Source organism: Mirounga leonina, unplaced genomic scaffold (assembly GCF_011800145.1).
Source record: "Mirounga leonina isolate KUSES-001 unplaced genomic scaffold, KU_Mleo_1.0 Mir_165, whole genome shotgun sequence".
Lineage (NCBI taxonomy): Eukaryota > Metazoa > Chordata > Mammalia > Carnivora > Phocidae > Mirounga > Mirounga leonina.
Window position 1 is genome coordinate 27,211,070 of NW_023270415.1, and position 72,089 is coordinate 27,283,158.

Genomic DNA, 72,089 nt, shown 5'->3' on the forward strand with positions numbered 1-72,089 from the left:
CACAAAATGTTTTTGTTTTTTTCAGTTCAAATAAAGCCTATTTTAAGCAGAGAGACACATAGTATGGAATGAGCTAAATACTGGAGTTGAATTCCAACACCTTTAAAAAAAAATTAGGTGGTATTTGGTAAGCTTTTAAAAGCATCAAGTGTACTCATTATTAGATGCAATGTTTTGTTGAATAAATATTAAACCTGCTGTATAAATCAAGTATGAATAAAATGCTTGTGCTTTCAGTTATACATTACCCTTTAAAAATAATTTCAAAGCACAACATTTAAATTTTAAGGCTTTGCATTTAAAGTTCTGAAGTAGAACCAAAGATCATAAAGGTCGCATGTCCAACTTATTAATTTCTCAGTTTTTTTAAGAATCAAAGTGCACTTCCAGTGACCATAAGCTTTATTACTGAGTAAATGCTGTTTCAGTTTTGTGTACTGATACACTCATGTTTCGTGAAAGAAATATTTACAATTCTGTTTTCATATATTTATGGAGGAAGATTTCTGAGTTAAGGGCAAACATTTCAAATTGGAGTTAATAAAGGTATTTGAGTTATCATTCATGTGCAGGCATGCATATTTTATCTTAACATTATTACTTCTCTTTTGAGATAGCATTTTGACATTTGCATTCTGTTCTGTAACCATATTTTCAATAATCATTTTAGAGAATATTTCCAAGTTTAACCAGTTTCAATACCCACAATTAGTCCTTTAATATGATGGATTTTCCATTCATTAGTTCTTTATTTTCTTACTATGTCAATTGAATAAATGTGTTGGTTTGCTAGGACTGCTGTAACAAAGTACCACAAACTGGGTGTCTTAAAGAACAGAAATGTATTGCTTTATAGTTCTGGAGGATAAGAGTTTGAGATTAAGGTGCTGGCTGGGTTGGTTTCTTCTGAGAGCTGTGAAGGATTGGTTTTGTATCTTTCTCCCAACTTCTGGTTATCTGCTGACATTCTGGTATTCTTTGGTTTCTGATGTATTGCTCCAATCTATGCCCTCATTTTCATATGGTGTTCTCCCTGTATGTGTGTTTTGTGTCCAAATTTCCCCTTTTCATAAGGACCTCAGTCATATCCGGATTAGGAGTCTGCACTACTCCACTATGACCTTGTCTTAATTAACTATACCTGTGATGATCCCATTTCCAAATAAGATCACATTCTCAGGTACTGGAGGTTAAGACTTTGACATATAATGAGGATGATGCAATTCATATTCATATATGGTAAGTATACTTTTAATAAAAAAAAGAACTATTGGTAGAATAGTATGGGTAATATGGCCTTTCTAGTCCTTTCCCAGCTGAGAATGATTTTTAGTTCTTTCATATACAAAAAATTTTTCTGGTTATAAAATTTTTGAATCAGCCTTTGGGCAAGAAAACATTAGGAAGATATTCCCATAACGATCTGGTTTTTAAGCCAGACTGGTTGTATTCACTTTGTGGACATTTTTTTTCTTGCCCATATATTTGAAGACTTTTTTTCTTTATCATAGATATTATTTTTTAAATAAATTACCTGCCGAATAGTAAACCGATTTAATCTCCAAAATCTGATGGCATTAGTTAGGATGTTGGTTTTGCTATTGAGACAAATAGCCATAGTTCACAAGAGCTTAAACATTATGAAAGTTTACTGCTCATTTATTTTATTTGATTTTATTCATGTAGAAGTTTCTCTGTTTTTAAGGCTTTTCTCCATGAAGTCATTGGAAGCCCAGACTTAATCTACCTTGTTGCTAATCACCCTCAATATCTAGCTTCCATTTTCTGGTCTGAAAAGTTTATTCCAGTCTTTGCCATTTTATCCCCATTCCAACTACAGAAAGAAGAAATAGAAAGACATGGTTATTTGTGTTAAGGGCACTGACTAGAAACTGTACATGTAACTTCTGCCCATATGCTATGAAACAGAAGTTTAGACACATAACCACACTTAGCTGTAGATAATCTTGAGAAATATAGTCTCTCTATGGGGAGCCATTTGCTTAACTAACATTTTTTTCAATTGATATAGAAGAAAATGCTTAAGTATTAGGGGCAAATAGTAGGCTTTGCTACAGTCTATACTTTACTGCTCTTAAATATCCATTTGCAACCTTTTTTTCATGCGCTGAATACACTTGCCTCTCTCACAAGGAGTCAACCTCAATGTTCTATCCAGTTACTGTATCCTACTCAAAGTCTAGAATCTCTGGAAAATATGCAGTCCAACCTGTTAGGTCTGAATTTGGTTTATCATGGGCCAAGAACCTCTAAACTAAAAGAAAAATTATCTGTCTCCCTCCCCCCCTTCCCCACCTCCAACAAACAAACCCAATATGTAATAAAACAAGAACATATCAACAAGAAAACTTTCAGAGCTGTAGCAAAAAGATGCCTAATGGGCCTCAGCTGCTCCATGCATCTGGGGAGGCTGCCCTGGGGCAAAGTACAATTTCTCTGTTGGGGAGGTGGTGGGTCAGTAACGAAGAGCAATGGTTTCTGTGTTAATGTAGCAGATGTGCATCTTGTTTTTGATGTCTATCCACTTCAGGATCTTCAGGAAGTCATTGAAGGTGACTCCTTCTTACACTTGATCATGCTCCATCCACCCCATGCAGATGCTGTCCACCACCACCATGGCCCTATCTGCAATGCAGTGAGCAGAATCCTTCTCCTTGTGGCAATTTCTCAAGATCTCTTTGGCCACATTTTCATATTATTCTGGGGTGATGTGGACATTGCATACGTGTAAAACAGAAATCTCAGCTTTTCTTTCTAGCATTGCTATACCTGCTCTTTCTCCTTGGTTGTATGGACAGGTCAGAGTATGACATGATGGGTCAGAAGTGCTCAAAGTTGATCTTGTGAGCCAGGCAGATAGACCTTTTGCCAAGGTTCCTGTTGCTCAAGAAGTCATGGTGGATTTTGAATAGAATCTGATTGAGTTCCAGGTCAGGGACTTTGTTGAGGTCCTCTTTAGGAATAGTGGGCTGGTCTCCACTTAGCTGCTTAAATCTCCACTTGAGCCACTGGATCTGGTCTAGTGAGAAACCCGTATTGCCCACAAGCTCACTCACTTCCTCAGACTCAGAGTAGGTAGCAACCATGGTGCCATATGGAGGGGACCGTGAGGAATGCACTGCTTACAGGGCCTGGGATGGCATTGGCTCTGCAGAAGCCGGTCAGACCTTGGATCCAACATGGTGTGGACACCAGGGCCAGATCTGAGCTCAGGTCAAACAGTTTAGGCAAGAAAAATATGTTATCCAAATCAGAAAGGAAAAAATAAAACGGTCACTATTTGCAGATGAGATGATATCTCATATATGAAGCCCTAAAGATTCTACCATAAAACTAATAAAACTGTTAGAACTAATAAACAAATTCAGTAAAGTTGTAGGATGCAAAATCAATATAAAAATATGTTGTGCTTCTGTAATACTAATAATGAACTATGAGAAAGATGAATTAAAAAAAAACAATCTGGTTTACAATTGTATCAAAAAGTATAAAAGATCTAGGAACAAACTTAACCAAGGAGGCAAAAACCTGTGCACTGAAAACTCTGAGACACTGATCGAAGACATTGAAGAAGACACAAATCAATGGAAAGATATTATATGCTCATGGATTAGATATTATTAAAATATCTATACTACCCAAAGTGATCTACAGATTCAGTATAATCTGTTTCAAAATTCTAAGGGCATTTCTTTTATAGAAATAAAACAAACAATCCTAAAAATTGTATGAAACCACAAAAGACCCTATAAAGTCAAAGCAATCTTGAAAAAGAACAAAGCTGAAGGCATCACACTTCCAATTTCAAACTACACTAAAATGCTATAGTGATCAAAACAGTATGGTATTGGAATAAAAACAGACATGGAGATCAATGGAAAAGAATAGAAAGCCAGAGATAAACCCACTTATGTGTGGTCAATTAATTTAGAGTAAAGGAGCCAAGAACATACAATGGGGAAAGGAAAGTCTCTTCAACAAATGGTGCTGGGAAATTGGACAGCCAGCCATAGGCAAAACAATGAAATGGAATTACCATCTTATGCCATACACAAAAATTACCTGGAGATGGATTAAAGACTTGAACATAAGACCTGAAACCACAAAACTTCTATAAGAAAACATAGATGGTAATCTCCTTGAAATCAGACTTTGCAATGATTTTTTGGATTTGTTATCAAAAGCAAGACAACAAAAGCAAAAATAAACAAGTGGGACTACACTAAACTGAAAAGCCTCTGCATGGCAAAGGAAATCAACAAAATAAAAGGCAACATAATGAATGGGAGAAAATATTTACAAATTATCTATCTGATATGGGATTAATATTTAAAATATGTAATGAACCCATACAACTCAATAGCAAAAAAAGAAAAACCCCAATCTGATTAAAAAATGTGCAGAGAATTTGAATAGACATTTTTCCAAAGAAGACATACAGATGGCTAACAGATACAGGAAAAGGTACCCAGCCTCACTAATCATCAGGGAAATGTAAATCATAAGCACAATGAGATGCCATCTCGTACCTGTTAGGATGGCTATTATCAAAAAGGCAAGAAATAACAGTGTTAGTGAGAATGTGGAGAAAAGGGAACCCTTGTTCATTGTTGGTAAGAATGTAAATTGGTGCAGCCACTATGGAAAACAGTATGGAGTTTTCTCAAAAAATTAGAACTATCATATGACCCAGCAATTCTGCTTCTATTTTTTTATCCAAAAGAAATGAAAACTCTAACTCAAAAAGATATATGCACCCCATGTTCATTTCAGCATCATTTACAAGAGCCAAGAGATGGAAGCAACCGAAATGTCTATTGATGGATGAATGGATAAAGAGAATGTGACATAAAAAATGGAATATTATTCAGCCATAAAAAAGGAGGAAGTCTTGTCATTTGGGACAACATAGATGACACTTGAGGGCATTATGCCAAGTGACATAACTAAGAGAAAGACAAATACCCTACGATCTCACATATATGTGTAATCTAACACAAACTAATTAGAAAAAAACACACAAAGTTACAGATATAGAGAACAGGTTGGTGTTTGCCAGAGGCAGGAGGTGGAAGGCAAGCAAAATGAGAGAAGGTGGTCAAAGGTACAACTTTCCAGTTATAAAATCAATGAGTCCTGTGGATGTAATGTACAGCATGGTGACTGTAGCTAATAATACTGTACTATATATTTGAAAGTTACTGAGACAAATAGATCTTAAAAGTTCTCATCATAAGAAAGAAATTTGCAACTCTGTGTGATGATGAATTTTAACAAGACTCATTGTGGTGATTATTTCACAATATGTACATATACCAAATCATTGGTTATATATCAAGTACATCTCAGTAAAAAATATTTGGGATTGTACAGTGGGGCAATAAACAAACCCCGAAAACCTCAGTAGCTTAGCATCACATAAGTTTTTTTCTCTCTTAGAAAGTCCAATACAGGTAGCCTCAGGCTTTCCTCCAGAGACACAGACTTGTAGATCCAAATTCATTTAATCTTGTGGGGCTTCCATCTTCAATACATGGCCTCTGAGGTCACTGTGGAACAACAATAACAAAAACCCTAAAAGCTTCGCATTCATAATACCAAAGAATGGGAACATGTGAGTCTCCTTTTTTAACATTGTGGTAAGTCATTACTTCTGCAAAGAATTTCAGAAATCAGAGATAAATTATGTGAAAGTAGAGACCCAGATATATGATCGCTGTTCAATATGATCGCTGTTCAAAGGTAAATTCACCATTTCCCCCACAACATAGAATCTGGATGGTGTGACCTACTGAACCAGTCTCAATGATGACCCCATTTTTCAGGTTGACAATTCAGTTGATTAAATCAAGATCCCAAATTTATGACAGGATATAGAGAATACATTTTATGATGGTGAAGAGATAAACAGCTTATAATCACAAATACCAGACAAAAAGTTATTTGATAGTTTTATTTAAGTGATAATAATTTTAAGGAAATATAAGAAATAGAAGCAAATTACAAATGGAGTAGAAAGGTATTCTTATTTTGAAACTTAGAAATAATTCACCCTTAAAAGGAAGATCTAAAAAACACTATTTTGGAATTAGACTTTTATAGATTTTTATTTATAGATACTGTTCTCCCTAAGAATGGAAACCTCTGTAGATTTTTGTTTATAAATCATTTTGCTTCTACCATCCTTTTAATATTTTATGGCAGCATGGTTAGGCTTCATCTCCTGAGAAAAGCAGAAGAGTATAAAACCTAAGAGTACTGACTCTCCACCCACATTCTGGATGAATAGAAAAATGGAGGTGGAAAATCAGCAAATTTGGAAGTCTGTTTTTTTTTAAATTGTTTTGCCTCAAAGTGAGACCAACCCTGCTACTAATTTCTCTGCCTTCTAAATTGATATATGGCATCGATCCTCACAAGGTTATAATATATCAGCAGCAGTTTATGAAAAGATGATAGAATCTCTCTTTCAGAATATTCATGTCCTTTTATTTACTCATTGCACAAGACATTCTTCATGTATTACTTTATTAGATGAACTTTAATCTGCTAGGTAATGAATAGCATTCCCTTCCATGGAATCCTGATCAGATACGTTGGGAAGATTAAATCTCTCACTGCGTATGGATTGGGAATTAGTCACAGTCATTTGAATATTTAAAATGTGTAAAATAAGTAGGGATTGGATTAACACTTCTTTACTCATTTATTTATAAATCATACATTTATTGAGCACTTATTCTGTGCCGGGCAGTTTGGTAGATGATGAACAGAAGAAGCAGTACTTGTGCTCTCAAAGAGCTTGCAGTTTATTAGAAAAATCATGATTAAAAAGTTTCAGAATAATGGAATCAACATTAATACAGAAATACCATACTGTAGGGATGGATACTTAAATGAGAGAACACTTACTTCTGCCCTGGAGAAGAAGAGCTCAGAAAAATAGTACAGGGAAGAAACGATACAGTATATAATTTAAAATGCCAAATTAAAAGTTGGTTTAATTATGTGGGTTTATACTCTAGAATATGAGAAGTAGAAATAAAATAGATTTATAAACCAAAGATAATATTAAAATATCCCAAATCAAAGGGAATAAAAATAGTCTAAAAATTGCTATTGTGAGAATGCCTGAATCATGGTCCTGAATTTAACTAAATAAGAAAATGTGTTTAATTTGAACGGCCAATCTGTGCAAGTTTATGAGTTTACATTTTGGACATTATAGAAAGCTGGTTCATAGTGAGGAAAATGGGCAAATATTTTTTTGATGTTATTCCACAGGCCTTTGTTCTTCTATCAATTTTGTTAAGATATCAGCATTTAGTCTTATTTTTCTCCTTTAAATAAGTTAATTTCCCCCCTTTTAGTTGTTCTTTTTTTCTTTCTTTATTTTTTATTATTATGTTATATTAATCACCATACATTACATCATTAGTTTTTGATGTAGTGTTCCATGATTCATTGTTTGCTTATAACACCCAGTGCTCCAGGCAGAACGTGCCCTCTTTAATACCCATCACCAGGCTAACCCATCCCCCATCCCCCACCCCTCTAGAAACCTCAGTTTGTTTCACAGAATATTTTCTATTTGATTTATTTATAGAATGTTTAGTATGTTAGAGTTAAATACAATGTTATTTATTTATCTTGTTTTAATATTATAGAGATTCTTGATTATGTAGGTTGACATCATAAATAGTATTATAAATTTTTTGATATTATTTATTTCCATAAAATTTCTGTCTTTTCTCTCTTTTCATTTTAAGATTCCAAATACACGCATGTTAGACATTTTCACAATACAAAGCCATATATTATATTGTTTATATTGTTTGGCCTATTTTCCATCATTTTGCCTTTCTGTGCTTCTGTCCATTATTTTCTAGTCCACTGATATTTTCTTCAGCTGTGTCTAATATGTTTTAAAGCCCATCTATGGAATCGACTGTGATGTTCCTTTCAGCATCTAAAAATTTGTTGAAATCTCTTTGTTCACTGACAAAATAGATCCTGTACTCTTTATGTAAGTTTTACTTCAATAAAAAATTTTATTAAAACTTAAGCCCTATGATATCTCATTTCCTTATGAAAAAAATTTCATTCATCACTGAAATAAATGGCAGTGTAAGACTTTGAAATTATATTTTCATAGGTAACTTGGTGGATTTTGTTGTAATAATATAGTCAGCTTTTCTGCAATTCATTAGCATTTCTCAACTTTCCATTGTCATTATTTCAATAATCAGAAGTTTTATTTTTAACCTCCAAAGTTACATTGGACATTGTTGAATAAAATGTAACATCCTTTGCATTCTGTTTGTATGTTTGGTACCTGATATGTAAAATGTTCTTAGTAAATTTTAATGTTATCTGATAGTATAATATTGAAAAGTACTATTTTGTGTATTAAATTTGAAAGCTTAATAATGTAGATAAGCAACATTTCATATTTTTTAAATAATAACTTGAATGGATATGTCTCATTTACTTTTAGGATCTGTGCATATACATATATACGTGCTTATATGCACACATAATATCTATATAATGAAGATATATAACGTTAACAGCAAATAGGATCCATAGGATAACTTTTTTCTTTCTGTCCTCTTAGTAAGGAGAATTTGCTATCATGTGATTTATGCACTGTTGCTCTGATCCAATCTAATGCTTTCCTACCATTTTATCATATGTATTTATTTCAACAAGTTTTCAATCTGAATAGTATGTTTGAAAAGCCATTTTATAGTGATAGTAAGATAAAATCTAATTAAATTTGAAATCATATTCTCCTTCATTTACCATATTTTGTAACCATGGCACTTATTAGTCTGATGTATTTAGTCTGTATTGGTCCAAAACTTCAGGAATTCCCTCTGAAAGGAAATTCAGAACTGAACATGTTGCTAATTAAAACAAAACAAAACAGTTCTGAAAAATAATTTTTTGTGCCTCATTATTTCTTAGATGTTATAGAAAAATAAGTTACTTCTCTTCCTACTGCAGAGAGCTTACAATATGATTATGGAAATAAGACTAAGAGTGACAATAAAGTCAAAAAACTAGTTCCAATAGGATTAGAATCTAATCAGTTTCATTGTGTTTTAATTGTACTTCTATATTGGGAGAGCAAAATAGTAATACCAAGTCATATATTATAAGTATTAAATATGTCTGTGAAGAAGTTCTGGGATTTAAACATAGATCTTGCATTTCAAAAGGCAGTGAGGAATTTATAATCTCTGAAATCATATAAATCATAAAGATAAGACTGGAAGGGGACAGAAAGTGGAAGATAAAATAAATAGTCTAGTTTTCTCATAGTTTATCATCAGTACTCATTTTATGATCAAGTATCAAAGTGATAAAAGTATAAAAATGAGAATGATTATTTAAAGATATAAAGGTAGATACTAAATAAAATAATAGAGTTGAAATCATCGAATAGGTATTTTGCTCGCTTCTCTTTCTTGATACTTACAAGGAAAACGCTCTCCTTCCCAAGACCAAGCTTATGGCCAAAAGGATGTCAACAGAAATGACTGCTGTCACTTCCGGACTGACATACTTTGTTCCTGATGAAGACTCTTCCATGATTTCATTTCCTGCAGAATGGACCATAGAGCATTGTGTTGAGAGGTAGGCGTCATGAGACTGAAGCAGCCTGGGATTCTGAGTTGCCACATAGTGAACAGCTGCTTTGGAGAGATGCCCAAACTGTAGGGAACTTTGAACAAGAACTAAACTTTGTTGTGATGAGTCACTGCAAGGTTGTGTTCTTCTATACCATAGTATAACCTAATCTTTTCTGATTGACACAAAATAAAGAGTGGTTGGGGCCGAGTAGAAGAAATCTATTGAGCCTGTCTGAAGATTTAGATAACTAAGTACATTGCTAGAAGTAATAGTCATAAGGAAGACCCCTAGAAAATGTATTAACGTTCCATATTGTCAGGAAAACAACACAAACTTCCATAAAAGAAAACAAGCATTGCTTATATAGTGAAATATTAAAAAGAAGCAATGGGAAAAAATAAATAATATAATTAACCAGGCATATATATCATTTAAATAAATGTATATGGGCTTACTCAACCATTTAAAATAAAAGACTCTCTATTAGAAGAAAGAACAAAATCTAATAATAGATTGTATACAAAATATGCACATTACAAAATAACCCAGAAAAGCCAAATATAAAAAAGATAAAGTCATTCCAGGAATATGCAAATGAACAAAACCCAAAAGGTCAGGTTAGTAATTTAAAATCAAAAGAACTTAAATTTGGGCAAAATAATTAAATGAAAAAAATAACAAATAATATAATTTATAATGAAGATTAAGTGAAGATTATAATGAAGATTAAAGAGACTACTCATTCACAAAGTAATATAGTCATGGAACCATAGAGTCATCAGGAAACCCAAGGAAAAATAGAAACACGTTTATAACAGAAAAGTTAAGTTTTTCTTTTTCTTTTGTTAATTGATAAAACAAAAATAAATATGCATACAATCTAAATAATATTATCAATATGTAGTATAATTTTTAAGTTTTTGTACACTGATAATAAAAAATACTCCTCTTAAAAATGTCAAAATTTGGCCATGCATAATATTACAAAACACTTAAATCAGCTTTGAAAAGCCAAACTAATGAAGCCTACACCCTTTGATTTAACTTAAGAAAACAAATTAGGGGCGCCTGGGTGGCTCAGTCATTAAGCGTCTGCCTTCGGCTCAGGTCATGATCCCAGGGTCCTGGGATCGAGCCCCACATCGGGCTCCCTGCTCTGCGGGAAGCCTGCTTCTCCCTCTCCCACTCCCCCTGCTTGTGTTCCTGCTCTCGCTATGTCTCTCTCTGTCAAATAAATAAATAAAATCTTAAAAAAAAAAAAAAAAGAAAACACAAATTATATAGGAAGATATGAAAAGTAATAATGTGCAAACCAAAAAGCTATATATACATATACATTTAGCGATTTTGAGATGCAAGTGTCATAAAATTAACCCATTTCAAGTATACAATTTCAATGCTTTTTAGTAACCTTATCGACTGATATAATAACTACTATAAATTAGTTTGAGAACATTTTTATATCTCCCCAAAAAAGATTCATGCCCACTTATAATCCATCCTCATTCCCATCCCCATGCCTGTCTCCAGTCCTGGTATCCACTAATCTACTTTTTGTCTCTATGAAATTATCTTTGTTGGACATTTTATATAAAAGGAACCATACAATATGTAGTCTCTTGTGTCTAATTTCTTACACTTAGAGCAATGTTTGCTGAAGTTAATCCATATTGTAGTATGGCTTGTAGTTCTTTCCTTTTTATTGCTGAGTGGTATTCTATTAGACAGATATACCACATTTTGTCTATCAATTGATGGACATTTAGGTTGTTTTCACTTTTTGGCTATTATGAATAATGCTGCTGTGAACATTCATGAACAAATCTTTATGTGGGGTTATGTTTTTATATATCCTAGGAGTACCGGGTCCTATGGTTATTTATGTTTAACTTTTTTTGAGAAACTGCCAAACTGTTTCCAAAGTGGCCATACTATCTTACATTCTCCCAGAAATGTATGAAATGTTTTATCTCTCCACATTGTCTCCAGTGTTTGTTATTATTAGTCCTATTTCTGAAAGCTCATCTAGTTGGTAAGAAATAGTACCTCATTGTAGTTTTAATTTACATTTCTTGGCTTATCATCTTGTCATGTACTTATTAGTTCTGATGTGCACTTTTGTTCAACACCACCAAGCATTTAATCCTGATATTATCTACCTGGAGATAGCATCAGATGCCACAGGTTAAGGGCTCAGTCCGATAAGTCAACCCCCTGCCCCCACTTCAGAGGTCAAATGCAAGTCTGGGTTGTCACCTGTGCTCCTGACCAACCAGCTGTAGATAGGATGTTCCCCTCCTCAGGTTCTAATTTGCTAGAGCCGCTCACAGAACTCAGAGAAATATTTTACTTACTAGATTACTGGTTTGTAAAGAGATATAATTTAGGAACAGCTAGATGAAAGAGATGCATAGAATAAGTTACAGTAAAAGGGTTGAAAGAGGACTTCTGCTGCATTCATTGGGTTGTTCTTTCCAGCTGGTCTCTTGGCTTAGGTGGAAGTCCCTGAGGGCAAAGCATCCCTGGATGGGAACAAAACTACCCCTCAAGCAATAAGGACTGCCCTGAGCCAGCAAGATTTGCCCCTGACTGACTCCATGACAGTGATCAATTTGACCTTTTCTTTTTTTTTTAATTTTATTATGTTATGTTAGTCACCATACAATACATCATTAGTTTTTGATGTAGTGATCCACGATCCATTGTTTTCGTATAACACCCAGTGCTCCATGCAGTATGTGCCCTCCTTAATACCCATCACCGGGCTAACCAATCCCCCCTCCCCCCTCCCCTCTAAAACCCTATTTGTTTCTCAGAGTCCATAGTCTCTCATGGTTCATCTCTCCCTCCAATTCCCCCCCCCCATTTTTCCCTTCCTTCTCCTAGTGTCCTCCATGCTATTCCTTATGTTCCACAAATAAGTGAAACCATATGATAATTGACTTTCTCTGCTTGACTTATTTCACTTAGCATGATCTCCTCCAGTCCCATCCATGTTGATGGAAGAGTTGGGTATTCATCCTTTCTGATGGCTGAGTAATATTCCATTGTATATATGGACCACATCTTCTTTATCCATTCATCTGTTGAAGGGCATCTCGGCTCTTTCCACAGTTTGGCTATTGTGGACATTGCTGCTATGAACATCGGGGTGCATACGGCCCTTCTTTTCACTACATCTGTGTCTTTGGGGTAAATACCCAGGAGTGCAATTGCTGGGTCATAGGGTAGCTCTATTTTTAAATTTTTGAGGAACCTCCACACTGTTTTCCAAAGTGGCTGTACCAACTTGCATTCCCACCAACAGTGTAAGAGGGTTCCCCTTTCTCCACAACCTCTCCAACATTTGTTGTTTCTTTCCCTGTCCATTTTTGCCATTCTAACTGGTGTAAGGTGGTATCTCAGTGTGGTTTTGATTTGGATTTCCCTGATGGCTAATGATGATGAACATTTTTTCATGTGTCTGTTAGCCATTTGTATGTCTTCTTCAGAGAAGTCTGTTCATCTCTTCTGCCCACTTTTTGACTTGATTATTTGTTTTTTGGGTGTTGAGTTTGAGAAGTTCTTTATAGATTTTGGATACCAGCCCTTTATCTGTAGTGTCATTTGCAAATATCTTCTCCCATTCTGTGGGTTGCCTCTTTGTTTTGTTGACTGTTTCCTTTGCTGTGCAGGTTGCCTCTTTGTTTTGTTGACTGTTTCCTTTGCTGTGCAGAAGCTTTTTATCTTGATGAAGGCCCCAAAATTCATTTTTGCTTTTGTTTCACTAGCTTTTGGAGATGTATCTTGAAAGAAGTTGCTGTGGCCAATGTCAAAGAGGTTATGGCCTATGTTCTCCTCTAGGATTTTGATGGATTCCTGTCTCACATTGAGGTCTTTCATCCACTTTGAGTTTATCTTTGTGAATGGTGTTAGAGAATGGTCCAGTTTCATTCTTCTGCATGTGGCTGTCCAATGTTCCCAGCACCATTTATTGAAGAGACTGTCTTTTTTCCATTGCATGTTTTTTCCTGCTTTGTCAAAGATTATTTGACCATAGAGTTGAGGGTCCATATCTGGGCACTTTATTCTGTTCCATTGGTCTGTATGTCTGTTTTTGTGCCAGTACCATGCTGTCTTGGTGATCACCGCTTTGTAATATAGCTTGAAATAGGGCAACGTGATGCCCCCAGCTTTGTTTTTCTTTTTCAACATCTCCTTGGCGATTCGGGGTCTTTTCTGATTCCATACAAATTTTAGGATTGTCTGTTCCAGCACTTTGAAAAATGTCATTGGAATTTTGATCGGGATGGCATTGAAGGTATAGATTGCTCTGGGTAGCACAGACATTTTAACAATGTTTATTCTTCCAATCCATGAGCATGGAATATTTTTCCATCTTTTTGTGTCTTTTTCAATTTCTTTCATGAGTGTTTTGTAGTTCCTAGAGTATAGATCCTTTACCTCTTTGGTTAGGTTTATTCCGAGGTATCTTATGGTTTTTGGTGCTATTGTAAATGGAATCGTTTCTTTAATTTCTCTTTCAACAGTTGCGTTGTTAGTGTATAAGAAAGCAACTGATTTCTGTGCATTGATTTTGTATCCTGCCACATTACTGAATTGCTGGATGAGTTCTAGTAATTTGGGGGTGGAGTCTTTTGGGTTTTCCACATAAAGTATCATGTCGTCTGGAAAAGAGAGTTTGACTTCTTCTTTGCCAATTTGAATACCTTTTATTACTTTGTCTGATTGCTGTTGCTAGGACTTCTAGTACTATGTTGAACAACAGTGGTGAGATTGGGCACCCTTGATGTGTTCCTGATCTTAATGGAAAGGCTCTCAGCTTTTCCCCATTGAGGATGATATTCGCTGTGGGTTTTTCATAGATGGATTTTATGAGCTTGAGGAATGTTCCCTCTATCCCTATACTCTGGAGAGTTTTAATCAGGAAAGGATGTTGTATTTTGTCAAATGCTTTTTCTGCATCAATTGAGAGGACCATATGGTTCTTCTTCCTCCTCTTATTAGCGTGTTCTATCACATTGATTTGCGAATGTTGAACCACCTTGCATCCCGGGGATAAATCCCACTTGGTCGTGGTGGATGATCCTTTTAATGTATTGTTGGATCCTATTAGCTAGGATTTTGTTGAGGATTTTGGAATCCATATTCATCAGGGATATCAGTCTGAAATTCTCCTTTTTGATGGGGTCTTTGCCTGGTTTGGGGATTAAGGTAATGCTAGCCTCATAGAATGAGTTTGGAAGTTTTCCTTTTGTTTCTATTTTTTGAAACAGAATGAGTATTCTGTTGTTTTAGGGTGGAATGTTCTATAAATATCTATGAGGTCCATCTGGTCCAATGTATCATTCAAAGCTCTTGTTTCCTTGTTGATTTTCTGCTTAGATGATCTGTCCATTGCTGAGAGTGGAGTATTGAGGTCTCCTACAATTAACGTATTGTTATCAATATGACTCTTTATTTTGGTTAACAGTTGGCTTATGTAGATGGCTGCTCCCATGTTGGGGGCATAGATATTTACAATTGTTAGATCTTCTTGTTGGATAGACCCTTTAAGAATGATATAGTGTCCTTCTGAGTCTCTTATTACAGACTTTAGTTTAAAATCTAATTTGTCTGAAATAAGAATTGCTACCCCAGCTTTCTTTTGAAGTCCGCTGGCATGGAAGATAGATCTCCATCCCTTCACTTTCAGTCTGGATGTATCTTTATGTTCAGAATGAATCTCTTGTAGACAGCATATGGACGGGTCCTGTCTTTTTATCCAATCTGCAACCCTGTGCCGTTTTGTGGGAGCATTTAGGCCATTCATGTTGAGAGTGATTATTGAAAGATATGAATTAATTGTCATCATGTTGCCTGTGAAGACGTTGTTTTTATAGATTGTCCCTGTAAATTTCTGTTGTAGATCACTCTTGGGGTCTTTCTCCTTTTATAGAACCCCCCTTAATATTTCTTGCAGGGCCGGCTTAGTGGTCACATATTCTTTCAACTTCTGCCAATTGTGGAAGCTCTGTATCTCTCCATCCATTCTAAATGAAAGCCTTGCCAGATAAAGTATTCTTGGCTGCATGTTCTTCTTATTTAGTACCCTGAATATGTCTTGCCAGGCCTTTCTGGCTTGCCAGGTCTCTGTGGATAGGTCTGACATTATTCTGATGTTCCTCCCTCTGTACGTAAGGAATCTCTTCCCCCTAACTGCCCTTAAGATGGTTTCCTTGGTTCTAAGATTTGCAAGTTTTACTATTACATGCCAGGGTGTTGGCCTGTTTTCCTTGATCTTGGGAGGGGTCCTCTCTGCCTCTAGGACTCGAATGTTTGTTTCATTCCCCAGATTAGGGAAGTTCTCAGCTACGATTTGCTCAAATACATCCTCTAGCCCTCTCTCTCTCTCTCCACGCCCTCAGGGATTCCAATGATTCTGACATTGGAATGCCTCATGGTGTCACTTATTTCTCTGATTCTATTTTCATGGATTCCCTGGCCTCCTCTTTCCCCTTTTTATCTATTATATTGTCTTCCAGGTCGCTTATTCTCTCTTCTGTCTCAGTTACCCTAGCTGTTAGATTATCTAGATTGGATTGGATCTCATTGATAGCATTTTTAAGTTCTGCCAATTCCCCTTTTATTTCTGCCCTTAGAGTGTATGTTGCCATTAATTGATTTCTCCATTCTAGCCATTGTCTTCACAATTGCTAGCCTGAATTCCATCTCCAACATCTTGGTTATATCTGCATCCATTTGTAAATCTGCAGCATAAGTCATAATCTCTGAGTCTTTCCTGTTTTGGGGGCACTCCTCCTCCTAGTCATTCTGTTAATGGGTGTTTGAGGGAATGTATAGAGTCCAAATTATTGACCAGAACCCAAGCAAGATGCACCTGTTTTCTTGGGACCTTAGGGTTGCTGGCCTCTTGTTTTCCCAGCCTGTCTTCTGCCTGGAGGGCCCTGCTGCGCTGTTACTCAGCAACCCTGTTTGGGCAGAGTTGCTCTGCACCCCTGTGGCAGGGGATGGGCTCAGTGGGAATCAGTCTTTGGGGCTTTTGTTCTCTGGCGCCTTTCCCTGGCGGCTTTCCGCATCTCTTCCGCGAGTCAGAGCAGAAGAGACCGTTTCCAACCCTCTGCCTCAGAGCAGACAGACCTCAGTCTGGTCTTCAGTGAGCTCTCCAGGCCACACCATCTCTGTTTCTGTCCGTGCTGCTATAAACTGCAGCGTCCTGGGTTGTGCACCCCTCCGCAGTGCTCCCAGTCCTGCCTCCAGGTTGGGACACGTCTCTGCCCTTTGTGCTTCTAAAACCACCAGCCACTCCCAGTTTGCGCGGGTGCGCGCAACTCCGCCACTTGGGGTCCTGTCCCAGGGACTGCAGTTCACGTGCCCAGGACTCCGACGCTCAGGGTTTCCACCCCGGAGGTTGCAGTTCAGCGGCGGGAGCCGGTGCACCGGGTTTCCGTCTCGGAGGCTGCAGTTCACGTGCGTGCGACCGTCGCTCCAGGTTTCTGTCCAGGCAGCTGAGGTTCGTGTGCGCGTGACCCTGCCGCTCTGGTTTTCTACCCCGGGGGGCTGCCCTAAAGTCCTTTCCTGATGCTATGGGTCTGCGAGTCTGTGCCCCCGTCCTGCAGTGTGCGAGGCTGTCACTCACCGGCGGTGTAGGATCCCCATGTCCAGGCTCCCTCCCGCTGCCATTTATCCTCCGATATCTGCCCGCAGAATCAGGGCTCCCCGCTTCGTACCTCAAAACCAACCACCTGCGATATTCTGTTTGTAGAGATCCAGATCTTCTTACATCTCAGGCTGGTTTCGTGGGTGCTCAGAGTGGTCTGGTAGATATCCAGCTTAATTCCGGGGACCAGTTGAAATAGGTCCCCTACTCCTCCGCCATCTTTCCCCCCCGCAATTTGACCTTTTCTGTCTTATCTGCACAGACCCATCCACCTGTTCCCTACATTTTCCTTATATAAAACCGGAGGTATAGTCAGCATTTTGGAGACAGTCTTTGAGATGGCAGTCTGCTGTTTTCCCAGTGTTGACCTCACTGAAATAAATTCCTTTCTTGTTTCACCACCACTCATTTTTCTATCATTGGATTTCATCAGTGATGAGGGGCCAAATCGGGTCTTTTTCGTACACCTGGAACCAGGTGCTCTTGCAACCCTGCACCCCAGCTTCCATGTTCTCTGGGTGCCCCACTCTCTCACATCTCTACGTGTTCATCAACCTAGAAGCTCTGAAAACCCCATTCTATTGGGTTTTTATAGCAGCTTCATTACGTAGGCATAGCTGATTAAATCATTGACCATTGGTGATTGAACTTGATGTCCAGCCCCTCCCTCCCCTCTCCGGTGGGGAATGAGCCTGAAAGTCCAACCCACTAATCACGTGATTGGTTCCCCTGGCAACCAATCTCTATCCTTAGGTTACCTAGGGCTTTCTAAAAGTCACCTCATTAACATAACAAAAGACACTTTTATTGCTCTCTTAGGAAATTCCAAGGATTTTAGGAGCTCTGTGCCAGGAACAGGGAGTAAGAACAAATACATATTTCTTATTATAAATCACAATACTGCATTACTTAATAATGTATCTTCTTTGGTGAAATGTTTGTGAATATTTTTTGAGATTTTAAATACATGTATATAACTGTATATGCTATATACACTATATAATGTATACAAATAGTATGTGTAACAATTATTTGCATATGTATGTGTATATAACACATGGAAAATAATTAAAATCTCCCTCTCTAAACTTATAGAATAAAGCCAAAGCTTTTTAGGAAGAAAACTCATGGTCTAAGATACTTGTATCAATGGAAAGAAAAATGTGAAAATAGATGAGTAATTATCCAACTCAATAAATTAGAAATTACAAAATTAATATAAGAAAAGCTGAAAAAAGGGGCGCCTGGGTGGCTCAGTTGGTTAAGCGACTGCCTTCGGCTCAGGTCATGATCCTGGAGTCCCGGGATCGAGTCCCGCATCGGGCTCCCTGCTCGGCAGGGAGTCTGCTTCTCCCTCTGACCTTCCTCCCTCTCGTGCTCTCTGTCTCTCATTCTCTCTCTCTCAAATAAATAAATAAAATCTTTAAAAAAAAAAAAAAAAGAGAGAAATCCAGACCAATCTCACCCGGGAATACCAATTTAGAAAAACATTAAATGAAATTTAGCAAACATTATTCAGAAGCATATTAATCAAGACTGGGTTTTATTCCACATATGCACCTGTCCTGCTATCTCCCTCACCGTGACTGTTCCTAAGGACCAACATCCATAACATTTTGGCATTTAAATCCTATTTATTGGGGGCGCCTGGGTGGCTCAGTCATTAAGCATCTGCCTTCTGCTCAGGTCATGATCCCAGGGTCCTGGGATTGAGCCCCGCTCGGGCTCCCTGCTCAGGGGGAAGCCTGCTTCTCCCTCTCCCACTCCCCCTGCTTGTGTTCCCTTCTCTAGCTGTCTCTCTCTCTGTCAAATAAATAAATAACATCTTTAAAAAATAAAATAAAATAAAAATAAATAAATAAATAAATAAATAAATAAATAAATAAATAAATCATATTTATTGATATTTGATGTTTATTCATTGCTAGTCATGGAGTGTTTAAAATACCCTAAAATACCCAGGTAACAGTGTCTTGAATCACTGTCTGTCTTCAGTAAATGACTTCATGGTAACTGTTGATTCTCTGATTCTTTTGAGAAGTCTCAAGACTGTCCAGTGCTATGTCCTTTGCATTTTATATTACAGTTCACCTCAGCTTTGTTTTGTGTTTGTGAGAAGGGATAGACATTTTCCTGGAGCAGAAATAATTGTTATGTCCTTCAGTTCTATACTAAGTATTTATTTTTGTATACAATGTATTTAACCAGTTAGATATAAAGTGGTAGTTTTGCATTAAACATAAACTCAAAACATCAATATAATATTTAAATGTAACATTTTTTTTCAAATGTTAAGAGTAAACAGACCAAAAAAACCAAACCAAAACAAAACAAACAAACACAAAACCCAAAAAAACAAACCCTGATTCAATGAGCTGTCATCTCCAGAATAGGATATATTAACACTAGTACATCTAGAGCAGAAAACTGCCAATCTTCATCTTACCTTAATCTATAACACTTCTATATCTCTCTTTCTATAGGGCTATTACCTAACTATTTCCTTGAATTTCCTTCCTACTTTCACATAAGAGTTAAAAAGCGGTTCAGGATAAGCTATACATTCAGATTCCTTTCAGAGGGCAATGGACAGCATCTGATTGTCTTATGAATGGAGGTAAATGCCTGTCCTGCTCGGGAGAAAAATACCACAGCATCGGACCAATATATCATGGTGTAATAAGAATGTAATAATAATGTATGGCTTTTATATGCATTTTCTGTTCTTATTGAAAGAAGCATGAGACTAGAATAGATGCTGTGGAAGGGCACTAAAAACACGGTAGTTCTCTCTGGGCCTTGCCTGGACTAGCCGAAAGAGGCCTAGAGGACATGGAAGCCAAGGTGTTGGGAAAGTACCTCATTAAAGACGGGCTGCCCAGAGAGACGGAAGGACACTGCAGCTTTCGAGCAGTGAAGCTGCCAGTCCAGACTTACAGGAATTCACATACCTGAGGTCTGGAACAGTCAAGCCAGCTTGAGGCCATCTACCACCCTAGCAGTTAGTGGCCGCAGGGGCTGTTTGAACCCTAGATTTCCTGGAGAGAGTACAATACCAGAGTGACTACATCACAGAGCTTCTGACCCTGAGATCCAATAAGTAGATGTTCATAAAGCAAGGATCAAGAGGTTTGGTTCTCCCTGGGCATTTGGCTCTGAGGGTGAACAGGCATTCATTAGAGAGATAAGGCTCAAGTTTGAGAGATCGGTCTTAAGTATCAGCAAGAGCCCCTCTGAGGCCTCTTAAAGCGAAACAGCAGGCCACCCACCACAGTGGAGAGGGCTCAGAGAGGGCACAGCTGCGGCCGTCGTAGAAGGCTAGGACCAAGGAAGAATAGTATTGTAAATCTGAGTGATTCCAAGAAAAGAAAAATGTCCTAGGGGAGACAGTGTTAAACACTCGTTCTTCCTATTCCTAAATAGACGATTTGCTTGTTTTTGACGGATTTGAGCAATATTTCATTTCTAGCATCTCTAAAGAATTAGTGTGCAAATCTTAAAGTTTATATTTTGAAAAACTTGAGAGCTAGAAAGGACTGTAGAGATAATGTATTCCATCACATACCCACAAAAACCACTTCCAAATGAGAAATGTGACACTCTGGGAGATTTTCTAACTTGCCTAGAGTCATGAGTGGTAATGAAAGAATTATTACTCACATTGCTGATTCCTACCACAAACTTAGTTTCATTATTATGCAATATAGAATCTTTCTGCTAATAAAGAGTTAATTTGCTAAATAAAATTTTGTTTATTTCCATTTTTTAAAACATTAACAACTAATGGTTTGCTAATTTAAGCTGGCAAGAACACACATTCTTTAAAGAATAAAAGAAAAAGCTGCTTATGAATACAGATCATAGATACTGACACCTTCTCTATGATTATATAAAGTATATATAATGCCACTATATATGCATTGCATATTTAGGGATCTATCTATATCTACCTATATAGATAAATGGATAGAAAGATATACAGATAGATATGGATATATGTAGCTTTATATGTAAACAAATATATGTAGGGATATATATATATATATATATATATATATATATATATATATAGGGATATATATATACACACACACATATATACATATAGGTCTTCCTTGAAGATATAATTTGTGGATATATAATTAGCCCTATTTCTTTGGAGCTGCTCAGCTAAAGCTACCTTTACTTACTGGCTCAGCAGTTCTAAACCCATGCAGAAAAATGGTGCTGTAAAAATCATACTACACTGGAAGTGAGATCAAACACTGCTTGGTGTAAACCTTTTGGATCTAAAAGTCTCAGGGTATCTTTTATGTCTACGATGAAAATCTTGTTCCCTGCCTGCTTATGGGTGAATCCATTCATATTATTAAACAAATCAACTTTTTCAAGAAATATATGTGTACATAGATACAGATAGGGAGTGAAATCCTTTTCTAGGAACATGAGAAAAGGAATGCCATTGATCTTTTTTTAACTCAAGTTTTTTTTTGTTTGTTTTTTGTTTTTTAAGATTTTATTTATTTATTTGACACAGAGTGGGAGAGAGTGAGAGAAAACACAAGCAGGGGGAGCAGTAGAGGGAGAGGGAGACGCAGACTCCCCACTGAGCAGGGAGCCTGATGTGGGGCTGGATCCCAGGACCCCAGGATCATGACCTGAGCTGAAGGCAGATGCTTAACCAACTGAGCGTAACCAACTGAGCCACCCAGCACCCCCCTCCATTTGATTCTTGATAGGAGGTGAGAATTCTCACAGAGGGCACAGAATTTGCAATTTTCTGGACCGGTCAAAGACATAATATAGGGTTATATATCCCCCTACTCAGCATGATGGTTGAGAAAATGGCAACTCTACTTTCCACACTGATTTTCTGACAAAGAATACTTTATTATATAAAAACAACTTGGAAAATATAAGACTGGTAAATTGCATTGTTTCCTTATATATGTCACCCAGGAGTTGAGCAATTTGAACGTTTGTCTCAACTACTTAGCATTCCTATTAGGCATTCCTTTTATTTTTATTTTATTTTCAGAACACTTAACATAAGATCTTAGCATAATTTTTTTTTTTTTCCTTTGAGAGAGAGAGAGAGGGAAGGGCAGAAGGAGAGGGAGAGAGAGAATTCTAAGCAGGCTCCACTCCCAGCATGGAGCCTGATGCAGGGTTCAGTCTCACAGCCCTGAGATCATGACCTGAGCCAAAATTAAGAGTTGGACACTTAACTAACTGAGTCACCCAGGCATCCCAGCATAATGCTCTTTTGATGTATTAATTCATTCTTTGCTTACATTACTCTTTTTATATTTCAATTTTTTTGTTTTATTAATTCTTTTTCTTCTTAGACTTTGGAACAACACAGTACTTGGCATGTAATGTATAAAGTAAGACAGAATATGTGTTGAATACAAAATATATAATTACTAAAGTACATTACTTAGTGAATATGAAATTAAGCAAGTTAGAAATGAAGCAAGTTTTTTAACTTATTTTCTATTTAGAAATCACTCTTTTTTCTAGGCCTTATCTATGATCAGAAATCTGGGACTAGGTCACAATAAAATCACTTTCTGTGGTTCTTAATCCTACAACTTCACCCAATGTCCTGATGGAAAAATATAATAATAAAATAACCAAGGAATATATTAAAATAATAACTTTAAGAGATCTCCAGTTTGGGCTGAAATAAAATACCCTCTCCTCTAGTTTTCCTCCTCATTACTTAAAAACTTATACATAATACAATGAGTAAACACAGGAAGACTGAATTGTAGAAAGAAAAAGATGGACTAAGGACCATGGAATTTGAAGAATGAAAAGATAATGAATTCTCTGGGTTTGTTTTTGTTTGTTTGTTTTGCCTTGCTATATGGCCAGTATGAAGAACCAGGGCTTACAACCTGGAACCGCCAAAAGATACAGACAAAAAAGATCTAAGAAAAGCCTGCTCCATCTAGCCAAAGGAGAAGGAAATGGGTGGCCAGATAGATGAGTAAACAGTATCTGCTTTGCCCCATTTAAATACCAATGGAAAAGCTCTCCCTTCTGCCCCCCCCAACCCCCCATATCAGGGGGATTGAACACAAGAGCCAAATTTCCACCCCATCCCTTGGCAGCAACAGATAGTGCTCTGATTACTCCACAGACTATTCTTAGTTGGACCAAGCAAAGAGTGGAACTTTCTTTTTTTTTGTTTTGTTTTTATTTCTTTTATTATGTTATGTTAATCACTATACATTACATCATTAGTTTTTGATGTAGCGTTCCATGATTCATTATTTGCGTATAACACCCAGTGCTCCATGCAGAACGTGCCCTCTTAATACCCATCACCAGACTAACCCATCCTCCCACCAAACGGCCAACAGACACATGAAAAAGAGCTAAACTTTCATCCACAAGGCAGCAAGAAGGTAGAATAGGGCAGTGCACGTTGGTCCAAACAGCACCCTGTTTCTTCATTTTTCCCAGTGTCAGTGAGGCCCAGAGGAGGCATGAACCTCCATCCCCACTGTCCTCCACCCTGTCAGCAATGAGACAGTATGAGGTGGTATGAGGTAGTGCTAGTGGGCGCTCTGCTTTCCCTGATAAGGTAGTATTAGTGGGGATCACAAGGGATCTGAGTTTCTGTACCCATTCAGCAGCAAGAAGGTAATGCAATGCCATGCTCTACCTTTTCAGGAGTAGGGTCAGTGGGGCCCAGTAGGAAGATGAACATCCAGGTGTGGTTTCATTACACCCAGACCTGTGTGCTATAGCTAAACAGGGTGTTGGCTGAAAAAGAAGATGAAATAGGCCCAAGATCTTACAACATATCCTAGATATTTAGAATGCAGTCAAAAATAAAAAATCATTCCATGAACCAAAACAATCACAGCTTGAATGAGAAAAGACAATCAGTAGATGCCAACACTGATATCCAACTCAGATATACTGGAATTTTTTGGCAAAGTTTTGAAAGTAGCAATCATAAATTTGCATCAGTGAGCAATGATGAACTCCTGTATAATAAATGAAAAAAACAGAAAAATCTCAGCAAAAAATGGACTGTATTTTTTTAAAAAAAACAAAGAGAAACTATGAAACTTGTAGAAAGGTAAATTTAAAAAAAATGAAATAAAATCTCACTGGACCAGCTCAATAGGAGATTGGAGATGACAGAGGAAAGAATCATGAACTTGATGATAGGACAAAGAAATTACCTAATCTGGGGGCACCTGGGTGTCTTAGTCGGTTCTCTTGATTTCAACTCAGGTCATGATCTCAGGGTCCTGGGATTGAGCCCTCCATCAGTCTCCATGATCAGCAGGGAGGCTGCTTGAGGATTCTCTCTCTCCCTCTCCCTCTGCCCCTCTCCCCATTCACACATGGTTTTGTGCTCTCTCTCTCTCTCTCTCAAGTAAATAAATAGATCTTTAAAAAAAAGAAATTACTTAATCTGAACAGTAAACACAAAAAGAGCTTTGGTGACCTGTAGACCAATATCAAAAGATCTAACATTCATGTTGTCAGAATCCCAGAGGAGAGGAAAAAAAGAACAAGGGGCTGAAAAATTGTTCAAAGGAACAATGGCTGAATTTTTTCAAAATTTGGCTAAGTGCCTAAATGATTAGATTCAAGATGCTGAGTAAAACCAAAGCAGAATAAACCCAAAGGAATCCATAGTAAAACACACCATAATCAAACTTCTGGAAACCAAAAGAAAAAATGCAGCTAAAAAGAAATGACATTTCCTAGATATCTAGAGGAATCTACGATTGCCCAGAGGAAAACAAAATTGAGCAGATTTCTGATCTGAAACTATGGAGTCAGATGGAAGTACACATCATTTTTCAAGTGCTGAAAGAAAGGAACTATCAATCCTGATGTTTATATTCAGCAAAAATATCTTCAGGAATGAATTCACTCTCAGATGCAGGAAAACTAAGAATTTGTCCCCAGCCTACCTACTCTTAAAGAATGGTTAAAGGAATTCTCCAAAAAAAAAGGAAAATAATAATTTTCACTTTTTATCTGTATATCATTGCTGAATCACTTATAGGTTTATCAGTCTAACGTTGTCCTAATGTTCATTTGTGGGAGTTCATTATGTATCTATTCATTCATTCACCTACCTACCATATACCAGACACATGATTATAAGGCCTTGCCAGACACTAGGGTAAGTACCTGGAATACAATGCAGAACATGATAAATTGCCCACATACAATTCGGTGAGAAAAGTTCACATTGGGCAAGTAAGGAGACAAATGTATGTGTATTTACAATTATTTTAAATCCTGTGAAAATATACAGGACACATGTCAAAAGAGCCTTCCCTCTTCTAGTGGAGGTGGAGAGGGCTTTCTGAGAACATGTAATCGAAGATGATATTGAGAAAGGAAGGAGATAACAGGATCGGAGGTGGTGGGAGCAAGGAAGGGTGGAGGGAGAGCATTCAAGGTCAAGGGACAGCATGTACCTGATCCTGACAAGGGAAGGAAGGAGTTTAGGGCATTCGAAGAACAAAAAGAAAACCAGCACAACTGGATTTCAGTGTGTAATAGGGAAAAATGAAACTTTTGAGATTGACAAAGCCTGAAAGCCACGTGGCCCATTTTAAGTACCAAACTTTATCTATAAACAGCATGAAGCTGCAGCAGTGTTTTAAATGGGAGAGTATTATGATCAAAATGCTGGCTCCTCTTAGTGCTTCCTAAAGCCACTTCTTTGTCTCAGTAAACACAGTCGGGTAACATGGTGATTCTTGTTCATGGTGATTCTCACTGAGAGCAGCTACCACAAGCTGCTTCTTTTTGGGGTTGTGGCAACTGCTGGCAACAAATGTTTCTAGTGACTTTTTAGTGACCCACACCTTCCTTATCAACTTATTGCCCATTTTCTGGAGAATAATTCAATTGATCATTACTTTTTCAGCACCTTATCTATAGAATGTCTTCTAGGATTCTAACATTTCTTTTTTTAAGTTAAATGAAATTAATGGAATTACATTTAGAATAGTGCCGGGTACATAAACGCAAACAGTGAATCAATTTAAGTTAGTATTTATAGCTTATGCAAAACCCATCAAAAACCAGCTGAAACTGTCCTAGGGAAGCAAGACAAAGTAACAGCACTTATGGGTTAGATTTCAGTGTTTCCCCAGCCATATGCCCATAGATACACCTGTCCTGAGAGAAAGAACAGAAATCTATGTGCTTTCCTAGCTGAAGCTGATTGTTATGTATGCTAGCCTTCTCAAGGGCTTTTAATGAAAATTCTTCTAGTAGTATGTGGATTACTTAATATGTCCAAACTTCATTTTTATGTACATTGTCTGGCCTCCATCTCTTCTTCCCTCATCTGTAAAAGGCTCATGGACACGTATGTAAACTGATTCTTATGACAAGCTCTGAGTATATCACATAGTTCCATATGCCAGATGGGAGAACTCAACTTTAATAGAAACCAATTGATAAAGTCCATGAATCAACCTGTACAACGAAATGTCTATTCTGTTTGTTTACCGGTAGTGTTTTCTCAGAGCCTTTCGTAGGGTAAGTAAGTCAGGCAGATCACTCAAGTATAACTTACTAGCCACAATTAAGAAGGAGCAGCTAGGGGTGCCTGGGTAGCTCAGTCGATCCTTCGGCTCAGGTCATGATCCCAGAGTCCTAGGATCGAGCCCTACATCAGGCTTCCTGCTCAGTGGGGAGCCTGCTTCTCCCTCTCTCTCTGCCTGCCACTCCCCCTGCTTGTGCTCTCTGTTAAATAAATAAATAAAATCTTAAAAAAAAAATAAGGAATAGCTAGGTGTTGACACCTATTTGGTTTTTGTTTGTTTGTTTGCTTGTTTTGTGGATATTCTGCCCTTTTTGTATCTTAACCTCATTCTCACTGACCTACGTTCTTTTCTTCTCAGGACTCCATTACAACTGTACTCACATACTCACATAGAATCAATCTCTCTCTCCTTTCTAAATACTATCCTCTATATTACTACATCTGGCTTGAAAACCAAATTCTGACTGACAGTTTTATTGGCCTATATCTATCCCTTAACATCTGACCTCTAGATTAGATCAGTGTGGGGTTAACATCTACTTACCAGAGTTAAACCTCCAAGTAACCAGAGAGTAAGCCCCAGAACCTTCCATTTGAAAATAAGTACAAAATAATGATGGCACTTCCACTCTGTCAAAAGTAATTTTTTATTAAATTATGATTATTTCTTGATAATCTGACAAGTTTGTTTTTTAAAAAAATTCCATAGACTTCCCTTAATGGATTTGTTTCATCATTATGCAAAACATAGTAAGGAGACATTTAAACACATGGTTCAGAAAAATAATGGATTTTAAAATACAGTAATTTTTATACATGGTGGCTCTGTAATAATTTTCATAATTCCTTAAATTGAAATATACTTTTAAGGTAAAAATATAATGACCCAGTATAAAAGTATTAATAGCTTTTTTCTTAAGTGTCTACTGTGTCAGAAATATACCAAATGTATTATTTCTTTTTATCTTAACAGCATCTCTATGAGAGAGATATTATATGTTCATTTTAAAGTGAGAAAACTGAGACTCAGGGAGGTTTAGTAGTTTAAGTTTATATAGTTAATAAGTGGTGCAGCTTTGGTGGAAACTTAAATTGGCTTGGAAACCCTGTTCTGGATTCTAGTTTAATCTGGTGAGATGTTAGCTTTTGGCGTATACAATACTTTGACTACTTTATGTTGCAAAAAAAAAAAAAAAAAAACACTGACACAGAAATTATAGTGAGTATTAGTACTGCTTAAGATTACAGTTCCACACCCTGAATTTTATTTGAAAACACACAAATAATAACACTATGAAACTTCTAAACAAGCCTGGCTATGGATTTTTCCGTTTTGCTTTTAAAAGACTTATATATTCTTTAGGATAAATATGATCAACCATCATGTTTGTTCTTCAGAATTAAGTAGTCACTTATTCCCATGAAATTTATTATATGTTTAAGAGATACCATAGATTATAGCTGTAACTATCATTATTAACCTTCTCATCTTCCAGATTTTGGAAACTATGAGTAATTTATCATTTGATTTTTACTATATGAATTCCAAATTAGTGAAGCAGGTTTTGTAATACAGTCTCTTTATGGATATTGTTCTCCAAATACAGGAATTTGGTGTGTTTTCAACATGTTGTTATCACTATTATTATTGCTGCTGAAGACATCAGTTCAATCTGACATGCATTTGTGAGTAACTATTATATGCTAGAACAGAGCAAGGACCACTGAATAAAAACAAATAATATAGTCCCTGGCCTCAATCAAGTAATGGCTTAATTCTGGCACATTGTGTAGACTAACAGTTACAGACAGGGGTTCTTTTGAATCTCAACAATCAATAATGATCAGCTAAGCTCATGATAATAGGACTGGTTAAAATTCTAATTTTCTGATTTTATCACATACCAAGCAACAGCAGGTTTCAACTAGGACCCTTTGAAAAATGAGATTTAGAGGAAAGACCACTTTGTACTTAGGACACTTGGTATTCACTGCCTACCGTCTAATATTTCTTGATTTTAACTTATAATTTTTGGTGTTTTCTGCCTACAGTCTAACATCCTAAGATTCCATCCTATAATCTTTTTGCTAACTGCCCATAGTTCAGTTTTCCTGATTCTACTTTATGACACACAGGGCTGACTGCTTGCAGTGTAGTATACCCAATTCTTTGAATCTCCTTGATTATTCTCTGCTATTACGCACATTTCCATCTCTACTTATTGACTGACCAACAACCCAATCACAATGTGGGCAAACTAAACATTAATGGCTAATAGTGTTATCAGATTTTAATCATGATTGCTTTTGTGGTTCCGAGGGAATCCCCCATAGATTTATGACATTGTTTTGAAGCAATTTTTGAGGATGGAATACCAGGCACTTGACTAAGTTCACTTTTTAAAAAAATATATTTTATTTATTTATTAGAGAGAGAAAGCACTAGCAGGGGGAGGGGCAGAAGAAAAGGGAGATTGGGAAGTAGACTCCCCACTGAGCAGGAGAGCCCCATGTAGGGCTTGAGCCCAGGACCCCGAGATCATGACCTGAGCGAAAGACAAACACTTAACTGACTGAGCCACCCAGGCGCCCCACACATTTTTTTAAATTTAAAAGTCAGTTTATTAACAGGGCGCCTGGGTGGCTCAGTTGGTTAAGCATCCGACTCTTGATTTCGATTCAGGTCATGATCTCATGGTCATGGGATCCAACTGTGTTGGGCTCCATGCTCAGCAGGGAATCTGCTTGAGATTCTCTCTCTCCCTCTGCCCCTCCCCCTGCTTGCATGTTGTCTCTCTCTCTCTCTAAAACAAATAAATCTTTTTTAAAAAGTCAGTTTATTAACTCATCATTGTTTATCATAAAATTCAAATCTCTCAAAAATAATAACATGGTATAGTAGAAAGAGCAACGACTTTGGAGTTTATTTATAAAATGGAATGATAATACTTGGCATTTATAATAGGGATGAAATGGGAAAATTCATATGAAATTCTTTTGTAAAATGCAATAAAAATTGTCAACTAATTAAGTACCTGGTAATTAATTGTAAAAATAAGAAATCAAATTGACTAGGCATCTCGGAATAAATCTTAAGAGAGGAGAAATACTGTGATTACATAAAACAGGCATGTAGAAGTCCTGCATTTAGGTTTGCTGCAAAAATATTATAGCTTCTTGATTCCCTGAGATGTCTCAGCAGTATTTGTGAAACTACCCCAGGGCTGAGATAATTGGTGTCACTTTGCTATTCCTCAGTTTCTACATTTACATTAGCCGTACTACCAGAGCGACATGCTTGTTTATTTTTTTCTAAGTAGGTCTATAATAATATTTAGAGAATATAATGAACAGAATATTTCTGGTACCATGAACATTAATTTCTCATTTTAACCATGATCTTAAATGCAATGCAAACATCGATGGAAGTTTCAGAATGTGAGTAGATCACAGAGGAAGAAAAAGCCGCAACAGCTAATACATTTGACGGATATGTGGGGGAGAAGGCTGTTCTTGCGATTGAAATGCTAGAAAAGAGCTTGCAGTCATTGCATTTGGTTGTTCAGCTACCCAACAGAAACACAAAGTGGAACTTGCTCACCTAGAACAGCAGATAACACAGCTTGAAAGCGACTTTGCAGCTGCCAGGAAACTTTGTAGTTAGATCAGCTACACCCTTGAGATTGTGAGAACAGGGAAATAGATACCTGTTCAACAATCACATTACTATTGATAAGGAGAGGGAACTGGAAACATACCACTTCGTACATTTTTTCTGAATTATTGAGAAATAATCTATTTTGAAATATCTATTTTACCTTAAGTTTTGTGAATCCAACTTTTTTTCTCATTGTCTCTAAATCCAATGCATACCTTAAGTGTTGGTGATAGAAATGCCATCAAGTTTCATTCAGACAGAGATTAAAACTAAATAAGACTAGTATTTATTAAGTTATGCCTGTAGATGACTGGAAGATAAATCTGCCAAAATTGTAAATGTAAATCCTTCCATATTCACTTTGTATTTCAGAGGCAAAGCAAAGGACACATTTTTCCCAGTGAGGAAAATGACACGTTTGACAGATGAAATTAACACCATCTATCCAATTCAATTCAGTAGGTGCTTATTATATAGAGTGGTATATAAGACTCTGCGCTAAATGCTGGCAACATGTAGATGGATAAATATCTATGTGGAGCTCATATCCTGGTGGAAGTTCACAGAGTGGACCATTGTGATTCACGGGCTCCTACTATGTGGTTCCCTTTACAAAATATATAATTTGTATTATTCATTAAGTTTTCCTTTCTAAAATATTCACATGAAAGCCAATTACTTGAAATTAAATCAATAAGTATGTATTCTCTGTGTCCCAGAATTTTCCAATTTCTAATTGTTTCAACATACATTTATAAAACATGAGTAGTGAATTCTACTACCTTAGACTTTTTTAACTCATATTATTTTATAAAATGGTGCTTTCTTTTTGAATTTAGATATTTGTAGAACCTGCTCAGAATTGAGGAATGAAAGAATTGGCCATTGAGAGTTCTAGGACCTTTAAGTTTTCCATAGAAAACCACCAGACAAAATGGTGTAACTCTTAGGTTTGTAAGAACTTTTGAAGTGCTTCATTATCTAGAATTATTTAAAGACATCAGCAATAATAAGACCGAGTCTTTTTTTTTTTTTTTTTTTTAGTTCAGTTTACAATTTAACAATTCACTGGGGAAAAGCCATTTAGAATTGAGTGGGCCTAAATCCATACCTTTTATTAATAATGACAGAAGTGATGGAATGTTGAAATATATATCTATAAGAAGCTATCACATGCCTTTTACTAAGTTTTGTACACCCGAGAAAACATGTTAATATAAATAATTGTTGTGTTCAAATTATAGCCAAACATATCTGCAGGTTTTAAGCTGTCTAAAGTAATTCTACATTCTCAATGAATAATGTTTAACATTGAACCAAAAACAGTTCGGCACGAATAATTAAAGGCTTAAGTTAAATACATAGACAGTCATTTAAATTTAGATCTGCAATAACATTTACTATTATTCTCCAAGGCTTTGACTGCTTGACAGAAACAAAGTACTCTGGGATTAATTTCAAGAAATGGTGCCAACCGTGTCGCAATTTGCTGTAATTAAGACATGAAAGAACACTAAATATTCAGATTAAAAGAAGCATGATGGAGCATGATAGAGAGTCAAGGTGTGGCAGGAAGCCAATAAAAAAGCCCAGCCAGGAATACCATATTGATGGATACAAAATCAGCACCAGGAAAGTTTAGTGCATTTTACTCTAAAGAAGCACGTTCGTTTATCATTTTGTTCTTTGATTATATTTAACGTCTTTTCCCGCTCAGATTTAAAGCTGAGACATGGTGTGTTAAAAAGATGATAAAACTGAAAAAGAAAGTGACAAACATTGTATTCTTATAAAGCTAATTAGTTTAAGTGGTGTGGAGAAGTCATTAGGAGGCTATCATCATTATCTTTATGGTGAAGGGATTTCCCTATGTCACATTAGTTTGCTTTAGAACTAAATGAAAGAGCTACATAGGTGTTAACTCAAAGAGATCAAATACACTTTTTGTATTCATTAAATTTTTCTTCATATTTTAAAGAGGAAGAATTCATTTTGATCCAACTAGTCTCCTTTTTAATTCCCTAAGAACTATGGGAAATATTTTCTTTAGCTTTTGAACCTTTACATATTGATTAACACTGCATTTAAACTAATGGTGACTCTTCCTTCCAACTGACTTTTTTTTTTTTTTAAGAGAGTCCCTTTAAGGTTTTGATCCTAAAAGAGATGTGGATACTTGACCCAGTTGCTAATGAGGGGCTGTATAATCTCCAGTATCCTATAGCTCAAAATAGCAGGATGCAATATAAAAAGTACATCATAAGAGGCACTATTGGAATGCTTTTTGTCTTCACAGGCGATACGCAAAAGATAGGACTTTCTAAGAAAGTCAGAAGCTGGTCTCCTGCAGGCACAGGAAGCCATCAAAGTCCAAGTGGATAAGGTGATGAGCCTCGACAGTGTGGTCAGGAGACTGAAAGCAAGCATCCAGGATATACAGGGAGGAAAGCATCCGAAAGAGCGATCTCTATCATTAGATCAGGTCTGCAGCGGCCAGATGGGGACCTGCAGAATCTGCATAGAGCAGGCCTTTGTGAGAGAGACCAGTGTCCCCCAAATTGTGAGCCTCACCAGAATGTAATCTGTTCTAGCCTGATCAAAGAGAATTTCACATCACCGGTATGTGATTAAAAGCTCAAAATAGGAAATGTGGATCGTTTGGGGCTTTGAGGTAGATGCTGCAAAGAGTCAGCATCTTCAAGAGAACCATAAAAACAAAACTGAGTTGTTTCTACACACAGAGATTTTGCAGAAAATGCGTAATGTCTTTTGGATACAGACTGTATATCTTAGCTCTTTCCCTGATGTTGCAAATCTTCATGGGGGGGGGAGGCTTGAAATAAAGGGCTTAATATACAGTGCTCTTGAACAATTCAAGTTGATCCTCAGTCTAGAATTTTACCATTCTAGTAAAAAAAAAAAAAAAAAGTTGAAGAAGCATCAAGGTATTTCACATCCACTAGTATTTATATGACTTAGATAAGATAGAAATACGAGAATTTATTTCAATATTGCTTATGATCTGTGGCATATAATATTCGCACAACATTTAATCTAAGACCACATGTTCGTTAAGGGTTTTTTGCTGTTGTTCCATATAAACAAATAGTATGAAGCTGAGAGCATTATTATCATTATTACTTTTGAGCTTGTTTGTCTAAACTTTGTAGTGTAATACTTTTATGAAATAAAATATTAATGAAGTTACTGGGTACATAATAGACAGCGTTTGTCAACCCCTTAATTTTTCCTTCCACTATTCACAACATTGCCAGATACGTGTTTCTGGATAAAACCCCCTAGAGGTCTCCTGCAAATTCTTTTTCAATACAACCAGATCATTGCAGATAATTGTATTACACAGTGTATCGATCCAAAATCGTTGTGCACCGGAAACATCTGAAAAAACATGATTATAGCTTTCTGTTTATTGTTCGTACATCATATAAGCAGGCTTTTGTGTGAATCACCTGTAAAAAAGGCAAGGTGGAAACATCAGAGAAATTACCTCTTTACAAGAATCTATTGATCACTTTAAATCAAAGAAGTATGTTTGACATAAGATTACCTGCCAGTTTGAACATTAGGTACACTATGTTGTAGCCTGGGGCAGTTGTAAGTCTGACAAAGGGATTGTAAATAAAGCATGCAGCTGCGAGCGCCTCTGGCTTGGGATCAACTCGGGCTCAAGTCCAAGGTATAGGTAAACTTAAAATAATTTACCCCCTTTAACCAGCACATAATGAATTAGAGTAGACTCTTAGGAGAACCGTGAGGCATAAATCTCTTAGTCATTTCAAAATCGGCAAACTTCATAGAAAATTCACATCATGCGTAGTTGACAAAAGGTCTTTTTTGTGCATGTGCCACAAGGTGAGTCAAGTAGTCTAGAAGTCAATCTATTGGTACAAGTAGATTCTTCAAAAAAGAAACTTCCTGAAGGGTTCTGATATCCATAGTCATTTGTATGTGGCCCGATCGCTCAAAGTCCTTTTAACTTCAAGACCATTAAACCGCTCAATTTCAATGTCTGAAAATTCTCCTCAAAACTCATTTAAAAAGTTTTGGTGTGGTTTTCTTTTTTCATAAGAAATACATATTTTGAAAGCTGAAAAAGCATAGAAAATGAAATACTTCACTCAAATTAGTTTTGCAGTTATATCAACAATGCTAAAAAACATATCACTACAAAAATATCAATTGTTTTCATTTGAGTACATTTTTTATTGGTCAAGAACAGGGAAGGCTAGAGTGCCTTTACATATATTTTAAGCTTGAAGGATTTTTTTTTTAATCTTGAAAGCAAACTCATTGTAAGTCCTTTATTGGATTTTTTCCCCCACATTTTAACATGTGTTGAAATTATTAAACATTTAACTCATTTGTTCAGAGAGATTTCGATGTATTTGGAATTTAATAAAGATGAGCTCTGGGTGATGCATTCTTCCTTGTTAAATATTTAGCTGTTTGCGTTAGCTCTGTGGTTTCCTGAGGCACAAATTTAAACTGTTAATATATAGCAGGTTTAAGCTATAAAAATAGTAGATGCTGTAATTTCTTCTGGGGCAAAACTAGTCATTTTGAACACTTGCAAGAAAACAAAGTGAACATGCATGCACATATTTATTAAAATATAAGCAGTCAGTTGCTCAAAATCTATAAAGAGAAGCTGAGAACCAGATATTCTTAGATCTAATTTATAAGGGAGACATCATTCAACTTCAAAGATGAGTGATAAATGTAGAATATTTATATAGAGTATCTTCTTTATGAGGTTGCCTGTAAAAGATACCTCTGATGTAAGACTGTAATACCTTGGTTTCTAACTTTGTTGAAGCTTAGTATAAACACCATTTTTTGGACATAAAATGAGAATCATTAAAAGGGAAGATGCTCTTTTTTTATAAAAATATGGCCTTCTCCATTTCTGTTTATGTTGATTTGAGGATCCTAAAAATATTTCTTCTTTTTTTCTCCATTTTGGACTGCAAGATTGAAAAGACTGATTTTCACAAAATATCATGATCTTTAATGCAATGGATTATATATCCAGTGAGATTTAAAAAGATCCAAAAATGCCCTATATAACATAATGTATATAAATATATATCCAAACATATGATTAAAGAAATAAAATAAAAAACATTTACATTTGATGGCATGCATTTGAGGCAAATAGGGGAAAAAAAAACAGATAAATACTTTTATAAAGGGGAAATATTCTAACACAATGTACAGATATATATCTCTAGGAATACGGTCAACAAAGAACAAAGGAAAAATGTCTTTGTCTTAAATCACTTATTTTTTGAGAGCTTGAAGCATATTGCCTAAGTCTGCTTTGGTCTAATGAAAGAGTGCCATCTATTGGATGACCTTGAAAAAGTGCTTAAATTTCATAAATATTATACATGAAAATAAATCAGTGAAGAGCCATCATTTTGGCATAATTTATAACGTATCAGCCTTTGTCTATGTGACTATATATAAATATACCTGAGGCCTATGTTAAAGAAAGAAAAAGAATACTTTGTATTAATGTTACTCTGTTATAAATGTAGCAACAGAAATCTCACAATTAAAGGCAGCAAATTGTTGTCTGATTCAGACATCTAATGTTTTAATTCAAGCGCTTTATAAACGAGATTATGGACCTGCATCTTGTATTCCTTCACACATACCTTTGTTTACTTGTGAAAATTGAAAGCACGAGCTTGTATTTTGACAAGAAGGATCTATTTAAATCTTCCTCAAAGTTGCACTGCATATTATTTAAACCAAAAACAAAAGGAAAAAAAAAAAAAACACATTAGCTTGGTTTTTTAAAAGGCAATGTTCTTGTTTTATCTTTCAGCCCAAGAACTTGCCAGTCAAGATGAAAAACTTCTTCTAATGGAATCCAGCTTGAAAGCTACTCAAGAGCAGCTAACTGAGCAAATAGCAGAAACAGTTCGCCAAGAACAGAACAGTAGAAAACCCCAGGCAGAGCTGAAGACAGTGACAGAAGGGATTATTGCTTCTGAAGAAGAAAAAAATGATTACAAGTGAGTTGCTTTTTAGTATTTCAGAAAGTTTTACTTTACATACTAAAATCAAGTCAATCCTTTGACTTTCGTTGCTAAATATTTAACTCTGTTTTGCAAAAGGTGCTGTGTAAATGTGCTAGCTTGTTCAATAAATTGTTGGTTCCAAGATAGATAAACTTTAAATTTGCATCATTTCCTAACTGAAATGTCACATGCTGAACATTGTAACTGTCCTATTGTGATTCTAAATAATGATGCGGAGGTCAACTTTCTTGTTAACTATCAAGAAATGTTCAAGGTAAGATGCAAGAGAAAGAATACACTGTTTCTGTAACACCTATCTGCCAATGTCATTCTCATCTTTCTCCTTTTGGAGTCCAAAGGTTACATATGGCTCTTGTTGGGTTTCTTTTTTGTTAAAGTAGCAGCTCTAAGCAAGACACTATTAAATTGAGAGACATTTAGAGTAGAATTTTTTGGTCAGACCATTGAGGCATGTAAGGAACTATGAAGAAAAGTAACAAAGATCTATGCTGTTGTGAAACATTCATGGGAATTGTTTTAGTGAAACATCTTCCAGTAGCTAATTTCTGCTTTCATCATCTAAATCTTTATGTAATTATTATGCTTAAACTATGTTGTCAGATTTTATCATTTACTTTTCAAATAAATGTTAGTTTCTTTTTTGAAAGTTCTGATAATCAGGTCTTCTATCCTCTGTGCCTTTTGCTTGATTTTCTTGGTGCTTTTTAAATTTTTTTTTTTTTTTAAGTAGCATAGCCCAGATGAACTCCCCTCTCCCTCTCTTCCTCTCCCCCATCCCCCTTCTCTCTCTCGCTCTGTATTTGTCAAGAATTACACTTTGCTCACCGAACACTGGTTAAATTGAGTAATCACAGTTAGATAAAGCACACATACCTAAACTTTTTTTTTTCCTTCTCCTGTCACTCATACCTTTGAACACAATCCTGAGGCCAGAGCTAAAAAGACATTTGATATTAACTAATCTTTGGAAGCCAGATTCTAAACTTTCATTACTTATTGCATATCTTGATATGTCTATCAATAGGATTTCAAAATACTGCATATGATGAACATTGAATTTTTTTAATTTATAGTTTATAAAGCTAACAATGCTAAAATGTAAAAGTAAAATTTTTGAAATTTATTCATGAGGAATTTATTTCTGTGTTTTAAGCCTATGGTTTAATATCAGAAGGCACTAAAAATAATTTTATAATCTAGGATAACATTTTACAGGCTTCTAAATAAAATTAAACACTCAGATAAATCCTGTTTGCCATTAATGTACCTTTAGTCAGCTGCCAGAACTCAGAAAACAAAAAAAGCCACATTTAACAAATATTAAAAGGTAGAAATTGGTACCAAGAATTAAAAGCATATTGGGCAAAGTTTCTTTGGGAATGGCTGTAGTAATGTACTATTGTTGTAAATATTATGGTCTTTTAAAAAGCTGAATAGTATTAGGGAAATAATATAGTTAAGATATATTTAGATAATAAGAAATATATAAAAATGTTTGTGAACACTAATATAAAGCTAATGATAGTGGTCCATGTGAACTTAATGTTATTAAAATAATGCCAATATTTTTTTCTACAGTTAAATACCACAAAAAGGCATATTATTCAGTGTACTCACAAAAAAAACATTTTTGATATGAAAACTGGCATGCAAAGATCTGCTTCCAATCTTGGATTTTTATAAGTAAATAAACCAGACAGTGATTAGTCCAGTTAAATAACAATGAAAGACTAAACTTATATACTTGATCTATATTAATCTATCTTATTTTCCTATATAGCTTGCTCATGAAATTAAGTACACTATTCTCTTTCAATGTGAAATTGCTGGTAAGGTGCAAAATATCATCTAAGGGAGTAGTTAAAATTGTAACTGTTTTGTTTTGTTTTTTTGTTTTTTGTTTTTTTTTGCCTAACTATTTGCAATGGTTTTTAATGATTATCTTAGACATCAAAAAATTATAAATATTACTATGACATGCTACAAGAATATGTTGTTGAATTTAAAGAGACTGATATGTGATCATAATCAAACCAATGATTGTTTCTTAAGAGAAGTAAGTTCACCTTTAAAAAAAAAAGATAGCCTCAATATACATTGTCACAGGGTATGCCTACATGCTAGATATGTATCTAAACATGAAAAAACATACTACTATTAAAATGTAAAATGAAATCAATGCCTTTTTAGCCTAGTCAAAATAAAAAGCCCTAACTTCGTTTATTTATTTTTATCATTTTCTCTACTCAATCAACAGGTGGCATGAATTGGTCAGATTTACCAATTGACTTGGTATTAGGCGGTGCCAGGCACCATGGTATTCACCAGTAAGAAGAAAGAAAACCACATCAGGTGTCATATGGCATGAGAATATTATAGTGAGTTATCTTACCTGGTCATTCCTTTATTTGGAAAAGTCTTCGGATTTTGACTAAATGATGCAGGGTGAAATGTATAGAAAGTTAAGATCAAGGGCTTGAGTAGTTTCTAGAGTTCGCAATCATGGTTGAATTTTGCTATAGAGAGCAGAGGATCTCACAAGAGCAAAACATTCTGGGACCTTTTTTAAAAAAAAAAAAAGACAAACTCAATTCTGAAATCATGATTTTTTAATCTCATAAAAATAGAAAAAAATGAAATCCTGAAATACAATTTTTGAAATGTGCTGATATAAGTCATAAAAACAATAACTAGAATCTCTATTTTAAGAGACCTGTTAAAATTTGAAATGTATGTCAGGTTTCTATATTCATCTTTCTAATAGTAATGTATCCAAGTGACTTTTTGATAAGTAATTATCTCAAAATGATTTTCTCCATTCATTTACTTCGGAATAGTCATTCAGAACTCACCAGGTTCCAATACCACCAAGATCTATTACTAAGTTAAGTCATTTCTTAACTAAACATGAAACAGTTAAAAAAGTACTAAAACATTTGGCAATCAAAGGGAAGATTGTTTTTAACTTTAAAATATGCCTTGTAAGTTACTGGTTCCATAAAGCTAAATGTTTTATTTTAAAGAACATATAGGATTTAGATTTTATTTTTCTCCTCTCTTTTTGAACTAAATGTGAAGAACACACACCATAAACTCAGTATAAGCCTGTTACACTTGAAAGATTTGTTCTGAATGTCCAGTGGGAACCTGGAAATCGTAATAATTTGTAGTATCGATTGAGTGAAGCTATGCAGCTGGGGCCTCCGGTGAATAGACAGGAATAGACATTTTATTGATTAACTTTTACAGTCATATTTTCAAGACTCCGTTGCAACATAATTTTCACTTCCCAGCTTTGTGTTGCTGCATCATGAAACTTGGATTCTTCTCTCTTAACATTTACCCACTTGAGGAAAAAAGTATGGACATGTCTTGCCAGGGTTGTGATGTACAGAAATGCAAAACTTTCTGGAAAATGATTTCTCTTAAGTGCTATTCTGCCGCAAACAGTAGAAAGGAGCTAGTTGGTTATAAAAGTTTTGGGGAAAATCATTATAGGAGCTATTTGGTAATTAGACTTCTTTCCTCATTCTTTTCATGTTTGGACACCTTAATTTTCCTGCCCTAGCTTCATGCGTATAACTATTAAAATGGATTATCTTGTGATGGCTTTATTTTTATTTTATTATTAACACTTTCTATCTTATTTAATGTGAGCAGCAGAAGAAAAATTATTGTACTAATAGTCTATAATTTAGTCTGAAATGAAAATTATTAATACTAAATCATTTTGGCCAGTAATTTCAAAGTATGAAAATGTGGATATATACTTATTGGACATATGTGATATTCCTTAGCCCTGTGAGAGTTTTTAAAAATCATTTAAGCAAAAAAATGTTGTATTTGCACAGGTGAACATATGGCAAATATTCTGTGTATAATCATATGTTTATTTACCTCAGGTTCTTTACTGCTTGAATTTTTGGTCATTGGAGCAAACCGCAGATTTTATACTTTACATGGGTGGAAAAATATTTCACTGTAATTTTATGTAAGAGATGGTGACAGAGATATTTAGACATTAGACTGGATTTGAAAAAAAGGGATTTTTTAAAAGAAGTTTGCCTTCATTCCTTTTTTTAGCTCACATCTGCATTTCTTTTATTTATGATATTGAAAAATCATGTAGAATAAGTTGAACCAAAGATAAAATTCAAGAGGTTCATGTGACTCCCTAAACCCAGAAGATATAAAATGTAACTAGACAAAAAAAATTAGCATTTTCTAATAGTTGTGTGTGATAATTCATATTCCATGACACTAATGCCTTATATAGTCAATTTTAGGAGTTGATGTTTATTTAATATTATTGATAATTATTATGGAATTTTGGTTCTAAACTTTGTAGATTTGATTTTAAAAGTATGCAAAGCACATTAAGCTTCCAATTTACAGTTCTTTTAATCCAAAATTAAAAATTGTGTAACCAGTAGTGAGAATATGAAACTGATATTTTCTTATTACATTGAATATTAAATTTTTAAATGATACTCAACAAGTTTATGTTTTTTTTCCTATTGATTTTCAAAGATGTGATTATTGACAATTCGCTTTGGTTTTTCTTCTATGATGCTTTAATTTCTTCTGTAACAAGTTTTATAAACATGTTTATGTGCAACATATATGTAAAAACAGTGTTTCTTAAAGTTCCATAGTTATCACAATAATTATAGCATATTAATGTATTTCAAGATTTTTTAATTACTTGCATATAAATAACTACGTTTTTCTTCTAAAGGAATAGGTCTTCATTTATAATGAAAAGGTGTTTGAATAAAATATCTAAGAATTAATTCTTTCCTTCTTCACATTAAAATAATGAATAAAATAATGTCTAAAAATACAGATTATTTTATAACACGTGTGACTCTTAGAAGACTCTTACCTGCATAATCAAGTATGTGTTTTAAACTTATTTACCAAAATAAGGAATGCAATTAAGATAGATCAAGTAATAAACACAAAATACAAAAAGTCTGAATTGAGATTGATTTCAGCATAATCCTGTAGAGGAATCCCCACTTATTGATCATTTTAAAGCCCATGCATAGCACTTAGAAAGATAAAGTAAGCAAGGTCAGATAATCAAAGCATTTAAATAGTAAAAACAGCAACTGCCACTGTAGACTGCTAAAATAAATCCATAATACAAATTGCTTTAGCAAAAAGTGGATGAGCAGCTGATCTTCCTATTGAACTCTGATGCCGTTCAGTGACCACACTGGGGAAAGGATTGGGAGAAATGCCTTGAAGATCAATATTGAGTGAGATGTAGCAGGGATTCATTTTGAACATGAAAGCATTACAGGTGTGAGAGTATAGACATCTTTAGGAGATGTCATCAAGTGGAGATTGTTTAATACAGTTAAAAAATGCCATCTATGTCTGATATTGCCAAACAACGGTCACAGAAATGCTTTCTTAGCGTTTCAAGAAATTCTCTGAATGGAGTTTAAAACAGTTCTCAGGTTTGAAAGTGTAGAAAGCTGACTCTAGGCTAAAATAGTGCAACTACTTACCAAAGTAAGTTAATATCTCTCTGTAAATATATTCTATGCATGTCACTAATCCACATTTGGGTACGTGATTGTAGTCTGCAGTCCTGTGTGGAGGTATAAAAATTAATTATAGAGCTGGGGTGGAAGGACATTTTTGGAATTGTATGGAAGTGGAATATTCCTGTGAGTCCCTTTTTGAAACTTGTGGCAATTTGAGGAGTCCTGTTTTTAATGAGTGTTTGAACTCTATTGGCTCATTATATTCGTGGGTCTAGTGAACTCCAATGGGAGTTTTCCGTAGATAGATGTATGGCCAGCAGAATTAGGTTTAACATATTTAATTACTTTTCTTATAAAATTTGAGTTTAACTTCTACTTAATGAGACATCTTCATGGCTATAATGAAGTTTTATTGCAAACTGAATATGATTTAGCATAAGTACATGCAGTTTTATTGTGTTTTGGAATAAAGTGGTTCTTCAGTCAAAATGGACAATATTGTGAGTTAATTACTTGCACCTTTTCTCAGGTTCCCACAGATTTCATCTTTATGTCATTATGTTTTCATAGCTTCCAAAGCTATCTGCATGTTCACTGCATGAATAGTGTTGTCTTGATAAGTACACCAACGGGGTTTTCTGCATATTCTTCCACCAGGTATTTCTTAAACTATCTTATTTATTTATCTATTTATTTTTTTAAAAAGATGTATTTGTTTATTTGAGAGAGAGGGAGAGCTCATGCACACAGAGAGGGAGAGGGAGAGGGAGAAGCAGACTCCCCACTGAGCAGGGAGCCCAATGCGGGGCTCCATCCCAGGGCCTGAGCCAAAGGCAGATGCTGAACCGACTGAGCCACCCAGGTGCCCCTCTGCCAGGTATTTCTGATGGAAGATAACCATAGCCTCCTAAAACTTGAATGTAGTATTTAGAGCTTTACAATATTACTTATTGTTTTTATTTCATTTACAAAAAAACATTTCAATATTGAACTTCTCCATTAAATGGCATAAAACATTGACTCTTTTTAATCTTTTTTTTTTCTAAAACAGAGAAAAAAGAACTAAAATGAAGATTGGTTACATTTAAGACAATTTCCATATCAAAATGAAACATAAAAATGAAGCTCGAGGCTTAAAAGTTGCATAACTCAAGCTCAGGTTTTTCCACCCCCTTCTTTCCATAATGAATAGTCATTTACAACTATTGTAGTCTCCATGTTTGCTGTATGAATTGCTGATGGCAGCGATTTCAATGGTGAAATTGTGAAATAATATTCATAGTTGTCAGAAAAAGGTCATTCTATTTGCATTCATTAGGAACCTGAAGGACCGTGCAGTGTGTGTTTCCTTTGGGATGTTGCAGCTATTGATTTATACACAGCTGTAGGAAAAATTAATTAGGATTATATTTCACTTATTACTGCGGGCTGTGTAATAAGAAAGAAAAACATTTTTTGTTAGAAAGTTGAACAGAAAAACCTAAATGGAATCATTGTTTCTTAAATCACAACTACTTTATAATATAATTTTTCTTCTATAATCCGGTTAAATGCTTAGTGCATTTATGGAAATTGAACTAGCACTTTGAAAAATGAGTGTTTTAGTACATATCCTATACTAATAATGATAATTTAAATTAAGCAAAAAGATATTTTTCCCTTGTTAATTGAAACTTTCCTTTCTCTAAGCTAAGGCAATGTGTATTTGTCCTCTGTGAGTTTACAGGTATTGGTAAGCTTTTTCCAGAGAGTTCAATTAAACACCAAACAGGGACCAAAATCAGGTAGATTCTCAAGATGAAGGAACAGATTCCAGAAATGGGAGTTTTAGTAGTAAAACAAGAGAGAAAAAAGTTCACTTAATTTTTATATTTTCAGTCGAAGAAACCATATATAATTAGGTTCTTCTGTAAATTTAATACTTCAAGTAAACTAGAATGTGACATTGACAATATTCTCCCTTTGTGTGATGATACTAGATTTCAAATTGTTTTAAAAGAGATATTTGGTTTCTTTCTATGAGCATCATGCATACTCTAAGTGAAAAAATATTGAAGTCAGTTTTCCACATTGTTTATATGTGACACATGTTTGAGATTAATCAAATTGTAGTCACTTCTAATTAATAGCAGAGAATAATTTTGAAATGGGGCAGAAACAGACGACAAAGGATAGTTTGTGTGTGTTCAAGACATACTTTATGAATGGAAACACAAGCCTATTGTGACATTCCTAACTTGAAAATTTTATTAACTAGCCTATTGTCTTTCAGAGATGTAGCATTTTAAGAGAAACCCACTGCCTGGCCTGTGGTAGACACTTAGGTATAGAATCAGGATTTAGGGAAAAACAAAATCAAAGAGGGGTCTTTTGATGCCCCTATAAAATCTAAAACCAAAGCATTAAAATCCATTTGTAGTATTGGAAATTTTTAGGCTTTATGAAAGGAGTTTATGGGAGGTCAACAGTGAAACTGAGTACAAAGACAGGCCTCTTCTGTACATTTTACCAATTAAATATTGTCTAAAAAATAATGACTAGGATTAAAATTACATTACTCTCCTCTCCAAAACTTTTAACTATATTAGCTATGACCATACAAATCTATTCCTTAATGTACTGAGTAGAATATAAATTGGGTAAACATTTTGTCCTCTGCTTGTCTGCTTTGAATGCTTGGGGGCCCTTTAAGAGAAAACAGTTTTATCTTGGGTAATATGGAATTTTGCCTTTCCAGAGTGATAAGCAATATTTTCCACCTTGGCACATCTTGTATTCTGTTGTAAAAATTATATGAGGTAATTATAGTGAGATTCATTGCAAGCCCTTGGCTTTTGTAGTGCATCTAGCTTTTCCAGTTTGTTTTTAGAATAATGCTGTTAGGTTAATAATGAGGTAACTAAGAATTTTATTAAAAATCATGGAGGTCTAAGCTAAAATTTTGAATGAATTTCTTAAGTAAAACAAAATGACCAGAACTGTATTGCTTAGGAAAACTTACTGATCGAGCTATATATTGCTCCACATTGTACTGAAAAGCTAATGTTTTAAAGGCACTGTTTCTTTAGGTTGTGGAGGACACAAGAAATAGCTAAGATGTGATTCTTTACTGTGAAGCACTTATGAGCTAGTAGGGGAAAAGTTCATGGAAAGAGATGTTCACAAAACTAGACTATATGTGATATGTCCATTAAATGTAATGGAAAATTAGCATAGTATAGAAACGATTACCCCCTAAGGGGTAATTAAAGAGACAATAATGGGTAACTGTATTTTCAAAATGTTTAAGTATTTGAGAAGGTATTTTATGGGCAAAAAGACTAAAAAGCAAGAACAATTAGAAAGTATATTTTTGGTCTAGAAAAAGGTGAATAATTTATGGTGTGGAGAATATTTAGGTGTCTAGAAAAGCAAGCTGGGTGGTCTCCATGCTAGTTTTAAGAATTTATAATTTGCTTGAAAATAAATGGGAAGATTATGAAAAGCTGCAAACAGACTAGTGCATCTGATCACATTAATGTTAGAGGAGCAATATCTGAATCTCTCACTCTTTTCTCTTAACAATTCACATGACTATTCTTAATCATTCTTAAATATTGATGTCTTAGCCTCCCTGTGGCTGCCTCCCCACTCAATTCAGACTCAATAATGTCATATACTCTGGGCCCACATGACACCTAATGCATACTCTATCTTATTTTACCTATTGGTATATGAATAAAGGCCCATTTCCCCCACTGGGTGACTTTGTGTTCGATAATCTTCCCAGACCACTGTAGACACTACCAACTTATAACTAATTTTGATTAGGTTAGGAATAGATGAAGAGAATGAATTTAGCTCTGTGCCTGGTCCAATATATTATCCATCACCTTGTGAAACATGCTGAGTTGCTGGGCCGACCCCTACCAGCTAGTGAGAATATCAAAGTGAACCTTTATCCAAGTGTAGTACCAAACTTTAACTCTTAGCTTATGTACTGTTTCAGACAACCCATTCAACACTGAGAAAAATAGGGTGAGAAAATGGAAGCTTTCTTGAAATAGATGAGACAGGGGGTGCTACATTATAAAAAATTAAGAAATAATACATGAGTATTAAGGAAAGACTACTCAGTTTTACTTTCACTGTCTGGTGGTGTGGCCTGGATATTTGTGTCCCCCTCAAATTCATATGTTGAAATATTAACCCCCAAAGTGATGATATTAATATGTGGGGTCTTTGGGAGGTGATTAGGTCACAAGGGTGGAGCTCTCATGAATGATCAGTGCCTTTGTATAATGAGCTGAGAAAGCTTCCTTGTCTCTTCCACTATGTGAGGACATAGCTAAAAGCAGTGTATATGCCAGGAAGCAGGTCTTCACCAGACACACAATCTGTTCCTTGATCTTTGATTTCCCAGCCTATGGAACTGTGAGAAATAAATTATTGTCATTTCTAAACTACCCACGTTACGGTATTTTGCTATATCAGCCCAAAGGGACTAAGGCGGGTGGGGAAAACAGAAGGGATAAAAAGTAGTAAATTAAAAGAAGTGAGAAAGGACTGGGTCCTTCTGCCATATAGACTTAAATTGAGGATGGACAGAAGATGAAGAGCTAGTGGACATGGAGGATACAAGAGAGAAAGTAGGTAATTGATATGGCAAGAAATCAGACTATATACAGATGTTTATGACATGTATATATAAACACCATAGAATGTGGGTGAGTGATAGATAAAGATGTAGGGAAAATGTGAGGGTATGTTTACAAAAGGAGAATGGTTTTTGAAACACAATCATCTGATAGAATGAGTATGATGGAGGTTTAGAGGATTGTGAACAGGACTGTCAGAAACTATGAAATTGAGCATTGAGTAGAATGTAAGGGAGTAATGTGTGCTTAAGGAAAATTAGACACACAAGATATAAAGATTATATCTTTATATAATCTATTATATCTTCATATAATCTTTATATAATCTATTATATCTTTATATACCCTATATATAGGGCAAGGATTACTGGGTTTAAGTGAATCTGGAAATGCCAGTTCATTCATTTAACAACTATTTCCTTAGGTCCTACCATGTGCCTAACTCTAATCTAAGCCCTAGGTGTAAACAGTGAATAAAATAACTAAGTCCCTGTGCTCAAGGAGGTTATATTCTAGTGGGAATTTAGATAACAAAGAGGTAATATATATATATATATATATATATGGCAAGATTATACAGTGTAGTTTGTACCCTTCATGGATTTTATAGTATTCTTCATCACATCAGAGGAGACTTGAATATTAGCACTGTGGAAATACTTGATGGCACAGCTTTCCCCAGATCTGGAAATATCCTCTGCCCAGGTATCCATCCCTTTGGGTTTTTGATTTACCTGCTTTCTGAAGACTGGAAAGGGTGATATTTTAATGCTTGCTTGTAATAAAAGCCCTGGAAACTTTATAGCAATGACTGACCAATTATTAGAATACATGCCCAAATCACATTTTCACTATTTGCAGACATCTTTATTCTTTCTCTTCTTTTAAGTTTAGCACAACTTTAAAATCAGGTCCAGGTCTTTCTTCTTTTGGCTTTTCTCTTTATCCTTGATCTCATGGCTTCACTTATAGAGATAGATCCAAAGTGATAGAACCTGGGGGCTATCTCACATACATGCCAAGTATCCCCTTTGCCTCACACTTCTTTTGCTCTTGGTAAAGTTAACCTAATTTTTCCATTAAAATTATTTTAACCTTTATCATTATTGCACTGACTCTCTCTACTTTCCTGAAGGCCTGCACCACCTTTCTTGCACTCCGTTTATATAACACTCAACCAGGGGTAGAATCAAACCATCTGTGACTGCCCTGTTTCTGGTTATTCTTGATTTGAATTAAGGCAACAGATAAGCCAAGGTTGGTCTACCACCATTAATTAAACATCTCAAAGGAGCTCAGAAGAATCCATCCAGAAACCAATTAATTTAAGATTTCAAATAATTATTTTCAAAGAATAAATGGCAGATACAAATCTTGGAAAAGCTTTGGACTTACTTATTAACAGTAAATGTTTCTATGGCATGGTGCCTAACTGACATATCTAATTAGTTGCTAATATACCTATTGCTGATGGGGGAATAATTTGGTATTGTTTGTTTGTTTTATTCCCCTCACACTAAAGCTTGCTATGTCCTTTTTTATGGTCTTAGAGACTTTCCCAATTTTGTCCAGTAAGTCTCTGTAACCATTCAAATCGTTCAGCTGGAAGTGAAAGTCAAACTCATACATAACTGAAGGTCTTCATCAAGAATATCACAAATGTCTTGCTTCTTTAAAATAGAGGCTGGGACCCTCAAGAATGAGGGAGCAAAATAATTTGTACCATGTAAACTTTAAAATGTAAACTGTAATTAGGAGAAAATTTTGTGCTGCCCTATAGTGAATCCAAATATGGAAACAAGAAATATATCGAAAACTCTTGGATAATCAAATAAACACTTTTTTTTTAGCTGAAGTTGTATCTAATTTAAGCCTGAACTAAGGTAAAATTATTCAAAATTATTTAATTGGAATTCAAAATACCATTGATTAATGAAAATACTTGCCATTTATTGAGCACTGAGTATATACTAGAGTCTATACTGATTGTCTTATATGCATAGTTTTATTTAGTCTTCATCTCAATTGGTTAAAATTAATATTATTGCTATCAATTTCAGATAAGGAAACTCAAGACTAATAGAGATTAAAGAATTTGCTGGTATATCCATACCTGAGGTTTAACCTCCTATGTAATTATCCCTTGAAACATATTTTCAACCATTAAATAAACCATATTAATTTGAAACTACAAATATGCAGTGAAGAATAACTTTGTTCTGTTAAAAGATGTAGAATATTTGTTTAAATAGGAGCTTCCAGAGTCAAAGACTTCATTTCAGCAACTGTGGGCTATACCAATAAGCACATAATATTGCTACAATTATAATTTATAAATGTGGAGAAAAACAAGCAATGAAAATACTATAAAAGTAAGCTTTAAACACAAATAAAAATACTAGCATGTCTATTATAAGATACTCTAGGAAAAAAAAAAAAAAACCCTTAACAACAGACTAACCAAACCTTGCCTGGACCAGAATATGATTCAATTTAAAATGTTTTGAACCATAATACTGGAGTAGTCCCACTTGCTCAGGATATTTTCAAACAATAACTATTATTACATACACACATACATACTATATATAACACAATGTAATTTTAATCAGGGAAGTAATGCAATTGTAGAAACTGAGGAATATGAATTTCACCTTGACACTCGAAATGGTTCTATTATGTATTTATTTGACGTTTAACAGAACTAAGACACTATGATACTTTAAGAAAAATTCTGAAGATTTACCCTCTCAAGGTTTCTCTAATTTTCTTAAGGCGTTCACAAATATATTTTCAAAATATAAAATATACATTTATGCATTGGTTTGCTAAATCCAAAAAGGGTTTGGGAAGACTTAGAATTACAACAAGCTTTTTTTCCAATAGAAATAAATGACAAAAAAAAAACAAACAGAAGGCAAAAGTGGGAAGAAGCACAGTGGTTCCAGGAGTGAGTCTAGCTGTGGAAATCATTGCATTTGTGCACCTGACATCAGCAAATTAGCACTTGGGCCAAAATGCAATGTGCCTGATGATTGAATTAAGGATGCTAGAATTTTGCTTGTGAGAAGGGACCCAAGACAAAGCTGGAATATCAAGATGACAAAGACTAAGAAAGAAGGGACATTCATTCCATTCCACCATGCTGGTAAAAAGCTGCCCCTTGTGAAGTTCCACGAGGACACACCCTGTTTGGGAAAAGGAACGTACCTCCACTGGCAAAAGGAGGAACAGAAACAGGATGTAGACATCCGGAATAATTGTGCTAAATCATCAGCCTACATTATTTTGGAGACAACAAGTATGCAGGGCTTTATTTTCTTGATGCTCCCCAAAGAACCATGCTACAAGGCTGGGTTAGTTTGCTTATCTAAATGCATTTTCAGGAAAACTTGCTTTTACTCTCAGGTTATGCACTTGAATAAATATACATTGCATTGCCCAGATATATTTTCCTCCTAACAAATTAGCCAGGATTTCTGGTCTGATGTCTTACTATGAATAGCATTTTATTGAGAAACAAAAAGAAATTTGTGAATGAATGGATTAGTCGTTATTCATGACACCTCCACTACTCTCCGACCTTCAGGATGCTTTATGCAGAGAGAGACAAGCATGTTAGCCTGCCGTGGCAAAGACAAGATATTTTGGGAGAACAATACTTTCTGTAGAACAGCTTTTACTTTTTTCTCCGATGGATCTGGAATTGTAACTCCACTGTTAAATTCAGCTTTATACGTGTAGACAAGGAAAAAGGTGCAACAGTCAGAGTTAAAGGGAACATGTACTAGCATTTAAGAAACAAATGGGCACAAGAAGAAAAGGAGGGAATAAGGCTGAAAAAATGAAATGAAGCTGTCAACTTATGTTGTTTTTTTTTTATTTTAGCTTCACATATACACTGGAATTTTAATTTGTAGTATTCTTATAGAAAATTACTATGGTTCAATGATTTAGATTTGCAGGAGTTTCCATACATTTTTTTTAATTATGAAGAAATCAAAATAGAGAAATTCTGTGAACTACCTCATGTCTGGTGGTAGATCTGAGACTGGAAACTGATTATCTGATGAATCTCAATAATCTTCTAATTAGAAGTTCTATTAAATGAAGTCCAAATTTTACAAAAATGCCTTTACCAAAGGATTTTGTATTTCCACCTCACTTGGCTTAGTATGTATCTGGGGGTTGAGGTTCAGTAGATAAGCAGCAAGAATGTAAAGTGCAAAGCAATTTTTACCCGTAGGTGAATAATTCAAATATGTTATTCTATGCTTGAGGTTAAACAAAGTTTTTGCTCATGCAAGAAATAAATTCTGCTTAGGTAAAATGTAGTGTATTATTTTCCTTCTTATAATTAATAAGTGGCCTTGAGGAATCAAAATTGCTGAATAGTATGATAAAGCACTTGCTAATGGAGATGCATTTATCCAAAGAAATATTTGTTTTTTTCTGAAATGAAAATCTCTTCAGCTAAATTGTGTCATGTAGTCAGTTCTCCTCTGCTCTCAGGTGTTAAATATCAGACCATGTAAATTACACAATAACACTCAGAGCTGAGCTTGACTGGGCTCAGGAGAAATGTTGGCTTTGCACAAGAGAAGGTTTTAGATGTCTAAACTCAAATGTTCTTAGTTAGATTTCACTGCAGCAGATAAAGGAACAGAACACTCAACTGTTCCTACAGGAATAGACAAAAGATGAACAAATGCATTTTTTCCCAATAGTAATATAGGAACTATTCTTAAAGGATTTTTACTGGATATAATTGTAAACAATATGTATGGTTAACTCCACATAAAGTTGTTTGGCTTATAAAAATGATTTAAAGTTAATCTGCTGGATGAATTACTTGTTTTTCTTTAAAAAACAATGGAAAGCTCAAATAATTGAGCATCTCATAATGGACTAGAGAGTCAGATACACTTGAGTTGGAATCCTTATAAGCTATCGCTACTTTGAGCAAATTACTTCTAAGACTCAGTATTTTCATCTCTAATTTGTAGATAATAATATCTTTCTCATAGGGATGTTATGAGAAGGCAGACAATTTTGTAGAGGTCAGGCACTGGCCTGATAACAGTCGTGGTTCTCAATAATTGGTAGACATTGTCAAATTAGAAATGAAGGTTTGTTTCATCAGATAAAAAGATGCTACAATTTTTCTAATAACAAAAACTCCACCATTGGGACATAATGGATACAAGATTAAGCAGATTAATGCATTTAGAGGATATTGCCCTTATTTATATCCCGATAAATGGTTATAGAGTAGTCCCTGGCAACCCCCAAATGAAGATTTTTTTTGGTGAGTTTCAACTGCACATGGGTTATTGCCTGGTATGAATCTCAAGAAAACAAAGGATTTTCCTCCAAAGCCCAGCAGCTTCATATATGAAATATTATTAATCTCTTTAAAGAAAAAAGAAAAATCTGGTTCTCTTAGAATTGTCTAGAAGTATTTCCTTTAAACTTGTAGTCTCTTCAAATTCAGTATTTTGCAAACTATGCTAGATATAGTTTTAACATAACCTTTGTAAGAAGGAGATTGATTAATTTGCTGCTGACAAGAGTTCACATTCTTTTTGTTTTTCTCAGAGGATGCATCTGCTTCCTATTCTGAACATGGTTCTACTTATAATCTAATTGCACTACCCTACACTGCCCTATTATTTTCTGAGTCTGAGCCTACATTTTAGGCCAATCATCGAAGAGTACAGGAAGAGAAGACTTGGAAATTGAAGGCTACACATAAACATACTAGTCTCGTTACATATAACAGGATAGCTGCTTCAGATTGTGTAAGCATGCAGTTCTATGCTTTAGGCTTGTCCTCACAGTTTCCTGAGATAGGCCAGAATTATTGTCTCCATATGAGGTGTGATATTTGTCATCTAATGATAAATGGTTGAATGCTTTAAGCACTTACTTGGGCTTCATACTTCCTTTGCTCCTTTCACTGGGTCTTGGGCTCTATAGTGAGAATATTTTGTCCAGATGTATAAATGGAAACTTTGAAGAAAAAAATCATTCAGGTTTTATTAAGTTGAACTCCTAAAATATCACTGTGAGTAGTAATTAAATTAGTATCCATGAAGCACTATAATAAATGAGGTACAATTTAAAGGAAAGATTACATATGTAAAAGCTTAATTCAAACTGAGATCTCCTTCTTTCCAGGTTAACTTGGTGAATTTAAGTTTTGTTGCAATATCCCATTCTCTAGAAAACCATCATGGTGGTACTCACCCTGAATTTAATAATATATATACATATATATATATTCCATCATAAACTGGAGTTAGAAGGTTTTGGGAGATTAAACTCTTGGAAACAGCTTTATGTTTGAGCTTGGTACATATGGCTGAAGTCTTGAGTTTCTGTTTTTTCTCTCTCTACATATCAAATCTTTAATTAGAAACTAACCCAATCACTTCTTGCTTAGCATAAGAAAACCATACAGCAAAGGTTAGTGCAAGAGATGAATCCCACCTCCCAACAGAATCATCAACCTAAGGATTACAGAGGGTAAAACCGTTCATTCATCTTGTCAAATGGTCTCTTCTGAATACTGATTCAATCTATTATATTTCTAAAAAGCATGCAACACTAAATATACTTAATATATTATAAACTAATATATACTGATTATCTTATATACTACAATACATATTCAATTATATACTAATATATACTAATATACTGAATATACTAAACATTGGTAATATATTATATATACTAATATACTGTTTAGTATATTAACACTGAACATGCAACACCGAACTTATTGTTAAAATAAGTACCTAACATGTCCTAAAAGAATGCTCTTGGAAACTTTTATACATCATATATACAATACCAAAGCCATCATTTTACAATGAACAAAATGGTTCCAAGAGGTGATTTAACTCTGCTGATATCACATGGCTGATCAGCGGCAGGATAGAGTTTTCGGTCCCAGACTTCTAACTTCAAGGCCAGCATTTATTCAATTATGTTATACTCAATTCTTATAATATTAATAGAACTTTGAAAAGATGTGTTTTCTTCATTAGTCTTGGTTTTCCTCCACCAGTAATTAAAACCAATGATCCACTTATTTAATAAGCCTTTCATGTCTTTGCCTCTTTGTATATTTTCAGCATCTAGAACAGTGTTCTGCATGAGTAGGTGTCCAATCACCATTGACTCAGATGGGCAGAATTCATTCTTTAAACCAAATATATGCCAAACCTCAGATGGTTGTCCCTATCTGGGGCATGTCTGATTTTCCCAGAAATAGAAATGTTCATTCATTCTACTGCAAGGTTTCCTGTTTCTGTTTCATTTTAATGTATCAGGTTCTTTTTTTCTTTTTAATTATCACACCAGGAAATTCTTTGGCAAAATACACTGGAGTCCTTCTAGCCATGGAGTTTTTTTCTGTGAGTTACAATTTCATATTTTTCCCTTTACATTTGGGGATTGAATTAAGAAAATATTAATAAAGCTACAGTAAGACTTGTATCAGTATGATAAATAATAAAGAATGCTTATTATTTGCACCATATTCTATATAGTGTAGTATTCTATGCACTAGAGTCTACAAAATGGAAAATTAGAAAATTAAAACTCACGATACTTTTCTTAGAGAAAAATCTAAGGGAAACAACTGACAAGGTAATCTTTACTTTTACAGAAAATATTCATATAAATCTTCTGTAATATTTTGGCTTAATACTAATAAATCACTAAGAAGCTTTTAACACAGGTCATTCTAATGTTTACCTGAAGATATCATAGCTCCAGATAATTATAAAAAAAGGAATCCAGTTCATGCATGAACTACTAAACAGAAGTGTATTCCACTTTGTTTGAATGTGTGGAGACTGAATTTTTTCTATAAATATAGATGAACTAGATAGATTCTTTTTTTTTTTTAATTTTTTTTTATTCTTATGTTAATCCCCTTACATTACAACATTAGTTTTAGATGAAGTGTTCCATGATTCATTGTTTGTGCATAACACCCAGTGCTCCATGCAGAACGTGCCCTCTTTAATACCCATCACCAGGCTAACCCATCCTCCCTCCCCCCTCCCCTCTAGAACCGTCAGTTTGTTTTTCAGAGTCCATCATCTCTCATGTTTCGTCTACCCCTCCGATTTCCCCCACTTAGATGAACTAGATAGATTCTTAAAAGTAGTTCATTCACAATACTTTCTTCTCGTTGATGATATCTATATAAATACAGTTGTACGTGTTTATCTGTATACACACACATATATGCCTATGCTAAGTTGATGAAATCATCAAAGAAACAGTAACACCTATTCAAATAAAGAAAAGAAATATATACATTGACTGCAGTTAGGCTCCCTAGATAGTACCTTCTTGGTCCTATAATGGTCTTTTGTTTATACTCTATTTCTACGGATTTTGTATTCTATTTTTAAGAAACCAGGTGGAGTACTTAACATTCACTTAGAACCTCCAATATTTCTGAATCTGTTACTTTCCCCACGTGTCTTTCTTCATTTTTAGTATGACACTGTCCCATAACTTTCATAAATATATATGCATATTTATATGATATATACAAATAAAAATTTTGTATAAACAATATTTATTTATTCATTCATTTTTTTTTTAAGATTTTATTTATTTATTTGACAGAGAGAGACACAGCGAGAGAGGGAATGCAAGCAGGGGGAGTGGGAGAGGGAGAAGCAGGCTCCCCACAGAGCAGGGAGCCCGATGAGGGGCTCGATCCCAGGACCCTGGGATCATGACCTGAGCTGAAGGCAGTCGCTTAACCAACTGAGCCACCCAGGCGCCCTTATTCATTCATTTTATTTGATCAACAAATATTTATTGTCATTTGCTATGTGCTAGGTACCTTTTAATATGACGGAAGATACAACAGAAAAACAGACAAAAAAAATCTTTTTCCTAATGGAGCTTACATTAAACTGAAGAGACACACACAAAATAAAATTATCTATTTCTACTTGTGATGAGTTTTGCAAGGGAAAAACACATTGTGTAATAAGAGTGTATGTAAAAATAACTTAAACCTCAACCAAAGTGTCTCCTTTAATTAAAAAAAAAATTCAATAATGATTTGGTTTGCAAGCCAAGAAGTGTCATTGGACTTCAGGTGGTTATTTTGTACACTGCTATGACACACATTTCCTTTTATGTGGGAATTTGGGGGGGACTATCTTTGTCAGAGGTTTCTCACATCTCTGACAAATTTTTGGATTTTTTTTGGACATTCATTTTAAAAAATAAACCACATTTAAAAAAAGTCACAGCTTAGAAATTGTAAAAATGATTTTCCAATCCTTACCTTTCTTTAATAGAAAATAGAGCCTCAACAAGTTCTTTTTGTGTGTGTGTGGTTTTATTTTTTATTTTTTTTTGGAGAGTTCTGGGCAGAAGGTCTAACGGGGATCCTCTTATAAGATAAAGAAAGTTGGGATAGGGAAGAGATGGGTTTGATGTTCTTTGTGTTTATCTTGCTTATCTGTGGGTATAGTCTTTTACCAGTTTTGGAGAATCTTCAGTCAACTTTTCAAATACTGATTCTGTCTCATTCTGTCTCTCCTCTCTTTATAGACATCATCTGCATACATGTTAGACTAATTGACTGGGTCATTTATATATATTATGCTCTCTTCTATATTTTTCATTTTTTTTCTCTTTTCTTAGTTTACATATTTTTTGGTTGACGCATCTTCAAACCTAAAAACCCTATCCTCTCTTTTCTCTTAATTGCTGTTAAGCCCATACGTTGAGGTCTCAATTTCATTTAATTTTCAGTTCTAGAATTCCTTTTGGTTATTTTTATAGATTCTAGTTATTTGGAAATTAATTCTAGTTATCTAGAAATTCTCCATCTTTTAATTTTTTCTGTCTCTTTACCTCTATTTTTCAAATATATGAATTGTTATTTTAAGATCCTTTTCAATAACCCCAATATCTTAATCTCTTGTTATTTCTCTTGGTTTGGGGTTATTTGGTATCATTTCTTGTCATTCCTCTTGGGAGATTAGACTGGTAAACGATATATATTGTTTAAAAAGTGGATAGGCTCCAAATAGTGTTAACTTGCTCCAGAGAAGGATCATCCTTTTCTCTAGTAGGTAGATAGATGTGGTGGCTATCAACTTAACCAAGTCAGGGATTAGGCTGATTCAAATCCAGGCTGTAATTTTGGTATGGCTCTGTCTACCTTAGGTTTGTCCCATTCTTCAGGCATAGCTCTCCAGAGTTCAGATGAGAACCCAGTCGTTTTCACCATAGCCCTTCTACTGGCCTGACTTGAACTTTAACGCTTATTTCTCAACACTGAGAATGTCAGATAACACTCTTTGTTCTTCAGAGGTTTGGGCTCAGATTTTTAACCTTCCATCCCATACAACTTCAGAATTTGGTCAACTGTTTGATAGGGAATCAAGCTATAAACTTGAAACCCCTCAAGACTTGAAGTGTTTTTTTTTTTTTTTTTCCTTTATCCACTGTGAAACTGCCACACTTACTATTTTCTCTGTCTCCACCAGCAGAAGTCCTCAACTTGGATTCCTGTTTTCTTGCTTATAGGGAAAACTGTTGCAGTTTCAACCTCTAGGCAACTAACTTTTCCACATTTCAGTCCAAAAAGGAAGGATAAAAATGATTTCATCTGGGGAGTTTATGAGTTGATTACCATGACTTTACAATTTCAAAATTTGGAGTAATACAGATGAACATGTTTCAACATATTAAATAAATTAGATGAATGTTTCCTTCAAACATTCATTAATAAGAGATGAAATATTGATGGAAAATATATAGCTATTATTAAGTTGTATAATTTCAATGTATAAATATCAGACATTCTATTAATTAAAGTTATTTCTTGGGCTTTATAATCATTGAAAAATGAGAGGGTGGTGACAAACTTTCCAACATTCATGAAGTACAAAAAATTGGAATTGTTTTGATTAAGGCATGTTATTAGGCTTGCAATGGCGTGTCTTATAGAAGTTGCAACAAAATTGGTTTATCAATATTTAAGAAAGAACCAAAAACTTTATGCAGTAATGATGAATTATACAAATTTATTTTTAATTGGGAGCAACTTTAATGTAGAAGTAAAAAAATATCTAAATTGCTATCAACAGAACAATTTTTGTATTATCTTTTTTTTTTAACATCTTTGAAACTACTGGAAATTCCCTAGAATATTTCTAAGTCAGGTATAGACATAATTTAGGGAATCATACATTATTTACTGTGATTAAAGAGTATTTGGGGTGCCTGGGGGCTCAGTCAGTTAAGTGTCTGCCATAGGCTCAGGTCACGATCCCAGCGTCCTAGGATCTCATCCCACAGGAGGGGTCCTTGCTCAGCAGGAAGCCTGCTTCTCCCTCTCCCTCTGCCTGCCACTCCCCCTGAAACAAATAAATAAATTCTTAAAAAAAAAAGAGTATCTGAAGATTATGCAAACAAAGAAAGTTATGCCCATATCTTCTTCTAATACAGGTGGCTATTAAAGTCAAGAAATGTTTTACTTTGGTTTTTATTTATTTTTCTTTTGTTGGTAATTCCTACATAAGTATGAAATATACCAGAAGTATATTTAAGGTATTGCTATGTAAAAGTAGTGATTTTTTTTCTTACCTTAAAAATATAGGTACAGTGATTAGTATATCAAGACCATTTTGGAGGGAGCAGGGGAATTATACTAAAAATCAATTTTAATTAAATTAAGAAATATTTTTTTGGAAAAAGTCATGGCACCTTTATTAGTGCATTTTTATTGCATTAGAAGAATGAAAATAATATGACCAAGAGCCACATACTAAATAGTTCAGCAAATTCCTTTTCTAGAACGCAACTATCATCACTATTTTTGTTTTTTAATGTCGGCATGGAGCTCCACTTAAATGTATCACACGGTGACTGAGGCTTAAAGAACAACCACTACGCATATTATTTTTCAACAGGTTACATACTTCTCTAAATCTTATGCCTCACATATGGAATAAAAAGGTGCAACTAGATAATTTCTAAACATTTTATCCCTGATACATTATTTGGCTCTATGTCCATTTGGGAAATGTTTTTCCTCTGTTAATTGCATAGGTTCACACTCTCTTGTTATTGTTTACCCACAAGATAAATTGATTCAATGTCATTCAATCCAAACCCCAAATTTCATTTGGAAATGATGACATGCGTGTGTGTGTGTGTGTGTGCATGTTACTGTGTTAATGAGCCAAACACAAAACCATGTAAATGTCCATTCTGAAAGATTAAGCGAGGTAGAGATGAATTATATCTATTGCAAACTTCCAGTACAGAATCCAGTATTCCCTCACTCTTTACTTTTACCTTGAATAGCAATATCTGAATGCTGTCATTTATTAATTATTTTATTTATTAATTTATTTTTAATTTATTATTTTATTTATTAATTAATTTATTATTTATTAATTATTAATCTCTAACTCACATCACAAACTTCATCCAAGTACCTTTTATCTTTCTCATACTGCTTCTTAGAAACTACTATTAGTCTTTAACAATACCTATTAAAGAACCAACACTTTCTAGAATGATTTTTAACTTGATTCTCCATATGGTGTGCTCTGGCAATATAATTGAGCAACTGTTTAACCCTAAACATCGACATCCATTTTATATTCCCTGTAACGATAATATAAACATACTCATTCAATTTCTACTTTGAATTTTCTTGAAAAAGCAGGACATTCCAATGTGGTATGAAATGGTTTTAGTCAAGAATATCCTGCCCACATTTGGTGAATATGATATGAATTGTTGCATAACTGAGTCTGGTGTGATTTTCCTAGTTTGTCCACTCACACAATGATGGAGTTATTTTGAAGAATAATAATATAATTATATTTTTGAAGTCAAATTCATGGAAAGAGAAAGTAGGATTGTGGTTGCCAGAGGATGGGGGAAAAGGAAAATGGGGAGTTGCTGTTCAATGGATATAGAGTTTCAGTAATGCAAGATGAAGAGTTCTTCATTTTTGAAGAATAATAATATAATTATATATAATATATAATATATAATAATATATAATAATATAATTTTATTTTTGAAGAATAATAATATATTTTTGAAGAATAATATTTTTGAAGAATAATAATATAATTATATATAATATATAATATATAATAATATAATTTTATCTTTACCAAATCCTACTATTGGTCTCTTTACTCCTCCCTTCATATATATACAAAAGAAGTAAAATAAGCCTTTATGATTATCTAGAAGACTGGCCCTTGAGTTTATACTTCAGTTGAAATTGGGTCAGGAGAACACACTTTTTCAAGGCCAGAAGACTAATGTTTCTCCTAAACCAAACCTGAATCTGGAATTGACCACTCCCATGGGAAAATAAATAAGTAAGTAAATAAATATAAAATAAAATAAAATAACTGCCAGCGTCACAGAAAATGGAAGAGAAAGAGAACAAAAACAGGATTTGCACTTAGGCCTTGTGCTAATCAGATCTCAGCTGCCTGCCACAAGAATTTTCAGGCTAGGACTGCTGGTTTGCATTCCACTGTTGTGTTGAAGGAGGAAGTCCCAAGAAGACAAAGCTCCATGCTTGGCAAATAATAACAGGGGTCTTCTCACCCTTCTGACTGGACAGGTGGAAAATATGGCTCATATGCTTCCTTGCACTGAGTTTTCACTTACTTTGAAAACTCATCTCCTACAAAATATGATCAGTCAGTTTCCTCCAACTTCAGCAATGCCTTTTATCCTTGGAAGTTGATATTTCTTCCACATGATCAATTCCTGGACTTGGGTGTGGGGAGGTTGTGGCAGGCAAGAAAAAAAGAGGGGAAGATGAGAGAAATCTTGTACTTACGCTGGTGGTGAAAAATATTGATTTATGCCTTTAAAGCTAAAATGTCCCAGTAGTTTTTTATTTGCTTTATTAAATGGCAGATGGTGTCTGTATGTAATATTGTATTAGTTGACTTAAAAGACTGAGGTGCTGAATGGGATTTGCATCAGCTACTTTTAAATAGCAATTTGCCTAGTACATTAGAAATATAATTCCATTCATAAATATAATAAAAAAATCATAAATATATTTGTTAGCAAATTAAGACATACCTGTGCATTTGGAGAGATTTATACCATTTAGATATGAAAATGGTAAAGGCCATGTAATTAACTTTGAGACTTGCTTCTAAAATGTTAAGAATAACTTAGGATTCCATTGAAAAGCTTGGCTATTTTTGTCTTGGTAAAAGTGAATGAATATTGATTTGCTTTAGAAATAAGTAGAAAGGGATTTGTTTTTGAGATGAAAAAGATGGATTTTTAAAAATTGTCATAAAAATCACATAGCATGGATTCTACCCTCTTAAATTTTTAAGTGTATAATACAGTATTGTTAACTGTATGCACATTGTTGTATAGCAGAGCTCTAGAACTCTTCATCTTGCATTACTGAAACTCTATATCCATTGAACAGCAACTCCCCATTTTCCTTTTCCCCCATCCTCTGGCAACCACAATCCTACTTTCTGTTTCCATGAATTTGACTTCAGATAGCTCATATACATGAAATCATGATGTATTTGTCCTTGTGTGACTGGCTTATTTCATTTAGCATAATGTCATCAAGTTTCATCCATGTAGTAGCTTATGGCAGGATTTTTTTCCTTTTTTAAGGCCGAATAATATTCCATTGTATATATACTACATTTTCTTTATTTATGCAGTCATCAATGACCATTTGGGTTTTTTCTGTCTCTTAGCTATTGTGAATAATGCTGCAATGGAAATGGGAGTCCACAGATGCTCAACATCATTAATCTTCAGGAAAATGCAAATCAAAGTCACAATGAGATGGTTGGAGTGACCATTAACAAAAAAAATCCAGAAAATAATGGTTGGCAAGGATGTAGAGAAATTGGAAAGCTTGTGTATTGTTAGCAGGAATGAAAACTGGTGCAGCCCCAATGGAAAATAGGATGAGGGTTCCTCAAAAATTAAAAAAAAAGGACTACCACATAATCCAGCAATTGAAAAACAGATCTTGAAGAGATTTTTGCATTTTCATGTTCATTGCAGTGAATTTGCTTTTACATTAAAAAATATTAAATAATTTTCAAAAAGCAGAAGTCATACTTCCTAAAATTGATGGCAGAGGATATTGAAGACAATGAAGAGAGGATGGGTAGGCTAATTGGTATTATTTTATTTCATATCAATAGGTTAGTGCTAATATTTTTTAAAGTGGAACAAAAAATGATAATGTAAATATATATTTATTAAAATAAAATGGTGCGGTATAATGATGAAAGTATGAATTTCAACCAAAGTTATAAGTTAAGAACTAAATATATGAGCAATAACATTAAACAAAAGGGATTCTTTTGAGCAAGCCATTTCATACAGTGGGGGCCATGTAATAAAAAGCTATGTCTCACATTATCTTAGATCTAATGCATGTTTTTTTGAGCATGAAATGTATAGAATAATAAAGACTTATTTGGCTTTTTAGAAAGCGAACACATCTATTTTTAAAACATTAGTATGTTAGAGAACTAGGGCTTTAAAATCTGAAAAAAAAGTCAAGATTTTAGACATTTAGATCCTGTTTTATTTGGAGTCTATAGAAGAAGAATTATGTTTTATTGCTTTTCATGCTTCTTTGAAAGGGAAAGAAGAGGAAAAGAAACAAAAAAATACATTTGCTGGAAAAAAAAGTTGAAGTCAGTATAATAAAAAGCCACCCAAATATTAGCCATCTCTCTCTTTTTTTTTTTTTCTATTTTTAAAAAAGTATTATTTGGTCTGAACCTGGGTGATATTAACACAACCCAAGATAAAAACTTAAGACAATTTTTCTTTGGCCAAATGAATATTATTCCACTGAACCTGTGCCCTTTCTCATTCCATTTTACTTCTTGGGGTGTTTGGGTGATGAAGGATTTCTTCATTATCTGCTGTACCTCATGGCAGTGACAACAATGATAAAATTCAGTTTATACCCATGAGAATTTATTTATTCCTTCATTAAAATAACATTTGGTGCTGGGCACCATGAGAGTAATCAGGATCCTAATCATACTACTGTAGGGGGCGCCTGGGTGGCTCAGTTGGTTAAGCAACTGCCTTCGGCTCAGGTCATGATCCCGGAGTCCCGGGATCGAGTCCCGCATCCGGCTCCCTGCTCAGCAGGGAGCCTGCTTCTCCCTCTCCCGCTCCCCGCTCTTGTGCTCTCTCTCTCTCTCTCACTCTCTCTCTCAAATAAATAAAATCTCTAATCATACTACTGGAGGGAACTGAGTGCCATAGGAGCAACCAGGAGGTGTGTGAGTGTAACTTCCGGAGACAATGGGGAAGATTTCTTAAGAAGATCATATAATGGATAGACAGTTGCTAAACTTCCAATGAAGAGACTTGTGAAAATAACATTTATAAAAAGCAAAACCTTCTCCTTCTCTAAGTACTCATATTTTCATCTATTATTTCCCTCCTTTCACACAGGGAAATGGGCCTATTCTCTCCTAAACCCACCTATTCTCTTGTAGCTTTTACTCCTCCAAAACCCATAGCATTAGTTATCACTTCTTGAATAATTTTCTCATTTCCACTAACCTTTTATCTTCTCAAATACAACCATTTTCAATAATTTCCATTCATTAAAAAAAAAAAGCCTGTCTTCTAACCTCTTATTTACTTTAGCTATTACTTCTTTCTTATTCATGGACAAACTTGTTAAAGATATAATCTCCTCCCACTGGCTTCTGCAGGACTCTACTCAAAGATCCTCACTAAGGTCAGTAGAGATCTCCTCAATGCTAAATTTAACAGCTCCTTCTCTATTCAGAACCTACTTGAATACTTAATATCTGTACAACATTTGACTCTGAGGACTACCCCTCATTGAAAAAGAACTTTTCCTTTAGCTTCATCTGAAATATTGTCTTTTAGTGATTTATTTAAATTTATCATATAGCCTCTTTTTCCTATACTCATTTCTGAAAATTTGTGTGACCTTACATTTCTTTCACATTCTTCACATTTCTTCATAGTACTCACCACCTTAAAGTGGTTAAGTCCTAATACCAGACGCTTTGTGCTTGGATTCTGAGGCTGTCATTTACTTCTGTGTAACTTTGAGCAAATGGTTTTCTGAGTCATTAAGACTCAAATGTTAAATAAATAGAATAATTGTGTTGACTTCATAGTGTTTTAATGAGGGTTAAATAAGATAATATCTACAAAATTATTGACATTGTGCCAAAAACTTTAATTAATAAATGGGAGATATTATTATAATTACTTTTGTTCATAATAACACATACTAGCTTAACATATTGGTGACTTTTGAATCCAAGCTCTAGACCAGCACTATCCAGTATACTTTTCCAATATGGCAGCCATTATCCATTTGAGACTTTTGAAGTATTTGACATGTGGCTATTGTGAAGGGGGAGCTGAACTTTAAACTTTACTTAATATTAACTAATATGCTGAACTTTAAACTTTACTTAATATTAACTAATATAAATTTAAATAACTACACATGACCAGGGACTACTATATTGGACAGTACCACTCTAGACCTTCAACTTCTTTCAAGATATTAAGTTTGCAAAGTTAAAAGATGTCTAACCATCCACTTCCTCTCCTATATATTTTGGAATATGCTGCTTTTCTGAATTTCCCGTTTCAGTTAATGGCATCACCATTCACCAAAGCAACAATGTTCAAATGCTATGTGATGTATTAGGATTCATTCTGAAATGAAAAGAGCATAACCTTTGAATCAAACACACCTGGTTTCAAATAGGACATCTCCATTTCCTTGCCATTTGACCTTAGGCAAATTAAATAACTTACAAGAGTCTCATTTTTTTTATTTGTAAAATAGAAATAAATATGTGTATCACACAAGGTTATTATCAGGATTAAATGACATAACATATGTAAGACACCTGGCACAGTGTCTGAGCATATAAAGCATATACATTTCATAAATGTACATTACCTCTTTTCTTGCCTCCCATTTCAAATGGATTAACAGATCCTATTGATCTCCTGCTGAAATATTTTATGAGTCTTTCCTCTTTTTTCATTCCCATTGAATATGTTCTTATTAATCTCCTTCTCATCAAATTTTTCTAGTAGAATAGCCTCTTAATCAATACCTCTTCCCAGTTCTCTTTTACTAATCTTTCTTATCCAATCCATCCTCTGAATTTCTACAAAATGGTTTTCCAAAACATAGGTCTGATCCTGTCACTATTTATTGCTTTTATAAAGTAAGTGATATCACAAGTGTGTCATAGTACACATATTCTGCCACTTTCAAACTTTCATTTTGGGAGTCCACATATGTTTCTAATGACACATAACTCTCATTTATGTACTTTTGTATTTATAGTCCACTTAAAAAATAAGCAACAATTTATTTTTTTCTGTTGATAAACATTTAAGGTTGCTTTGAACATCTAATATATTTTCTCCTTATGAATACATGCAAAATGTTTCTAGAATATATATCTATTACATGAAATAAGTTGAATGAATACTGTGCAGCCCATTGAATTTTACATATGTATACACTTTTGTAACCACCACCCAAATCAAGGAATAGAATAATTCCAATATCCCAGAAGTCCTCTATTACCTCCCATTCCCCCAGGAACACAATTCTGAGTTCTATTACTCTATCTTCATGTTCTGGAACTTCATATATATCGATGCACTGTTTCATGTCTTGCCTCTTTTCCTAACCATTATCTATAAGATTCATTGATTTTTTGTATGTAGCTGTAGTTACCACCCCCCTGTTGCCGTTGTTCTTGGGTATCCATTATATGAATATACCACAATTTATTTAGTCATGGTGCACCTGATGTGCATTTGAATTATTTCTAGTTTCTTGCCATTAAGAGTAAAACTTCCATGGAAGACACAAATGCATTCATTTCTGTTCCAGTTATTCCTAAGAATGAAATCGCTAGATCATAGGGTAAATGCGTTTTTAGCCATAGTAGGTACTCTCCATACCATTTTTCAAAGTGGATTGCCAACATATACTGTTTACTAGAAATTTCTGAGAGTTTCAGTTGCTCTATATCCTCAATAGTTTCAAGTTTGGTTGCCATTATCCTAGGGTTGCGGTGATATCACTTTATGGTTGTGCTTCTATTTCACTGATAACTAATGTTTTAAAGAGTCTTTTCATGATATTATCAGAATTTGTATATGTTCTTTTGGAAAGTGATTTTTCAAGTCTTTTACGCATCATTTTATTATTTTTGTCGTTTTATTTTTGATTTGTAAGACATTTTTGCATATGGGGGCACCTGGGTGGTTAAGCGTCTGCCTTCGGCTCAGGTCATGATCTCGGGGTCCTGGGATGGAGCCGCGTCGGGCTCTCTGCTCGGCGGGAAGCCTGCTTCTCCCTCTCCCACTCCCCCTGCTTGTGTTCCTTCTCTCGCTGTCTCTCTCTCTCTCTCTCTGTGTCAAATGAATAAATAAAATCTTAAAAAAAAAAGACATTTTTGCATAGTCTGGAATGGATCATTTGTTGAATATATGTATTTCAAATATCTTTACTAACTCTGTGGTTCAATGTTCCCCTCTTAATGTTTATTTGATGAAAACACATTCTAAATTTTCATAAAGTACATTTTAAAAAATATTTATTTCAGTGTTAGTGATGTTATAATATACTGTTTAATACTATTTCTAAGTTCATTAAAATGTTCTATGTTTTCTTCAAGCTTCATTGACTTAGGCAATATATGTCTACGATCCATCTGGAATTAGTTTTTGTGTATGGTTTGTGTAGGGCCAGAGTCTATTTTGTTCCATATGGATATTCAATTGACTCATCAACGTTTATTGAAAAGACAACCATTTTCCCCACTGAATTGTGAAGGTGGCTTTCTCGTAAGTCAGATTTCTACATATGTGTGTATATGTGTTCTCTCCATATATGTATATATTTATATATTCTATATATTTATGACATATATACACATTACATATATACCCCCATATATATTGTATACATATATATATACACAAATATATATACATACATTTGTTCAACCTACTAAAAAGATACAGTGACAGTAGACAACTGAGTAGCAGTGACCATGCTCACAGTACCTTGAATGTTCTCTTAAAATATCATTGTTAATACATAAAAAAAGAGAGTGTCTTGGGGAATTGGCTAAGTCTAGGTCCAGCCAGAAAATATCAAAATGGGAGTAGAATATCTTCTTATACCAAAGAGCAAGGGAGAAATTACTACCAGAATCATATATATTTGTATATAAAACTGTATTTAAATGTGTGTGTGGTATGTATATGTGTGAATGTGTGTGTGTGTGTGTGTGTGCGTGAGAGAGAGAGAGAGAGAGAAGGAAAGGGCGGAAGAGAGAGAGACATCATTAATTCATAGAGATATTTGTAATTCAGGACTAAAAACTTTATATAACCTCTTCTATATTATATCAGTATTTCTTTCCTTTCACACTGTGATCTTGGTTTTATAGGCAAAGGGAATAGAATTAGAATATCCTGTTACTAGTTACTTGATTCTTTCTTAATTATACAAGTAATTATATATTTGCTATTCACAATTAGTGTTCAGTATCACGTTTCTTCAGTAATTTTGAATGTCTAACATTTACTCTCTAGTAGACGAATCATCAAGAAAGGCCTACAGCGAGAATATTCCTTACATTCGTTTTTGTTGATAGGGTTATTCTATTCATATTTGAGTCTGTTTAACTAGAAATAAAATCTTTAGTTCACATTTTAATTCTTCATATGTCTTAAATGTTATTCCATTTTCTTCTGACGAAAGATGTTGACAAATGACTGATGTTAACCTATATTTTTGCTTATAGAACATTTGCTGTTTTTTATTAATGTCAAAAATATATTTCCTTTTTCTCTAAAATGTAGTAATTTTACTAGATTTTGGTATTGGTCTTTCTGGAACAATTTTTTTAGTTATATGTTATTTCAGTATGTGTTCATTTTTTTATTTTAGAAAACTTTTAATAAAATATAATTGTATTGTTCTATTCTCTTGCTCTGTTCTCTTGCTTTGATTTTCTAGCTTAGGTAATTTTGTTATCTGTTAATAGATCCTCTTCATCCATTATCCATATTTGCTAATTTTCCTCAAATAGTTCATATTTTTCTTCATTTCTTATAATTTTTTTTTTTTTTTTGAGAGAGAGAGACAGAGAAAGAGAGAGAGCATAAGCAGGCTGGGAGGGGCAGAGGGAGAGGGAGAGAGAATCCTAAGTGGGCTCCACGCCCAGGGCAGAGTCTGATACAGGGCTCGATTTCACAATCCTGAGATCATGACCTGAGCCTAAATTAGGACTCGGATGCTCAACCAACTGAGCCACCCAGGCGCCCCTTCAATTCTTATAAATTTAAATTTTTTTTCACTTTATTTTCAATTGATAATAAAGTGTCATCAGCTATGTTTATTTGTTCTTATTTTTATTCTACTTTAATCTTCATTGCTGATACTTTTTCCCTTGAATTTATAATTATTTTCTAAGTTCTATCATTTCATTTCTGTTTCTCTAATTCTGATTTATGTTATTATTTCTTTTTTTTTTTTTTTTAAGAGAGGGAGAGGGTGGATAGGGAGAGAGAGAGAATCTCACGCAGGCTCCACACCCAGCATGTGTCCCAACACGGGGCTGGGTTCGATTTCACAATCCTGAGATCATTACCTGAGCCAAAATCAAGAGTCAGACACTTAATCTGAGCCACTAGGCGCCTCTGTTATTATTTCATTCTTATAACACTCCTTTATGCCAGTTAGCTTTTTTGGAAAAAAATATTTTATAGTTTTTTAATCTGTTTTTAAGTCATATTCTTCTGGTGCTTTTGTTATCTACAGGTATCATTTTAGTCCTTATTCTCTTTTACCTTATAATGACTTGAATATCTTACTATAACTTGTATAGGATTTGAACTTGATAGATTTATTTGGATCCCTTTTATGAAAAATAAGTTTTCTTAACATTTAAAAGTTGACAGCATCCACTATAGCATTATAAATTTTACAGATTCCTCTTGCTTTGTTTTTTGTGTAGTGCTCAAAAATTAAAAACTTTGCCTTTGAAATCTTTGCTCTCTGAACTCCCCATACTCAGTTTTTCTCTCGCCTTTTTCTCTATTGGCTTAACTTCTTCAAATAGTTCTTTTTTTAAGAAACAGTTTTATTAAAGTATAAATTACATAGAATAAAGAACATATGTTTTAACTGTACAATTTGGGAAGTTTTAACCTATGTATACTCTTGTGAAACCATCATGTCCTCCAAGACTTCCCTTGTAATCCCTACCTTCTGGCCTTTCCCATGCCTTCCCCTGTGCTCAGGTAACCACTGATCTGTTTTGTGTTACTATAGATTAATGTGAATTCCCTGGAAATTTATACAAATAAAATCATATGGTATATACTTTTTCGAATGACTTCTTTTATTTAGCAGAATTTTGGGCTATTATAAATAAAGGTACTCTGAACGTTTGTACACCAGTCTTTGTGTGGATGATACTTTCATTATCTTGAGTAAATACTTAGTCACAGAAAGGCTGGGTCATATGACGGATGTATGTTTAGCTGAAAAATAAAACCTGCTAAAGTCTTTCACAAAGTGGTTGCCCCATTTTTACTTTCACGTCATCAGTGTATGAGTGTTCCATTTTTTTTCACATCTGTATAACACTGGTATAGACTATCTTCTCAATTTTACTTATGTAGCGATATATAATTGTGGTTTTCATTTGCAATTACCTATTACTGACGGTGTTGATAATATTTGTATGTCTTTGCTAGTCATCTGTATCTTTTCTATGGCTGAGGGTCTATTGAAATATAATGCCTAGTTTTTTGGGGTTTGTATATTTATTCCTAAGTATTAAGAGTTTATATGTTCTAGATACCAGTCCTTTATATGATATGTAATGTATAAATATTTTCTCCTGGTCTGTGTCTTATCTTTTCATTCTCATAACAGTGTCTTTTGAAGAACAGAAATCCATAATTTTGATGCAGTCCAGTGTATTTTTAAAAAATTTTATGCATTATGCTTTTGGTATTTTATCTAAGAAATCTTTGCCAAAACCAAAATCATAAAAAATATTGCACCTATGTTTTCATCTAGAAGTTTTACAATTTTAGGTTTTACTTTTATATCTATATATATGTTAATCAATTTTTAGTGTGAAAGTTTGTTTCTGCTTTTGTTTTCTAATTGACAACCACTTGTTCTAGCACCATGTTATGGAAAAGAAGAACCTTTCTTCACTGAATTGCCTTTACAGTCCTGTCAAAAAATCAATTAACTGTGGGTGTGTGTTGTGTGTGTTTGTGTGTGTGCATGCGTGTGTGTGTGTGTGCTTCCATTGGTCTACTGGTTTGTCTTTAGGCCAATATCACAGAGTTTTGATTTCTGAAGTTTTGACATTAGATATAGTTAGGATTTTAACTTCATTCACCTTTTAAAAAGTTTGTTTTATCTATCTTGCTTCCTTTCAATCCTCTACGAATTTTAGAAATACCTTGTCAATATCAACGAAAAACTTTTTCAGTAATTTTCATTGCATTGTGTTAAATCTTTTCAAGATTTATCTCTGAGTATCTAAGTATTTAATATTTTTATGGTATTGTAAATAATATTTTTTAAAAATCTCATTTTTAATTGTTTCTTACTAATATGTAGAAGTATGCTTTATGTTCTAGAAGGTATTTGTTTTTTGTAGATTCCGTAGTATGCTCTACACAGATGATCATGTTTTCTTTGAATAAAGACAATTTTGCTTCTTCCTTTCGAAATGTGAATACATTTTTTTCTCTGCTTACTGTACTCTCAAGGACTTCTAGGGCAATTTTCAACAGAAATGGTGATAGAAAATTATCATATGGCTTCACTCATATGTGGAACATAAGGAATAGTGCAGAAGACAAGAAGGGAAGGGAGGGAAAACTGAAGGGGAAGAAATCAGAGAGGGAGACAAACCATATGAGACTCTTGACTCCAGGAAACAAACTGAAGGTTGCCGGAGGGGAGGTGGGTGGGGGATGGGGTAACAGGGTGATGGGCGTTAAGGAGGGCATGTGATATGATGAGCACTAAAGAGTCATTGAACATTGTATCAAAAACTAAGGCTGTTTTAAACATTGGCTAAGCGCTGTAAATTGTGTAAGACTGTTGAATCACAGACCTGTACCTCTGAAACAAATAATACATTATATGTTTAAAAAAAAAGAAGAAGAAGAAGAAGATAGCAGGAAAGGAAAAATGAAGGGAGGGAAATCGGAGGGGGAGATGAACCATGAGAGACTGTGGACTCTGAGAAACAAACTGAGGGTTCTAGAGGGGAGAGGGTACGGGGATGGGTCAGCCTGGTGATGGGTATTAAAGAGGGTACGTTCTACATGGAGCACTGGGTGTTATACGCAAACAATGAATCATGGAACACTACATCAAAAACTAATGATGTAATGTATGGTGATTAACATAACATAATAAAATAAAATAAAATTTAAAAAAAGAACTAAATAAAGCACTCAGCAATATTAAAAAAATAAATTAAAAAAGTGGAAAAGAGGAAATGGTGATAATGAAATCCTTGCTTTGTTCTTGATTTTATGGGGAAAACGTTGAGTCTTTTACAATTAAATAAGAAGTTAGCTGTACATTTTTTAGATAACCTTAATCAGTTTGAGGAAGTTTATTTCCATTCCTACTTTGCGACATTTCTAAAAGGCATAGATGTTAGCTTTTGTCAAATGGCTTTCCTGCACCTATTGTGCTTTTTTATAGAAGTGGTGCTATTTCATCCTTGATTTTTAAGTATGTTTCATTAGGGAAATCACAGGGATTTACAGTTGTTTTTGTTGCTTTGTTTGACAAAGGTGTTAAGAATTAATTTAATTTAATAAAGGCCATAGAGGTTATCTATTTCTTCTTCAATGAACTTTGGGAATTTGTGTCTTTCAATGAATTTTCTCTTTCATTTAAATTTTTTAATTTATCGACATAAAATTTTTTATATTCCTTTATTTTCTTTTTAATACCTGAAGAATCTATAAATGTCACTTTTGTCATTTATGAAATTGGTAATTTCTGTCTTCTCTCTTTTTGTTCTTATTGGTCTAGCTAGGGGATTATCAATTTTATTGATCACAAAGAACTGTATTTTGGTTTTACTGATTTTTTTTTGTTTTGCTTTCTATTTCATTGATATCTTTTCTGATTTTATTATTGCCTCACTTCTGATTACTTATAGTTATATTTGCTCCTCTTTTTCTAATTCCTTAAG

The 72,089-nt window shown here is 34.5% G+C and overlaps 1 long non-coding RNA gene and 1 pseudogene across 2 annotated transcripts; one reads left to right on the top strand and one right to left on the bottom strand.

Moving 5' to 3' along the window:
- Nucleotides 1-2,476: 2,476 nt before the first annotated feature.
- LOC118014730 lies at nucleotides 2,477-3,547 on the bottom strand (annotated as a pseudogene).
- Nucleotides 3,548-9,612: 6,065 nt separating this feature from the next.
- LOC118014941 lies at nucleotides 9,613-42,826 on the top strand. Of its 2 annotated transcripts, XR_004680433.1 has the most exons (4): nucleotides 9,613-9,663; nucleotides 36,380-36,569; nucleotides 38,854-38,974; nucleotides 42,624-42,826. It is a non-coding gene; the product is annotated as an uncharacterized LOC118014941 (long non-coding RNA). The 2 variants fall into 2 exon arrangements; XR_004680432.1 differs by lacking the exon at nucleotides 42,624-42,826 and having other exon boundaries at nucleotides 38,854-39,939.
- Nucleotides 42,827-72,089: the final 29,263 nt, after the last annotated feature.